The 67,591-nt window shown below is 61.3% G+C and overlaps 3 protein-coding genes across 9 annotated transcripts in view; all 3 read right to left on the bottom strand.

The window, feature by feature from the left end:
• Nucleotides 1-22,513, bottom strand: part of REXO1 (RNA exonuclease 1 homolog) — a 23,355-nt gene extending 842 nt beyond the window's left edge. Inside the window, exons 1-19 of one of the 7 annotated variants that reach the window (XM_088018430.1) lie at nucleotides 22,247-22,328; nucleotides 20,592-20,703; nucleotides 20,280-20,366; nucleotides 19,858-19,912; nucleotides 7,836-9,568; nucleotides 6,951-7,055; nucleotides 5,965-6,175; nucleotides 3,752-3,915; nucleotides 3,303-3,434; nucleotides 3,082-3,205; nucleotides 2,261-2,374; nucleotides 1,959-2,096; nucleotides 1,696-1,809; nucleotides 1,481-1,554; nucleotides 1,177-1,287; nucleotides 681-796; nucleotides 446-584; nucleotides 160-280; nucleotides 1-79 (exon numbers count right to left, since the gene is read on the bottom strand). The exon at nucleotides 1-79 is cut by the window's left edge and continues 842 nt beyond it. In XM_088018430.1, coding sequence (XP_087874556.1) covers nucleotides 1-79; nucleotides 160-280; nucleotides 446-584; nucleotides 681-796; nucleotides 1,177-1,287; nucleotides 1,481-1,554; nucleotides 1,696-1,809; nucleotides 1,959-2,096; nucleotides 2,261-2,374; nucleotides 3,082-3,205; nucleotides 3,303-3,434; nucleotides 3,752-3,915; nucleotides 5,965-6,175; nucleotides 6,951-7,055; nucleotides 7,836-9,568; nucleotides 19,858-19,912; nucleotides 20,280-20,300 — 3,551 coding nt within the window. In that variant the 5' untranslated portion in view covers nucleotides 20,301-20,366; nucleotides 20,592-20,703; nucleotides 22,247-22,328. Of the gene's footprint in view, nucleotides 80-159; nucleotides 281-445; nucleotides 585-680; nucleotides 797-1,176; nucleotides 1,288-1,480; nucleotides 1,555-1,695; nucleotides 1,810-1,958; nucleotides 2,097-2,260; nucleotides 2,375-3,081; nucleotides 3,206-3,302; nucleotides 3,435-3,751; nucleotides 3,916-5,964; nucleotides 6,176-6,950; nucleotides 7,056-7,835; nucleotides 9,569-19,857; nucleotides 20,217-20,251; nucleotides 20,704-20,738; nucleotides 20,789-22,246 lie in introns of those variants that run through there. The other 6 variants (XM_088018428.1, XM_088018432.1, XM_088018436.1 and 3 more) reach the window with 6 other exon arrangements.
• Nucleotides 22,514-30,147: 7,634 nt separating this feature from the next.
• On the bottom strand, nucleotides 30,148-40,633 carry KLF16 (KLF transcription factor 16). The gene is made up of 2 exons (XM_028126025.2): nucleotides 40,072-40,633; nucleotides 30,148-31,023 (listed from the first exon to the last, which is right to left on the bottom strand). The coding sequence occupies exons 1-2, from the start codon at nucleotides 40,529-40,531 to the stop codon at nucleotides 30,722-30,724; spliced, it is 762 nt and encodes a 253-aa protein (XP_027981826.2). The 5' UTR covers nucleotides 40,532-40,633; the 3' UTR covers nucleotides 30,148-30,721.
• A 9,252-nt stretch (nucleotides 40,634-49,885) lies between these two features.
• ABHD17A (abhydrolase domain containing 17A, depalmitoylase) lies at nucleotides 49,886-58,543 on the bottom strand. The gene is made up of 5 exons (XM_028126150.2): nucleotides 58,425-58,543; nucleotides 54,390-54,926; nucleotides 52,955-53,149; nucleotides 50,469-50,648; nucleotides 49,886-50,367 (listed from the first exon to the last, which is right to left on the bottom strand). Exons 2-5 carry the CDS (start codon nucleotides 54,719-54,721, stop codon nucleotides 50,142-50,144), a joined length of 933 nt encoding a protein of 310 aa, XP_027981951.1. The 5' UTR covers nucleotides 54,722-54,926; nucleotides 58,425-58,543; the 3' UTR covers nucleotides 49,886-50,141.
• Between the last annotated feature and the right edge of the window lie 9,048 nt (nucleotides 58,544-67,591).

Here is a 67,591-nt window from a genome sequence, read left to right as displayed (position 1 = left end):
GTCTTGGCGTCTTCTCGGATCTTCCAGATCACCAGGTGCATGCAGGCGCTGGCGTCCTCGCTGGAGCTGTGCCCATCCACTGCAGAGCGGGAGGGGGGTGCGTCAGGGTGGGCGCGCCCCCCAGGCCCGGCCCCGCCACCCCGCCGCCCGCCGGCTCACCGTTGTCCTGGATGATCTGTCTGAGGTAGTCAGCCATGAGGTTCCGCAGGGAGCGCTTGTAGGGGAGGCCCAGGCGGTGCGGGAAGAGCACGGAGGTGTCCACCACGGTGCTGTGGATGACCTGTGGGCGGGCGGCTGGGCAGAGACCGCAGGGGCCAGGGCCCCAGGGAGCCAGGGCAGGAAGGTGCCCGGGGGCGGACCACCCAACTCCTGCCCCTCCCCCCACCCTGCCGAGGGCCCCGGGGCCCAGGACCCTTGGCAAGCGGAGCCCAGGGGCGGGCAGTACCTTCAAGGCCAGCAGGTCACTCTCCAGGCTGTGTCCGATGAGGACGGTGTCGGCGCTGAACATGCTCAGCAGGACGGCCTGGACGTCCCGGAGCGAGATGCTCGTGTCGGCGAGGTCAGCCTCGGTCACCCCTGAAAACCTGCAGTGGGCAGAGTCGGGGCCTGAGGGTAGCTAGAGAGGGACCTGGGGTTCCCAAGCCCAGAGCCGGGCGGGGGGCGGGGCGTCGGGGCCGCACCTGGTGTTGTAGTCAACGATCTCGTTGTCTGGCTTGACGAAGGTGTCGTAAACCACCTGCATGTCCGTGTCCACCACCGTGACGCGCGTCAGCTCCAGGCCGTACGTGGTGTAGGACTGCGCGGCCGGGAGGGCTCATGTGACAACGCGCCCGCCCTGCCCCAAGCTCTGGGGGAGCTCCCGGGGGCTCCTCTGGGAGCCGGAGCAGGCGTGAACCCGGGGTGCCCTAAGCCCCAGCAGCGCCCCCGGTGTGCATGCCAGTCCCGAGTAAACACAGCTAGGTCGTCAGCGTGCCTGGGGCGAGCCGAGGGCCGAAGCCAGAGCTTCTGCTTGGCGGTGGGGGAAAAGCCCGCTCTCACAGCCCGAGCCAGAGAGAGACCAGCACCCGCCGCTGCCGCGGCTCTTCCCCTCACCTGCTCTATCCTGAGACCCACGCCGGCTCCAAGCTGCGGGTGCAGGTGCCCGGCCGCCACGAGCACGCGCGGCACGCAACTCACCATTTCACAGTCGAGGGCGAAGATCCCTGGGTGAGCATCTTCCGGAAGTTCTTTATCGAAAGTCTTCACAAAGCCTTCGAGGTTTTCCTTCCGGCCATCCTGCACATGTTGCTGCAGGCGAGATGTGAAGGCCGGTGAGCCCGGCGGGCTCGGGCCGTGTCCGGGGGACGTCCCCCCCCCCTCCGACGCCACCGTCAGAGGCACACAGATGAAAGCACAGGGAAGGGGGGGTCAGGGCTCTGGCCCAGCCACACCTCCTTTCCGGCCAGGCGGGAAAGCGCCGAGCAGGGCCCCAGAGACCTACCTTGGCGACCTGGCAGCCGGTGGAGCCAATGGCGGCCGAGCAGCACGTGTACTGAGTCTCCCAGCCGCCAGCCACTGGAAGGGAGGTGGCGGTCAGGGCCGGGGGGCCCCCAGGCGGCCCGCCCCACGCCGGCACCCGAAGGCCCGGGCAAAGGCTCCCCAGCAGAGCGGGGCAGGCCCCTCCAGCCTCCTGCCCCGGGGGCGCCGAGGGCTCACCTCGGTTCCGGCGGAGCCGCCCCCAATGGTAGCAGCACTCTTCCTCCCGCGCACAGCGGCCCGACGGGGCCACCAGGTACTCGGCGCCGCACCGGCAGCAGACTCTGCAGGACGCTGTGAGGCAGCAGGAGGGCTGAGGCGTCAGGCCCCGAGCCCCCTGCGTCTGCCCCTTGCGCACCTTCACGCCCTCCACCCAGACGGCCCTCCGCGAGCCGCCCCCAGGCCAGCCCGCCCCCCAAACGTGGGTGCTCAAGCCCGCTCACAGTCCTTGGGCCTCTTCTCCTCAGCCGTGAAGATGACGGCGCCCCCCGGCCGCTCGGGGTGCGGGAAGGGGTAGCCGTTCTCTTTGAGCTGGTCCTCAGTGAGCAGGTACTCCTTGAGGCGACCATACAGGGCAGCCCCTGGGGACAACCGGGAGAGGCGGTCATCCCACAGCAAGGCCGGGGAGGGCCGGACAGGCGAGCAGGGGGGCAGGCCTGGCGGGGGGTGGGCGGAAATGCTGCCACAGGGGCCACCGCTGAGCCCCCGAGTGGCCCGGCCGGACCGCTGGAGGGACCAGGCTCACCTTTCAGATCCCCCACCCGGGGGCTGCTCGGGCGGCTGAGCGAGAAGCTGGTCTTGGTGGCCAACTTGCCGCCCAGCACCATCTCATGAGACACGACCCTCCGGCCACCGGATTCTGGAAGCAGGGGGAGGGTACGGCATGCTCAGACTCCCGAGTGCACCCCTGCCCTCCGTGGTGGCCTGTCCCCTGGCCGGCTCCTCAGCACCCAGTCAGGAGAGGCCGGACCGCCTGTGACCTGGGGGCAGCCACCCTGCCCCCACCTTAACTCTTCTGGAAGCAGCTGCTGGTGGTAGTCCTAAGGGACGGGGACGATCTAAGGGCCTTCGGGGGCTCCGTGGACGCTGCCCAGAGGAGCTGTGGGGGCGGAGGCGGGAGCAGGAGAGCAGGGAGGTGTGCGCACTGACGGATTAATGTGCCTTCAGAGGCGGTAAGGAAACGTCCTCCCGGAGCTGAACGTGCGGAGCAGGCCGTGTGAGCTTCGCCTCTGACGAGGTCGCCCCATTAGCGGGGCCCCTCGGCTCAAGAGAGCCAGCTAGCTAAGGAGGGTGGTTACTAGCGAGAAGAGGCGGTGGTGAGGCCGTGGGGTCAGCATCGTCGTCCGCAGAAGCCTGCCGACCAGCCGCTGGCCCCACCACAGCGTTTCCCGCGGCCTTCTGTCTGAGAGTCCCCACGCTCCGAGCAGCAAAGAGCCAGCCGGCCAGGGCCCCACACCCCCACTCCCTCGCCTGGGGAGCCTGGGGTCCTGCGCTCCAGGCACAAACCTGACTCTTCCAGACTGAACTCCCCGGCCACCCCCTCTCCCCCCCCCCCCCCCAATTTACTGTTGAGACCGGGCGCGGAGCTGGGGACCAGGCCCCGCAGCTTCTTGAGGGTGTTCACGGCGACATTCAAGTAGATGTTCTTGCTGGGGCTGCGGTCATAGGCCACCTTCTCCTCGTTCAGCGCCTGAGGACAGACATGCCGCTCAGGCCTGCTGTCCTGGGCTTGGGGCCGGGGAGCAGCCCCTCAGCCTAGGACGCGGCCACCTGCCAGGGTCACACACCTTCTCTATGGCTTCCTGGTTTGAAGAGCAGAACTTGAGACACTCCTCAATGAACAGGTTCAGATACCGCTGGCGGATGACTGTGGGGACTTTGCCCCCAAACTCTTTGGGGATAACGGGCTTCTTTAAACTCTAGGGAAGACACAGACCCGTTGGAGGTGGCATGTCCCAGCCTGGGCCTCTACGGCCATTTCTCAAACCCACAGGGCATCACACACACGGTGGACCCTGCTGGGAACTCTGGGCTCCGGTGACCAGGAGGGTGGCCGCTGGCTCATCAGCGCCAACAGACCACCCCAGCAATGTGGACAGAGGGGAAACTGAGGGCGGCGGGGGGAGGAAGGCACCTGTGCCCCCCTGCTCAGTGCCTCTGAACCGTAGCTGCCCCGGGCGATGGCGGAGCCAAGGGAGTGGGCAGGGCAGGCTCCCGGAGGGAGCAGGACACTCACCTGTAAAGATGGGCTGTGGGCAACGCGCTTGGGGGTGACGGTGGTGGTGGTCTTGGACGCCATGCCCGACAACGTGCGCGCCTTCAGGGGCTGGCTGCCCGGCTCGGGGCCATTGGGAGGCTGGCTGCTGCTGGCGGCGAGGGCCCTCTTGGCACCTGTGGGGGCTGGCGGGGCACAGGGTCCGTGAGTGCGGGAGCAGAGCACACCCATCACCGAGCTGCAGAGCACCAGGCAGCCGCGGTCGTTCAGCGCCAGCAAGATGTGCATCTTGGAGCACAGGGGGAAGGGCCGGGCTGTGGGACACGGGCTGCGGAATGACATGAGGCTCTATCTGCTTTCGGGCAAGTCCATCGAGAAGGGGGAAACACAAATGGGGCTTTGGAGGCCGGCTCAGGCAACGTCGCCACTTGGGTGGTCCGGCGAGTGGCAGGGCACATGGGGAGCCTTTGCCACATGTTCCGGCCCCCGACTCCGAGGCATTGACGTATGAGGGAGAAAAGGCCCTGGCTCCTGGGCTGAGGAGCAGAGGGTATAGGCTGTCCCCGGCCCAGTCATTGTGACCAGCTGGCCTGCCCGCCGCGGCCTGTGTGTTCTGCCTCTCCCTTTGATGAGGTCACAAACCAAACAGTCTCCCGCCCCCCACCCCCCCAGGGAGGAGGGCACCCGCCTGTGGGGCCGTTTCCAAGGGCTCCAGGCAGGCGGCGGGGGCTAGGGGAGGCGGGCTGGGTGCACACGTGCGCGGGGCCTCAGACCAGCCCTGCTCCCAGGCTCGGCCATGACAAAAGAATGGGAGCAGATGAGGAGAGCAGAGGGCCTGGGTCCCCGGCCTCCTGGGAAGGACGCTGGCAGCACGAGCCGGCTGTGGCCCATCCGACACCAGGGTCAGCCTCTGCTGACGGGGCAGAAAACATGCACTTCTCAGGGATGGAAAAACAGCTCTTAGGTTCATTTAGACAGAGACTTCTCAGGAGCACCTGGGGCACACGTGGAAAGGAAAGCCAGCCCGGAGCATCAGACGGGACTCCTGAGACCTCAGGTGGGTCCCACTGCCGCTCAGGGAGGTGGCCACAGTGCCTACAAACGCCGGACTCCCCGCGGGCTGACGCCTCCCCCAGCGTGTCATGGCGAGGGTCGTGTGCCAGGACTGACCCGCACAACTCGGCCGCGGGCAGAAGCTGTGGGTTTGTGAGAGAGCCAAGTCCCGGGCCCCACGCGGTTCAGGGTCCTCGCCCTCTGCCGCTGCTAAAGAACCTCAGCCCACACCCCTCGCCATCGGGTTCTAACTGGGGAGTCTGGGGGTAGGGAAGGATCAGGATGCAACAGCTTATCCTGAAGAAGGTTCCCGGCACCAGGAAAAAGCAGGGGTGGCTACGGGTGCCTGCATTTGTAGGACTACTTTGTGCGGCTGCCCCTCAGGCCCCGGTTCCTCAAGGGGGTGTTTGAACAGCAGCAAGGGAGTCCCCTGGGAGCTGGTCAGATGGCGGGAGCCTCCCCCGGAGAGGCTGACTCTGCATCTGAACGAGCCCTCCTGAGGCCCCCTCCCATTTCCTCAGCTCCAGGCACCGCTGACCCAGAGATACCCACCAAGTGTCCCGCCTGTCAGACCGCGGACGTGTCACCCGGCTTCCGCAGTGTGGAGCGTGCCCCTCAGAGCAGGAGGCGGTTGCGAGACCCGCCCCGAGCCCCCCAGATCAGCCGAGAGCCTCCAGCCACACCTGGGCAGGAGCCAGGGGCCCCACCCCACATTCAACCCTGCGGCCAGCTCCCTGCTCCTGGCATCGCTGTCTAGGGCCCGGGGCCCGCACTCAGACCGGCCCCCACCAGGCCAGCCGCCTCCAACACCCCAGGAGCCCGGGGGAGGCGAGGACACGGAGACCAGGAGCCGGGACAGAGGGAGAGTCACAGGGAGGCCTCTGCGTCGGGGCCTCAGAGGGAGGCTATGGGCCTGACGGACAAGGGATGGGAGGAAGACACCCCTCCGACTCTCCACAGCCAGCCGCCCAGGACCAGCACCAACGCCAGGAAAGGCCCAGAGCCGCTGGGCACTGCACCAGGCCCGCCTGCTACCGCTGAGAGAGACCCTTATCCCCATCTCACAGACAAGCATGCTGAGGCCCCAGCTGGGCCCCGTCCAAGGCCCCCACGGCTGGCAGAAGTGGAGCCTGGCCTTGGGCCCCTCCTACCACCCCGAGCCCCTGTGCCCTGGGACTTACCGGCAGCCAGACGGGGGTTGGGAACGTGGGCGATCCTCCTCTTCTCGCCAGGGGCTGAGATATGGATGGAGGAGGGCTTCTCAGCGGGCGGCTGGGTAGCCTGGAGCCAGGGAGCAGAGTCCCTCTGGGCCTGCTGGGCCCGCCGATAGCATACCTCCTGGGCGGTGGGAGGCCGGGCAGGGGGAGCCGGGCCTCTCCTCACGGGCTCTGCCTGAGTGATGACAAATTCCAGGGTGGGGCTGTAGGTTGGGGGCACCCAGAGCAGGCCACGTGGGGCAAAAAGCTGACAGTACAGCCACAGGCAGGAAGGCCGGGGCTCCAGGGCTGGGACGCGTCCAGCTGCCCTGGGGCCTTCCGAGTTCTCGGACACCCAGGCAGGAACCAAGGGGCTCAGCATGGTGGGCCTCAAACTCATGTTGCCTCGCCGTCCCGGAGCGGAGCACCTCCGTGGCCCTGCTGTCTTGGCTGCTGCCTCCAGAAGGCCCAGGCCGTGCCTTTGGCCCTGATAACGGGCACACCCACTACGTGGGTGTGAATCCCTGGGCCCCCTGATTGGATTAGCATACCGATCCAATCCTGCTTGATTCAATCCTCTCTAGCCTCCAGCTTCACCAGGGGAGGGGTCCAGTGACTGAATCAACCAGAGCTCCCAGGTGCTTGGCCGGGAGCCCCACCCTCTGCCCCAGTGCCTCAGCCACCAACCACTGTTCCTGTCTTCACGGTGGAAACCGGCTCAGAAAGGTTGGGCTGTGCTGTGTGACCCTGATGGAGGACGGCCGCCCCAGAGCCGCCCCTCACACCGCCCTTCCTGCACTGTGCCCGACTCCCCCCAGCACAGAGCACAGGCTGCAGACCGGAGATGGGCTCCAGTCACTTCTGTGCCAGGACACAGGAACCCCTCGGCCGGGGAACACGGGGATCCAGTTTCGCAGACAGGGGCCTCGCTCCTACCAGCTTCTACCCAGGACCCAGAAGCAGACTCTTACCTCCTTGCCTTGCTTGGAGAGATGAGAAATTCTCCTCTTCTGCCCGGGGAACAGAGTGGTCAGACCCGAATGCCCCTTGTCTTCGATTTTCTCTTCCTTGGGGGGCTGAAACACACACCCGCCCCTCAGCGAGGCTCCCTCTCTCGGGCCTCACCTCCCACACCAACGCAGCAGGCTCCCAGACCCGAGACAGGGCAGTGACGCACTCAAAGGAGGGGCTCCCAGGTCTTGAGACACGAGGTGGGGCCCTCACCTGCAACCCCCGCCCACTCACAGGTGAGGAAACAGGCCCCCCAGCACATCTCCTGCAGACACACCCCAGCCCCAAGTGCGACACGGGCCTCAGCCAAAGTGGTCTCCCGCCCAGACCACTGCCTCCTGGTCCCCTCCCTCGCGTGCTCATGGGGGGCAGCTCAGAAACACAGGAACCGGGTGGAGAAATCTGACCCGCACCACCTCAAAGGTCTGTGAACAGAGCAGGGCGGTGAAGGACAGCGCAGCCCGGGAGGGACCTTGCGACCCTCCCAGAAGCAGCAGTTTTCTGAGCTTTGTGGAAAAGCAAGCTCCCTCTGGTGGCTGACATGGGGACCCTGGCCGGCCGACGCCAGAAAGGCTGGGGCTAGCCTGGGTTTGGGGGGCACGGAGGAGACAGGGAGGGCAGGGGGGGGGAGGGAGAGGTGGGCAATGCACTGCACAACTTTGCCTGGTCTCTGTGGATCTCAGGACACTGCCCCGGGAGCCTGCCGGGTGGGCCTTAAGCCTCCTCTTTGTGGCCAAGGCAGGCTGGGGGGCAGGGGTTCCGCAGGCAGCCCCCAAGGGCTCCTGGCTGAGGAAGGATGGGAGCGCCCCCACCGCAGCCACAGGGGCCCTGCGGAGGCGGCTCACCTGCCGGGCCAGCCGGCCCCTGTCCTCCGTCTTGACGCTGGTGGACTCGTTGAAGATGCGCAGACACTCTTCCATGGGGTCGGAGTCAAAGTCGACCTCCTTCTCCAGAGCAGCGTAGTCCACGCCCCCGCCCACCCCAGACGAGGAGGAGGAAGAGGAGGAGGAGGAGGAGGAGCATGAGGAGGGGGAGGCGGGGGCAGGCCGGGCGGGCAGGGGGGCCTTGAGGCGCTTGCGCGGCCCCTGAGCGGCTGAGTAGCCCAGACTGCTGTCCGAGTCCGAGTCGGAGTCCGAGGTGGAGCTGAGGTGGGGCGGGGCGGCAGGGGGCGCCGCGGGACCCGGGCCTTCGTCCTCGCTCTCGTCCCCAAAGAGGTCTGCGTGGCTCAGGGCCCGCTTCTGCAGCTTGGGGGCATCCCGGGAGGCACCCTCGTCCAGCGAGCGGGCCTTCCGCTCAGCCAGCTTCCCCGACACGGTCTTCCCGCCGGGCCTGTTTGGCAGCTGGTGGACACTCCCGCGGTCAGGCCGGCTTTTCCCTGAGCTGGCCACCGGGGTGGCCGAAGATGGCTTTTTCTTGGTCCCTTCGGGCTGCTCGGCCTTATGCCGGGGGCTGCCAGCCTGCGGGCCCCTCCGGTCTGCACAGGGCTTCCCGGCTGGCCTCCCGTGCTCTCCGTCTTTGCCCCTGTCCTTCTTCTGGATGCCGTCCTTGGGGCCGGGGGCAGGCAGTGCCCCACTTTTCTTCTTCTTGGGTCTTCCTTGCTTGGAGCTGCCGGGCTCCCGGGAGGCCCTGGCCGGGGAGCTGGGCTTGGCCACGGGTGTCCCACCGGGAGCCTTGGGGGACTGCCCGAGGTCCCCCACGTCATACTGCACCGCCATCTCCTTGGTCTCCCGCAGGCCGCCCTCCTCAGCATCCTGGCTCTCTCTGGAGGCTGGCTGCCCGGGGGCCTTGCTCTCGGGGCCCGCCTGGGATCTTGGGGGACTGGTGGTGACGGGCACGTCAGGCAGAGCTGCGGCGGCATCATCATCCGAGTCTGAGAACCTGGCGTCGCAGCCAGCAAAGGGGTCGCAGGGCTTCTTGAGGGCGGGCGTGTAGGGTTCGCTACCCCGGGAGCCCCTGGGCCTCTTGGGGGCCCTGTCGTCCTTGGAACTGGCCCTGCTGAGCAGCCGGGCGGAGAAGTTGGACAGTGGGTCGTACTCCAGGTCCGTGGACGGCTTGGAGTCGTCCAACACGTACTTGCTGCTGGGGACGGGGCGGCCGTATCGCTGGGGCTGGCTCACAGCCTTGGGGACGTACTCCAGGGTGCTGCCACCTCCTCCGCCATGGCCCTGTGCCCGATCCAGAGAGGCCAGCGAGTACTTGCTGCCTGCCTCGGCGGCGGCGGCCAGAGGAGTGGGCTGGTAGCTGGCATCAGGGTTTAAAAGGCCAGGACGGCCACCAGGGTTGTAATCGAAGGACAGTGGAAAGGCGTCTTCGTCCAGGCCAGCGGCAGGGCAAGCGGCGGGGCCTCGGGGCGCCACGGCGGGGGCCTCCGCAGAGCTGTGCTCTCGGGCCGTCTCCAGGAGCTCTTGGTACCGCCGCTGCTCGAGCTCCACCTCCGAGCGCACAGCCTCAATGGCCTGATTGACCAGCTCCAGCTCCAGGATGTCTGAGCGGGGCTCATCCCCTCTGCCCAGGGCTCCATTCTCCCTCTGCACAGGGGGCTTGGGCAGCTCGGGGTTGTACGGATCATAACCAAGCCCTGAAATGGGAAGCGGGAGAAAAGAGCAGTGAGTGGGCCCACTAAAGCACAGCCGCACGAGCCAACGCTGGCTACTGCCTCAGTTTGGGCCTCACCCCCAAGCAGGGGAAGAAGCATCAAACCAGCAGAGAATCAGAACCAACTGGGGGCTGGGCCTCCGGCAAAGCCCCAGGGACAATCTGCCAGCAGGTCAAGGTTTCCAGAGCGCACCCCACCCCCCATGCAGGCCCTATCCTGCATCGACTGACAGGCGCAGTGAGGAAGCAGAACCGGGCCCCCGAGGCACGGCCACTTGGTCCCCAGACCTCCCAGCACGGGTCGTCCAACTGGCACAACGGAGTGGATGGAAACTTTACGGACGGGACAAGTGCAGTCCGGGAGCCGGGGCGAGAATGGGAGTCCGTGGACCCAGCCCACAGCGAAGCCACAGCAGGCTACTTCCTGCAGGTCGGAGCTGGGATGGTGTGCGTGGAGGACCTGCCAGCCAGGCAGGGCACAGACGCGGCCCCGGGCGGGGCAGGAAAGTGCAGGGCTCCCCAGGGTCAGGGCCTGGGCAAGCGGGGAGCAGAGGGCCACCCCTGAGGTGTCACCTGTAGGACTCCCTACAGTGAAGTCCACGGGGCTGTGCGGATGCCAGAACACGGACGCCTACTGCTACGTAGCCCCACGATGCTTTTAACGGAAAAGGTGAGGTGGAAGGCTATATCCATGCCACGGTCCCGCAGCAGAAGAAAGGAAAAAGTATTGTATGTTCAAAATGCATTCCGAAAACACCAAGTGGGGCGGACAGCAAAGCTTATGTCCTCTGAACGTTGTTGTTAAAAGTTCATTATTGTTTTTTCAGTAACCTCTACACCGGACACGGAGCTTGGACTCACGACTCCGAGATCAGGAGTCGCACGCTCTTCCTACGGAGCCGGCCTGGTGTCCTGACCTTGTAATGTTTATGTTGATCTGAAGAGTCCCCACTTCCACCAGCGGCTGTGGGATAGATAACTCCGGTTAGGTACCGCGTTCCAGGGCCTACGCTCCGAGCCCAGCACAACCAAAGCCACCACTGTCCGTACAAAACGCCTAGGAGGCTCTCCCGTACAGACGGAAGGACAGAAACCAAATAAAATGTGAACAAAGCCCAATGTTCCAAGAAAGGAATAACATACCATATTCAAATACACCATGTTCAAATAGCCTAGAATTTAAAGAACTCATCATTAGAAATCCTGTCTGAAATTTTATTTTCTTTTAACGCTTTTATTTATTTAGCTGAGAGAAGGTGAGAGAGCACAAGTGAGGTGATGGGCAGAGGAAGAAGCAGGCTTCCCGCCAAGCAGGGAGCCCGACGCGGGGCTCGATCCCAGGACCCTGAGATCATGACCTGAGCCGAAGGCAGATGCTGACTGAGCCACCCAGGTGCCCACGTAAGAACTTTTCAAATCACTAAGTTGTATGCCTGAATCTAATGTAACATTGTATGTCAACTATATTCACATGACAGTTTTTTAAAAGTCTTATCAGAGATGATTCTAGAGAGTCCTGAAAGACAACCTGGCTAGATCTCCTGCCCTGCGGTTGGCAGAGTAACAGCCGCGTCTCCCCTGGAACCTCCAGGAGGAGCCAGCCCTGCCCACACCCAGCGTTAGCCCAGGGGGACGTATTCTGGACCTCTGTCCTCCACAACTGTCAGATGAGGAATCTGTTGTCTTAAGGCACCCAGGCTGTGGTGACACATCACTGTAGCCCCAGGACACTCCTAGCAACGTTGCGGAGCAAGAGAGCTCAGGATAAAGAAAATCGCGGCTGGCCACCAGCCTTCAGGAGAGGAGGCTTTGCAGGGCCTGGTGGTTGGGCCTCTGCCTGGGGCCGGAAGGAAGGGATCACTGTAGGCGTGTTGTCTGGCATTTAACCTGGAATCTGGGTTTTGATTGTATTTAGAAGGAAATGATGCTTCAGACCACCAAGGACGCTCCAGGACCGTGGGTCAGAACCAGGGAGGCAAAGTCCAACACCCACCACCGCTGAGCTGGGGCCCGGGGGGGACGGTCAGTTCGTGCCCCCTCGCACAGCTGAAAACTCCCGGATGTGGGGTGGGGAGCCCGGGGGCAGAACGCACACCCACCCCTGGTCAGAGGTGGAGGGCCACCCTCCCCACCCACCCTGACCCACAACCAGTCCAAAGGCGCCAATGGGAGACCCCCTCTGGCCCAACTCCGCCTGAGTAAACAGAGAGGAGCCAATGCCTCAGAAGTCCTGGCTGCCAGCAGAGAGAGGCCCAGACCGGCCACAAGCTGGGGCGGGGGGGGGGACTTCCCGGGCATGTCCACTGAGGGGCTTGACTGGCGGGTCTCAAGGGGACATCCAGCCCAGCCCACCTCATGGGAATGCCCCTTCCCCCAGGGGCTGGTTGGGGATGAACAGATGGGGGGGTCTTTCCCTACCCCTCACCAGGGTTAAAGGCTACAAACAATATGCACATCCGGGCGCCTGGGCGGCTCAGTCAGTCAAGCGTCCGCCTTCCGCTCAGGTCATGAACCCGGGGTCCCTGGGATCGAGCCCCACGTCGGGCTCCCTGCTCCGCGGGGAGTCTGCTTCTCCCTCTGCCTCTGCCCCTCCCCCCTGCTCATGCTGCTGAGCGCACTCTCTCTCTCAAATAAATAAAACAATCTCTCTCTCTCGAATAAATAAATAAATAAAGCAATATGCACGTCAGCCAAGAAGGAGCCCCTCAGCCCTGCTTCAAAGTAATGAGGTCAGAGTTTGGACCTCAGGCCACTTCACATTTTGAAAGGGAGGGTTTTCCCCAAAGTCAATCCAAAGTGCTTAGGTGGAGACCCCAAGGGAGGGAGAGAGGAGGGCCTGCAAAGGCCCGAAGGCTGCCTTGTTAACTCGGGGGAAGTGGGCGGGATCTGAGGCAGAGGCGCAAAGAGGGAGGTTGTCTTGTTTCCTACCTCAGAGCCTGTAGCGGCATCCTAAGGACAACCCCACCTGCTCCACCCCCACTAGCCTCAACTAGCCTGGCCTCTCAGATGGGAAGGGGTCCTAGCAGCTCAGACTCTGAAGGGGGTGCAGCTCCTGGCTGAGCCCAGTCCAAGCACCCGGCTCCCTGATATGAACATCCCCCGAAGCACTGCCCACGTGGAGCATTTTCAGCCCCAGCTGGAGGCTGCCTCCCCAACCACAAAGCGGAAGAAACTGCCCTCAGTGGGCCTCTAAGAAGGCCAAGGCCAAGCCCCTGCCCCTCTGGGGCCTCAGGTTCCTCACTGGTCCTATGAGGCTTTGTCAGCAGCCTGAGGGGCTCCAGACAGGTCTAGAAGCTTCCAGCACAGCTGCCAGGAGCTCTGTTACAACCGTGTGGCTTCAAAGTGAGCACACGGGGCCCAGAGTTTGGTCCCTGCAGACAGAGACCCGCTGAGCCCCAGCCAAGGTTACCTGAGGCTTCTGGGAGGGGGGACCTTCCTGGCACCTAGCCCCTGCCCTACCCTGCTTTGGAGGGCCAGGACCTCAGTGGGCCTATCGGAACTGAGAAGCTCCCCAAGAAAATGTTTTACAAGCTGCAGGGTGCCCCAGGGACGCTGCGCACTGACCCGTGGGAGCACATCAGAAGGCTCTGGGTAGGTGGCACCTAGAGAGGTCGGGAAGGACCATGGGGCGCCCTGGAAGGCACCTTCTAATTATCAGGGAATTCATTTGGATGGAAGCCAAGGGGCGGTTCCCTCAGGGGTTTGCACCTGGTAAGCAGGCATCCGGTAAACAAGATTAATTAGGCTGTTTTTTGGAAAAGGAAAAAGTCACCAAATACCCCTTCCCATACCCACACCCTAGCGCCAGCCCACCTAGGCCCAGCCTTCCCCTCAGGCGTGTGAGCCTTGGTTCTGTGCCTGCCAAGGCCGCACACCCACCAGGACCTGCCCTGCTGAAGGAGAGAGCTGCCCTCCCCTGGCTCTGGCGTCATGCCACTCTCGCCAACGGCCCCCTTCTGGGACAGGCGTCCAGCACGGGGAATACCAGGTCTGCTTCCCCGACCCCACAAGGAAAGGCCAAACGCGCACCGTGCAGGGCCGTGGGGCCCTGAGTGCAAAAACCCATCCGGAGCCGGGCAAGGGTCACTGTGGAGACCACAGGGGCTGAGTGGACCACAGACAGGGCAGCGCTGCTTCCTGAGGCCCGGGCAGCCGCCTCCGACCCTTCCCAACCCTCCCTCTGCCAGGAAGCACCCTATCCTGGGCCCCACCTGTGCCTCTGTGCCCCTGCTCCCACCGTACCCCGGCTCCAGAAAGCGCCACGCACCCTCCCGCAAAGGCACGTGGAATTAACAAGACAGCCAAGCACGGAGGCCCCCCTGGGGCAGGTCCTCCAGCCCCACCGTGAACCCCAGGAGGCACGGAGGCCTTCCCTCACAACCGTCCTGCCCCGAGTCTGCCCATTTCACAGATAAGGAGGCCGAGCCTTGGCTGGCCAGGCCGCTCGACCGCAGAGCCTGGGTCCCTCCCCGACCCGGAGAGGAGTCCTGGCGCCGCTGACCGACCTTCTCTGCCTTCCAAAGGGCTGGCTGTCGCCCCAGCCCTCCCCCTGCGCTGCCCAAGGTCCGAAGACGGTAAGCACAGCTGCACAGTGGTCCCACCCTGGCTCCGTGCTCTGATAAGACCTCAGCAGAATTCTCCTCCAACCCCATGGACAGCCAGGGCCTGCTGACCCTGCGTGGGGGCGGCGGGACACAGGGAGGAGACAGCCCTACAGCACTCGAGATAAGCAGGACACCAGGGCTAGTCAGCGGAGAGAGCAAGCCCACCAGGGCTCCAGGAGCTGCGTCTGGGGCAGAGGCCCTGCAAGGAGAAGGGAGGATGCCCCCATGTAAGACCACGGTGGTAGAAAGCACACCAGCTACCCGCCAGCCCTGGCCTGGCTGGAATGCAGGGCAGCGCCAACTGGGGCTCAGAAGATCTGAGCACCCACCCCTCCCTTTGGGCTTTTCTGGCCACCCAACAGGGGGCAGAACAGCACCCCAGGTCCTCAGAAGGGCTGGCCATCACTACTCCCCTGCAGGCCCAGAGTCTCTATTCCTGAGGGCCTTCCTACCCACCCCCAGGGTAGGATGCCCTTATGCCCCACTCAGGGACATCCAAATGCCCACTGGACAGGGCAGGAGCCTGAAGCCCAGGGTGAAAGTACCTGGCCATTCACTTGTTCTGGAGCAGAGGGGAGAGTCCTGGGGCTGCCCGGGGCACCCCAGACACCTAGGAAGAGAAGAGCAACAGCCGACAGGAGCAGGTGCTCAAGAGTGCATGTGGGGGGGGGGGACACCTGCTATGTGCCTGATGAGGAGGCTGGGCTGTGCCGGGGGGAGCAGGGCCCGGGGGTCCAGGTCCACCTCCACCTCCAGGGCAGCCTGATGATGCTGGACAGCTCCACACACTGGCTCAAAGCTCGAAGCCCTGGACAGCCCCTCGCTGCCCTCTCCCCTCGGCTCTAAAGCCTCCACCCCAGAAGCAAGCGCAAGGGCTCCAGGGGAGAGGAAAGAAAGAGGGCCCTAGCCAGCCCTGACACCACCACCTAACTGGGCTCTCTCTGGGCATCACTGGCCACACTGCTCCTGAGCTGCCCCACCCCTGAGGCCCAGTCCCAGGAGGACCGGGACGAGAGTCAGCCCAACGCCCTCGTAACCATGAGGGGAGCTCAGCTATGCTGCAAAACTACCTCCTGGAGGGAAGCCTCCAAGACAGGATAAAAACACGAAGAGCACTCAGAAATACAGAGAAGAGCGGCGGAGGGGTGAGGCTGGGGCCAGGCTGCAGTGCGCCTCCCCTGGGGCGGCCGGGGGGGCCTGCTTTCTGCTGCCCTCATCACCAGCCCGTCAGGGGCACCACATCGCTTTCATAGTCCCAATTCAAGAGCTCTCTCACTCTGGCCCTGATACCCTTCCAACTCCCCAAACACGGTGGCCAGTGGGTACCCCGGGGGTCACCTTCCTCCACAACGGAGGCTCCTGGGAGGTCCTCTGGGCAGCCGGAGGCCTAGGAACACCGAAGCATCCGCGGGGTAAAGCGGGGGGTGGGGAGAAGGAAAGCCACACCTCTCACGGCCATTCCTGGACCGTGGAGCCAAGATGGGGGAGCCAGCTGTGTCCCCCAAGAAAGAGCCCACATACCAAGGTCACACGTGAGCATCAGTGGCTTTTATTACTTGACCCCAAAGGTAGATGCTAGGGAGGAGTGACGAGGGCAGGCTTTCCAGGTGGGCCAGCCCCCACCCCTCCTTCATACTTGGGACCAGCTTCCTGCCCAGAGCCTGATGGCCTCCATCTCAGCGACTCCTCCAGGCAGCCCTCCAAGATCCTCCCTGCAGAACCGGTTGCCCTGAGCTGCTCAGACAGGCCAGTTCTCTTCCCTAGATACCCAGCACAATGCTCGAGCACCGGTGCATGGGGAGGGGGGCCCCAGGGCTTTCAGGTCTGTCTCCTGGAATAGTACCCACATTCCTGCCCTTTGAGGGCTCTCCAAGCCACTTTGCTGGAGAAAGGGACACAGATCTCTCAGGACAAACAACTGTGATGTGTGCCCATTAACTGGGAGGGGACGGATCTGGCCTCCAGACACACACACGGACAGGCATGACCAGGTTGCGCCTGGAGTGCATGTGGTCCCAGTACCACTCGGACGAGCCCTCCCTGCCACCCCCTGGGCCTTGCCCCCTCCTGCCTCCTGCTGTCCAGCAGCTCAACATGCTGACCGCCCGGCTCCCCTCTACACCCCAGCCACAAGTGAGCTGGCCGGCACAAACGTCTGCAACGGTTTGTGGGGCAGGTGAGGGAATGAAAGAAATACTGACCGAGGGCCACGGGCCCCCTGTGCCTCGAGTGCACCCACTGCCCCAGACACAGACAGCCCCCAGCAGCCACACAGGAAAGCCAACCGGCTCTGAGCACAGCCCTCCATCGCCGCCTCTGGGGTGGACTGGCCAGACTGAGCAGCCGCCAGAAGGACCATCAAGAGGCAGCGTGACAACAGAGACCCCTGCTGGATCCGCTGGGGGTGGCAGCGAAGCTGGGGAGCAACCTCCCTTCCCCCTACCCCCAGTCCCTCCAAACCACACAAGAGAACATTCCAGGCCTTCCACTGCCCTGTCTCCCAGCCCCAATCCCGGATTATCATCCCTCCACCCCTACCCCTGCTTCCAGCCACCAGGCAAACTTCTACTCATCCTTCAAAGCCCAGCTCAGGAACCACTTGCTTGGGGACACTTGCCTGATGTCTCTGCAACCCCGGGGCCAACTGCTCTCTCTCCTGGACCCCACCCCGTATCTGTGCTTGGGGACACCCATCCTCACCTTCCAAAGTGCCTCCCTCACCCTGCGCCAGCCCACAGGTACATACTGAATTCAGACACATCCAGAAGACACTGAGGCCCAGGTGTAAACACGGGTCCAGGCCAAGACCACGGCTTGTGAAACAGCCAAGCCCCATCCTCAGAGCACCCAAGTTCTGGGCCCCCTAAGCAGCTTCCCACCCTGTTTACCGTTGGCAAACGAGAGCCACGAGCACGAGGGCAGGTCCCCCAGAGGTGCTCCCCGGCTTCCACTCCTGCCTGCCCCCACGCAGCCTGCCGTGGCCAGGCCCTCCGCATGGCCATTTCCAGAAAACCTCAATACTTAGGGGAAGCCGACAGACCAAAGGCCCTCAAATGACAAGCACGCATGCCTGCTTCCTCAAAAGGCACTAGCCAACCATGGCACAAACTCTGGAAGATGCAGCTCATCATGGAGGAGAAGAGCAGGCAGCCAGGAGACCCTTCCACAACCTGCAATCCGCCCGGATGGTTCCCAGCTCCAGTGACCTGAGCGCCTCCTCCGGCTCTTTGTTTCCTTCTTAGCATCCAGTTCTTGGTTGTGAATCAGATCACACCAACCGGCCTCCCCACTGCACAGGCATGCAGAGAGCTGAAAGAATCCTGCACGCCCACCTCGGTGGCACCAAGCATGGCTCTGTAAAGGGGACCCTGAGTGCAGAGGGAGCGGGAGGGGACAATGAAGCAGGAAAGAACGTTCCCACGACACCGTCCACTGAGGGCCCAAGTCATTACCCGTTTCACAGAAGGGCTAACTGAGGCACAGGCGGTAATGCTGACCAGGTGGAGGCCAGGCCACCCCCCAGGATAGGCTCTTTGCACAACAGAAAGCGAAGCCAGAATGCCTTTATTTGGGGCTGCACTCCCCCAGCGAGGGCTGAAAGCCAGCCATGACGCTTGCACCTCTCCTCTGGAGCCCCTGGAGAACTCGGGGTGGGGGCGTGCTCAAGCACCCCGCACAGGTCTCCTGAGCTCCCCTCAGCTGGCTTGGCTGTCCCCACCAACCCTGCCCAGGGGCTGTGTGCCGATCAGGTTCCCCAATCTCACCTGGCACCACGGATGTTCGGGGCTGGATAAATCTGCCTATGTAGGGGAAGGGGCACTCTGGGTACTGTGGGGGGCTGAACAGCATCCCTGGCCCCCACCCACTCGGCACCAGGAGTTGCCAGGAGCACCTGAATTGACAACCACAAGCTTCCCCAGACACTGCTCTGCGTCCCCTGGGGGCAGGATCTCAGGGAGAGACCCATTGCTCTCCTAATGCGGAGCAAGAACACTTTAAAATACCCAACGCAGCTATTCGTGTGTGGCTCAATCCTAGATCAGGGCAAGAAGGCAGGATTTTTTAAGGGTCTCAGGTCATCCGGAGGGGCTGCCAGGTACAGGAAGCCAGGGGCACAGTCCCAGGATGGCCTCTCGCCTCAGAAAACAGAGTCCAACTTAATCAGTGCAGCAGGATCTTGGCGACGTACAAAAGCCACAAAGCCTCTTCTGTGGGAGGCCGGGAGGGAGCCTAGCATGCAGGCAAACGCAGGACTTGGGGCAACTTCCAAAACACATTTCCTCTGACTTTTCAGTATTGTCCAATGTTTTTAAAATGAATGTTACTCTGAGTCGTGAAGAAAAGTGCTTTGAACAGAGGCAACATGTGGGCTTCACCAGCTGGGACTCTGCCCAACACCACAATGGTGACGCAGCCTGGTGTAAGTGGTGAATTCGGTGCTTTGAAAACCCCAGCACCTCGCCTCTAATCCCATCCTTACAGAAAACCAAGAGCAACAAGACAATAGAACCACCACCAGCGGGGTTGAAGGCGTCTCCACTGGGAGGCCTGCAAGGCTGGATCCCTGGGGGCTGCGGCATCTTGGGAGGGGCAGGGGGGACGCTTAAAAAGAAAGTGGCCTCCGCAAGAAACAGCCTGTGACCAAGAGACACCAGGCGATGTCTAGGGACACATCTGTTGTTACAACCAGGGTAGAAGGTGTCACGACTAGGGGTGCTCCTGGCACGGAGCAGGTGGATGCGCTCAGTGCCTTACAGCGCCCAGGATGCTCCCCACCCAGGGCATGACTGGCCCCAACGGGCCCCAATGTCCAGTTTTTACCATTCCTCCAACCAGCTTCAGAGCTGCTCCCCTGCCCCGCGCTGCCCAGACTAAGCAGGAGGCCCCAGCGGGCCAGACTCCAGGCCCCACTACCCCCCAGCTAGCAAAGGTACTCCAGGCTCCTTGCATACCCTGGTCGGGCCTCCAGACACGAAAGGCAATGCTGCTGTCTGCTGACCTTTTCTCAGAACCCGTTCTTTCTCAGTATCAGGGGAGAGAAATCTCCCCAGCATTCGCTTGTAATGAGAAAGTGCTGGATGCAGGAGAGCACACTTGCATTCCATCTCGGAAGATACCATCACGGGATGGTGGGAAGTCTCCCCCAAATGGAACCCGATGGCACCCTGCCCAAAGAGGGAGCAGCTAAGGGGCAGCATGGCCAGGGGGCCTGCTCGGTACAGTCATCCCCCGGGGGCTGCCTGTTCCTGCGGCTGTGGCCCTCCAGCTCCAAGTCGGCTCACAGGGGAAATAAATCGCACCGTCCGCAGGGAAGTGCTTTTTATCTCTGCCTCCGTTCCCCGAGAAGCAGGGCTTGCTCTCCAGACCATAAAGGGCCCTCAAGGGCCTCATGTGAGGCCCAGGGGGGGGCTGCCCCCACCACACAGCCATGAATGACCACTCCTGCCTTCCAGCCTGTCCTCAGGTCTCAGCGCTCAAGTCCTGCAATTCTGTCCTTCCCAGGTCTCGCTGTTCCCGGCCAGCGCCAAGGCACAGCGCTGAGGCCTGACACACAATGGGTGCCCTGGTGTGTGGGGGGACACACAGGTGCTGGGCAGTGGGCACTGGAGGAAGGTGGGGAGTGCGGCAAGGGCCTGACTGCCCAGACTCAATCCCATCCCCCACTTACCGGCTGCGCGCACACAGGAGAGTGGCTCCCCATCTCTGGGCCTCAGTTTGCTCATCTGTAAAATGGGGACAATCATCCCTACCATTGAGAGTCCTAGAGAGCCTGCCCGAGCGTGTGCTGCCACAACTGGGCAATACCACACCCGGGTCTGGAAGTGGGCGTCCTAAAGCCCACAGGCGGTGGGCTGGGGGTGGGGCTGGATCTGCAGGGCTGGAAGCAACAGGATCCCCGGCCCAGCCTCCTCACGGGCCTCAGACTCTGCTGAAAGGCTCAGGTGCCCATTAGCCCAAGACCAGAGGTGCTGGGCCTCACAGGAACCCCACAGCCCACCTGCAGGCGGCTCCCACCCAGCACCTTAGCAACTCTTGTTGCTTAAAAGTGAGTCCAAACAAACCTGGCCCAGCCCACCCTCGCCGGAGCACCTCTGCTTGGGCCATGCACATCTGGACTGCTGCAGCCTCTTCCAGCCGAAAGGAAACAGGGCTTGTCAAAATCTGGAGCAGGGGAAGCTGAAAGGGAGGGAAAGGACAGGCACACACTCTCCCCTGGCCTCCTCAGAGGGCAGCAACCCCATAAGCATGCCACAGAAAAGGAAACAGAGGATCAGAGAGGCTCCACAGCAAGAAAGAGACTGAGCTGGGATTTGACCCTGCGCCTCTGCAGAGGAAGCAGCGTTCTACCCCAAAGCAGGCCTCCCCCCTTCCTTTCCTTTCCTGCAAAAGGAAAATGCACACCTACTGGGGAAAGGGGTAGGCAGTTGCATTTTTTCCACGGCAAGCAGGGCAGACAGAACTACGTCACCAAATAGGTTCCCAAAAATGATCCTTTAGGAAACTAACTGGCCATCTGTGAGGCAGAAAGAAACGTAAAAAGTGACTTACCGTGGGAAGAACACATGAGGCGAGAAATCAACACCCCAGAGCTCAGAAGGCTGCAAGGCAACATGTGGACTTGGGGCCAAGTCACAACGGCAGTGGCATAAGGGTGTGGTGCTGCCCTCCCTGTACTAACCATGAGGAACCCAGAAACCGGGGCTCCTTGCAAAGCACCACACACAATACCAAGAGGTAAATAAACGGAGTCAAGACGCCGTGCGCTCCGACAGGAGAGTTGGGCGCCAGCTCCCATGTGCCCCCCCCCACCTCCCTGGCCCCCACTGGAGCTGGGAGGAGCATGACCTGATGCTAAGGTACCAGTGGGCACACGTGTGTTTGCTCCTCCACAGCAGGTTCCTGGCGGCCACACCCGAAGCTCACGCAGCTCTGAACGCCCCGCGCCCAGCACAGGTGTGGAACCAGACAGTGAATGCTTGCATCTGGCTGGCTGTAGACAGCTGCAGGTGCCAGAGAGCTAAGCAAATTTACGTGAGAAATTAGAAAATTCTATTTTCTTTTCCTGACAAAATGGAAAAACAGGCCTATTATTTAACTCTAGCCAGCGCACTCCTCTTTTGAAGAAGGTTCTGAAACGATCATTTTTTATGGGGAAAGACACAAAGGAAATTTGACACTGGGACCAAATGCGGAAGTCTGGGTCTGATGGAAAGGGGGAGCCAGTCCTGAAGGACACAGGTCACCAGTGGGAGCCTGAGCTGCCCTCCGAAGGAATGACACCACTTAATCCTCCCTCCAAGCCTTTCCCTGCGACGCCCTTCTTTCCCCCGTTCTTAAAATCCCAGCTCAAATCCCACACCTCCTACAAGAAGCCTTCCTGACTCCTCCCAGCTTTCACCAAACTCCGCCACAACAAGGACAACCACCACGATGATACGACGTGCAGTCCATCAACGTTCTCTGCGCAACTGAAAGGAGGTAAGTCCCTGGAGGCCTCTTGCCCCTCCCGGCCCGGTCCCCTGGGCTTGACGTGCTGCCTGTCCAGTCGCGTCTGACACACAGTAGGTGCTCCCAAGGCCCTCCCAACTGCACCACCGGAGACAGCAGGGGCCGCTGCCGGAGACGCGGAGCGGGAAAGCAGCGCGGCCACAAAGCGGCCCCGCCACAAGCACCTGGGGTTGGGGGAGCGGCGGGAACGGTTCACCCCACCGGGCAGCTCGGGCGCGAGTGAAGGCAGAGGAGCCCGGGGCCTGCCGAGCGCTGTCAGCCGCGCGCAGCGTTCGGCCTGCGTTGGCGCCCTCCACCCTCGCGACAGCTCTAGGAGGGCATATGCCCCCTCGCTGTTTGCGCCGTGTGCTCCCGGAAACGGAGGCTCGCCGGCATCCCGCGCCGGGCGCCTGGCGCCGGGCCCGGGGGCGGGTGGTCCCGGGCCGGGCCGGGCCGACGACGCCCACCCGTGTGTGCAGGGGGCGCTGGGCCGAGACCCGGGCGCCGGGAAAGCCCCAGGGGTGGCGTCTGGGCCGGGGCCGGGGAGCCGAGCCCTGCTCGGGCATTACCTGCTACGGGGGGCGCCGCTCCGCCGCCGCCAAGAGCGCCGGGGCCCCGGGCCCCGCGGTGCCGGAAGTGGCAGTAGGGCCGCCGGCAGGGCCCCCCGGGCGCCCCAGCCCAGTAGGGGCAGTCGATGGCCCGGAAGAAACCGGTGGAGCGTAGCATGGTCCGTCCCGAGGGGGGACCCCGGCCCGGAGCCGCCCGGGCCCCCGGGCCGCTCACTGGCGCCGCGGTCGCCGCCGCCCGCGCCTCACGGACCCCGCCGCCGCCATCTTGCTCCGAGGCCCCCGCAGGCCCCCGGGACGCCGCCGCAAGGGACCTCGGGAGCGGCTGGCCGCGGCTCGCCTGACCAGAGACGCCGGCCCTCGAGGGACCGAGGGCCGTCGCGGACGCGAGGGCCGGGACAGGCGGCCGCGGGAGGAGGGATGGAGGGCGCGGGCGGCCCGGCCTGGAGCCTCCAGGAGCTTCGCCGGCGCCGCCGCCCTGCCCTCGGAAGCGGCAGCGGAACCATCTTGAGCCCGAGGCCCCGACGGCGCCTGGGCTGTCCACCGCGCGCCTGATCAGGGGGAAAAAAAAAAAAAAAAAAATCCCTCAGGACCCGGCGGTCATTCACCTGCTTTTAATTGGCGTTTTATTAGCATGTTGCCCTGGAGTGCCCCCTGCTGGACGAGGCGGGTCCTGCGGGCGCGTCTTCCCGGTGCCTCGCCTCTGCCCCGGGGTCCGCTTGGCTGGCTGTCAGCGCGTGCTTGCGGGCAGTGTGAGGCCCACACCCGCGGGAGTCCTCATTCGCTCGAGTGTTCACGCGAGGCCGCGCGCCTGCTGTCTGCCGGGACCTGCCCTGGATGGGCCCACGGACAAATGAGGGACGGTGGGGTGGGGCGAGGGGAGGCTCAACAGCCTGGGCGGGGGGCGCGGGAGGCCAACATCTTGATGGAAAATTCGGAGAATGGGGCGTCTGGCTGGCTCAGTCGTAGAACCTGCGACTCTTGATCCCGGGGTAGTGAGTTCGAGCTTTGGGCATAGAGTTTACTTAAAAAAAAAAAAAAAGATGTAAGGCTGACCCATTGCATGTTGGTGGGATTACAAAATGGTGCAGCCACTCTGGAAAAGTGTACGGCGGTTCCTCAAAAAGTTCAAAGTACACCTACCATATGACCCGGCAGCCCCACTTCTGGGTGTGTATCCAAAAGAACGGGAAGCAGGGTCCTGAAGAGATGTTTGCACACCCCTGTTCGCAGCAGCAGGATGCACAGTAGCCAAGAGGTGGGAACAGCCCATACCTAGCAACGGATGAGCAGATACACGTGGAATATCCATGTAACCGAACGTCATTATTCAGCCTGAAGAAGAAAGGAAGGGACCCCGACGCCTGCCACGACGCGGAGGGACCCCCGAGGACACCGGGCTCAGCGAGAGGAGCCGGACCCAGAAGGACACATCCCGCAGGAGGACCCCACTCCCAGGAGGTCCCCAGAGGAGTCCCGTCCCCACAGACAGACAGGAGAGGGTGGGAGCCGGGGGCTGGGGCAGGGGGTGGGGACAGAGTCTCCGTGGGGGGAGACGGAACGTTCTGGAGACGGCGGGTGGGGTGGCTGCAGGACCGTGGGAGTGGGCTTCACGCCGCTGAGCTGTGCGCTTAGAAACAGTTAAAAATGGAACATTTTATGTTATGCATTTTTACCACAAGTACAAATTAATGAACTAAGAAGTACAGCAATGGAGGGCAGGTGGGATGGGGAGGGTCAGAGGTGACTCTCCAGAGGACACAATCTCAGCTTTTGTCCCAATGCTGTCTCCTGGCGAGCCAGTGGGTCCTGAGGGCAGAGAGCCCTTGCCTCTGTGACCCTGTTGAATGCACTCAGAGTTTGAAACCCTGGGAGTCCCTGGTTTGAAACGCAGTGTCAACAAGGGTGCATACAATATTGCAGGCGGGTCTCTAGGCATGGGACTCTTTCTCTCTCTCTTTTTTTTTTTTTTAAAGATTTTGTTTATTTGATAGAGTGAGAGAGCACAAGCAGGGGGGACAGTAGAGGGAGAGGGAGAAGCAGGCTCCCCGCCAAGCAGGGAGCCCGATGCGGGGCTCGATCCCAGGACCCTGGGATCATGACCTGAGCCGAAGGCAGACGCTGAACCATCTGAGCCACCCAGGCGCCCCCCCCCCTCTCTTTTTTAAGATTTTATTTATTTATTTGAGAGAGGGAGAGCATGAGCAGGGGGAGGGGCAGAGGGGGAGGGAGAAGCAGACCCCCCTCTGAGCAAGGAGCCAGACACAGGGCTCCATCTAAGGACGCTGGGATCATGACCCGAGCCCAAGACGGATGCTTCACCAACCGAGCCACCCAGGCGCCCCTGCACGCGACTCTTGAGCAGGCTTCCAGGCAGGACACAGCTGGAGGCTGTGAATGTGTGAGGGTCCTTGTTGTCCAAACCAGGAGGGCGATGGGGAGCCATGGAGGCTTGGAGCACTGAAGGATGCAGGTGGGTTTCTCCGCTTGACAGTCACATGTCTCCCTGGGGATTTCCCACCATGGCAGCCTCAAAAACCTTCCCATTCTCCCAACAATCTAGGGATTTTATTCACACCTGCCTGCATTCCACCCTCATCAACCTGGGGATCTCAGGGTCGGAACCCAGCTGGACACAATCTACAACACATATCTGTAAAATGGATCAATATGAAGGAATGAATCTGCCCTCCATTCTGGGGGGGGGCAGAAAACTGCATTTAATGCGTGCCACCTGGGGTAAGACTTTAGGGATGAAAATAAGAAATGCAGCAGAGGCAGATGGGAGGCATCTCCAACAGGGCATCCTGGGCAGATTTTCCCCTCTGGGTCTTTGGGGTTTTTTTTTTTTTAGATTTTTTATTCATTTTTTAACAGAGAGAGGTACAGCGAGAGAGGCAACACAAGCAGGGAGAGTGGGAGAGGGAGAAGCAGCCTTCCCGCCGAGCAGGGAGCCCGATGTGGGGCTCGATCCCAGGACCCTGGGACCATGACCTAAGCCGAAGGCAGACGCTTAACTGACTGAGCCACCCAGGCGCCCAACTCCCCTCTGTTTTATTCCATGCAGTGGATTTTTCCTTTTTTATTTAGGGGAAATTTACATTAACAAAATTAATCATTTTATTTTATTTAAGATTTTATTTTTAAGTAATCTCTACACCCCAGGTGGGACTTGAACTCATTTCCCTGAGATCAAGAGTCACATGCTCTACTGACTGAGTCAGGTGCCCCCATAATTAATCATTTTAGAAGTGAAAATTCGGGCGCCTGGGTGGCTCAGTTGGTTAAGCGACGGCCTTCGGCTCAGGTCATGATCCTGGAGTCCCGGGATCGAGTCCCACATCGGGCTCCCTGCTCGGCGGGGAGTCTGCTTCTCCCTCTGGCCCTCTTCCCTCTCGTGCTCTCTATCTCTCATTCTCTCGCTCTCAAATAAATAAATAAAATCTTTAAAAAAAAAAAGAAGTGAAAATTCAGGGGCATTTTGTACCTTCACTGTTCTGTGCAACCATCACCTCTATGTAACTGCAGAATATTCCGAAGCCAGAAAGAAGCCCCGTCCCCATCAGCCATCCCCTCTCCCCGGCCCCTGGCCCCCACGAGCCCCCTTCCCGTCCGCGGATGAGCCCGTTCCGGACGTGTCACCCACGTGGACTCACACCCCATGTGGCCTTCTGTGTCTGGCTCCCTCCCTGAGCGTCGTGGGCTCAGGGTCCGCCCCCGGGGCCGCGCGTGTGCGCGCCTCGCTCCTGGTTGCAGCCCAGTGCCATGCCCGTGTGTGTCTGTTTTGTGTGTCCATCCCTCTGTCGAAGGGCATCGGGACATCGTGAACTGTGCGGCTGTGGACACGCATGTGTTTGTTTTTGGTGTGTGTGTTTGAGCACCGGGGCTTTTTTTTTTTAGTAGGAGTTTTTCAAATGATGTAAATTTGTCTGTTGCCCATGTTTAAAACGTGGCGAGATGTCACCAAAAACCTGCAAATCCCAGGCTCTGTATGAACAGTTGGCCACCCTGGGTCCACCAGCTGGTGATTGCCACGGACCCCTGTGAGCACACGCGGGGCCCCCTCCCAGCCTACTGCTCTCCTCACCTCAGCCACCTGGCCCCTCATGCAGGGGTTCCTCAACACCTGCCATCACCAAGAACAGAAAGGCGGGCCCCCTGCAAGTGGCCTGACAAAGTGTGTGAGGTAAAGCCCACCTAGTCTCTATCCAGGCTCACTGGTCTTGGGCATCCATTTAGCAAATATTCACCAAGTGCCTGTTACGTGCCAGACAATGCTAGAAACACTGGGGAACAGGGGGAAGATCCTTACCCTGGTGGGGGTGGTGCTCTAGGTGGGGGAGACAGATAATAGGAAATAAGGAAATGAGATAGCATGATCTTTTTTTTTTTTTTTAAAGATTTTATTTGAGAGAGAGAGCACAAGAGGGGGTAGGGTCAGAGGGAGGAGCAGACTCCCCGCTGAGCAGGGAGCCTGATGCGGGACTCAATCCCGGAACTCCGGGATCATGACCCGAGCCAAAGGCAGTCGCTTAACCAACTGAGCCACCCAGATGCCCCAAGATTGCGTGATCTAAGTGCTGGGGTCGGGGGGGAGAGAAGAACAGGGTATGCGGCTGAGAGAAGAGGTGATCCATGTAGTCCTCTGAGGAAGCTGGGATTTGAGCACTTCTGAAGCAAGTAGAGGGGGATGGGCATTCCAGGCAGAGGGCACAGTCTGTGCAAGGGCCCTGGGGCAGCACTGGGTGGGCATGTTGGAGGAACAGAGAGGAGGTCCGCATGGCTGGAGCAGGGTGGGCAAGGGGGAGAGAGGGAGGAGTGGAGAGCAGGGAGGGGAAGGGGGCAGGTCGTGCAGGGCCTTGGGGACATTGGTGAGGACTTGGGCTTTTCCCCCAGGGAGGTGGGAACCCCAGAGGGCTGTGAGCAGAGCGGGGGCGGGGCCTGATTCGGTGCTCACTGGCGCCCTCTGGTGGCCACCGAGGGGGGGGGACGGACTGTGGGGGCGACCGGGAGGCCATGGTGGAGGGGGCTGCTCCGCTCCAGGTGGGCGACGACGGGGTGGACTACGTGGAGACACAGGACGGGGTGGAAGTGGGCCGATTTGGGATGTGCTTTGAAGATAGAACTCCAGGGAGATTTCCGGATGGAATGGACGTGGGTAGAGGCAGAGTGAAGGTCAAGGGTGACCCCAAGGATTTTGGCCCGCCACCTGGAAAGCTGGAGGTGCCGATGCCTGAAGGGGCGGTGGGCACATCGAGGGTCCGGAGTAGGGGTCCGACCAGGGCGCGTCGTCGGCACATAGGGGACGTGAGCGTACAGGGAGGAAAGCGAGAGGGGGGCCTGAGCCCGGGGTGCGGGGGACCCGGAAGGGTCAGGGGTCCCCGAGGCCTCACGACCAGGGAGCGTCCCCAAGACAGGAGGGGACATCTCGAGCTGTTCAGAGCACGTGGGATGGTGTCCAAGAGAGACAGGCGGGAGGGGCTGCGTGCGTGGACCCCGAATTCCGGGGACTCTGCCCAAAGGGGCAGAAACGGCAGCTGGAGCCGGAGGGGGGCAGTGGGACGGGGGTCCGAGGAGTAATGTCGGCGAGCCTGCGGGGCAGAAGCCAGTAGAAGGGGGACAAAGTGAAGCAGGGGTTAGGGGGATGCAACAGGGAGGCCGTCCTCGAGTAAGGGCGAGCGCCCCCTGCCCAGCTTGCGGGCGGCCTGCGCGGCCGCGGGGTCAGGACCCCCAGGAGGGCTCGGCGGGAGCCGGCGGGGCAGTGCCAGGGGCGGCCACCAGATGGCGCGGCCTTCGCCTTCCCTGGGGCGGAATCAGGGAAGCCCCTGGGGAGGGTCTGCGCGCCCCCACTGGAGCCACACCCGCCTTCGGGGCTCTGGAGACCGCGGGAATCTGGGCGTCCATTTCCTAGGAAAGGGCTTCAAGACCCTCACCAGCTTCTCAACGCTCCCGGGGCCGCTGAGCCCTCCTCCGGCGGGGCCTCCCCCGCCCAGGCCCCTCCAATCGGGAGCTGGCAGACGGCAGGCGTGCGATACGTGAGCAGACCCGCCGGGCACGCAAGCCTGGCGCGGCGCGGAGACAGCGGGGTCCGGGGACCCCCTGGGGACGAGCGCTGTCACGCCCACCAGCAGCCCCAGGGGCACGGCCGCCCCCCTGCTCCCGGAGCCGGAAGGGGGCGGGCGCCGGACGCCCCCGGGCGCCGTGTCACCGCGCCTCCGTTGCCGGGTAACGGAGCGGGAAGGAGGGGGCGCCGCTGCGCGGGGCGTGGGTGACGCGGGGCAGCAGCCCCCTCCCCAGGCCTTAGGGCCGAGGGAGCGTTATCTCGTGTCCCAGCTAGTGGGGTCTTTTCAGGGCCCCCAGCCGGAGGCTGGTGACCTGGGGGCTACACTATTGAGGGGGACACAGGCACTCGGCGGGCCGGCTGAAGGCCAGAGGTGGGGAAAAACCACGCAGGCACCAGAGTCGGGTTTAAAAAAGGGCTTGTTTAATTAAATACAAGGAAGAGGCCAGGCAGGACAGGGGGAAGTGGGGGCGCCCCCTGAAAGCACAAGTCCCTCGGGGCCCTCCCCCCTCACCCCCTCCTTGAGATGCCACAGCTAAGTGGCTGGAACCAGGTCCCAATGACCTCGAGCTCCTTGGGGGAGGAGGGGCACCGGTCTCTCCAGGCCCCTGGACACTGCGGAGGGGCCGGGGAGGAGTCCGCAGCTTCCTGGGCCCTCAGACCCACCGTCCACCTCCTGTGCAGAGGCACCAGCCAGGGATAGGACAATCAAGAGGACGTCCATAAAGACTTAGGGGAAAATGGGACCCCAGCCTGCCCTCACAGACTAAGGCATCTCACCAACACTGCTGGAAAAGAGGGTTTAGGGTACAGATGGACCAGCCTGGAAAGGATCTGCCCGGAGACTGGGGCGAGAGGACCCTTCCCACTCCAGCTCCAGAAGGGCTTCCCTGGCCTCCTCCCCAGGACGCCCAGTACCCATCCCTGGATCCTGCCAGGCTGGGTCTGGTCCACAACGCCATCCAAAACCCGAGCCCCCGATGGGGAGACAGGAAGGTTCTGGAACACACATTGGTGTCACAAACCTCCTGCAGCCAATAGTGGGACACAGGGTCCTTTCAGGGTCTTGGGACAGGGAGCCTGGATCCTCTCCCATGCTAGGGCGGGGGTCCTCGGTCCCTGTCCAAAATGAAACCCAACCAAAGCCACAGTGGGGAATACGCCAGGAGAGGACACAGCACCTACCCCTCCCTACCCTAAGTTCAGATCACGCAGACCTTCCCCCCAACACCCACACCCCCTGAGGACAACGGACCACCCGCGGGGCCCAGGTCAAGAAAGGGATTGGTGCCTGAAAAAATATTCTACCCGGTCCAAAAAAACGAGCTATCCCGTGGGGTGCGGGCGTCAGCCCTCATGCTTCCTGCCTTTGCAAGCAGGACCCCAACCTCTGGTCCAGGGGCCACGTGACCAGGGGTACCTGCCGGGAGGAAGGGCTGGTGGCAGGATGGAGCTGGCCCCCACACCTCCACCTGCAGGGAAGGGGTGCCTTATGCTCGATGGCTGTCATGGTCCCAAACAGGAGGGATTGACTGATTGTCACACGATGCTGTGGAAGGCCAAAGTTGGGGACTTGACTCTGACAGGAGCAGTCCTCACTCACACACTCACACACCCACCCAGAGAGGGGCAGCTCACTGCCCCCCTCCTTGCCACCAGCAGAGACAGAGGAAAATAAATAAGGAGGCCTTTGCCCCAGCGGCAGCCTGCGTTACGCACCTCTCCCCCATGTGAGTCAACACGGTCTTTGGAAGAACCCGTTTCTCCCCCTCCCTATCCCAGTCTTGGGAGCAAAACCTGGACCCTACCGCCTTCCCCCCTCCCTGCCTCCCCCCCTCCCTGCCTCCCCCCTTTCCACCCTGCCCCCACTGCTGGGGAGCTGGGTGGCAGGGCAGAACCTGTGGACACCTGAGATTGAGTACCCGGATGGGGGCGGCTGGGGCCGCACCCCAGTTCCCTGAACATCTCCAATGGCTTTCAGTGGGGTGAGGGGCCCCGGGCAGGGTGGGGGGGGTGCCGGGGTAACCCCTGGTTCATCTATGGCTCTTTGCACACATCATCCCAACCTGGAGAGGGGGGCTGGGGGGGCAGAGTCTGAGCACTGGTTAGGTGCCCCTTTCCTGGGCCGCTCCCCCCAGATCCACCCTCTCCAAAGCAGGGAGGTGGCCATGGGGGGAGGGGAGCGCCTGCTGGCCGCCCACCCGGGGTTCCTGTTTAACACATGGGAAGAGAGTTATCCAACATGGCTATTTACAGACGCGGGCCCCAGCCACCCCTCCCAAGGGCCACCCCCGGTCCAGTGTCGGGGACGCTGGCTGTCGTCCGTGGCCCGCCCCTGGCTGCGGACAGCAGGCGTTTTGCTGGTGCTCCATGCCCAGGCCCAGCAGGGGTGCGGCAGGGTGGGCTGGACTAGGGCCCTACAGGCCAGAGGGGGCCGGGCTGGGCGCGGGGCTGGGCGCGGGGCTGCCCGCCAGACTGCAGGGCAGCGAGTCGCTGGGCGAGGTGCTGCGGGCGCCCGGGCGCCGGAGCAGTTCCGGACGGAAGCCGGGGTGGCGGCGCGCGTGCTTGGTCAGGTGGTCGCTCCGGGTGAAGCGCTTGGAGCAGAGCGGGCAGGGAAAGCGCTTCTCGCCGGTGTGCGTCCGGTGGTGGCGGGCCAGCTCGTCGGAGCGCGCGAACTTCTTGTCGCAGCCCGGCCAGTCACAGGCAAAGGGGCGTTCGCCTGGGCAGAGAGGGCAGAGGGCAGACAGAAGCAGTCAGCGCTTGGGGCCACCCACAGGATCCTGGTCATGTGTCTCCCCGCCCCCACCCCACCCGCCCACCTGGTTCTAGAGGCGGGATTCTGGATGTGAATTTAAAACGTGTAAAGGTGCAAAAGAAAACCCCCACTCATTTCACGAAGCCCCTAATGAACACTCCTGCCCTTTATTTCCTAGGAACTTGTAGTAATTCCAGGAGCAGTTTCTGTGGGTTAAAAGTAGAACCCGCAGAGGCTGAGCTCTACCAGGCCCGCCCCCACTCCCACGGCACCGCCTCGGAGACAGATCTCCTGGTGTATAGAACACGCACACACACACACACGCGCGCACACACACACACACACACGCGCGCGCGCCCGCTCCCAAGGCATGCTGGGCTTTGCAGGGGCTTCTTCCTATGCAAATGGATCCTGTCCCCACCTCCGCTGGGCCGGGGGGGGGGGGGGGGAGCATATCAGAGGCTCCCAGGTGCTCGCGACCCCAGTAACCCTCACCTTTTGAAAATGACCACCCGGGGCGCAAAGTCGGTGTGTATGGGGTGGCGTCTGGGCAGATTCCCATGCCCGGTCCACCCAATGACCCTTGTGGCCCCTCTAGAGGTAGAGGGACATGTGAAGGGCCCCCCAGGGCCACCTGCAGCCCCAAGCCCGGCAGAGGGTGGGGAAGGGTACGAGGCCCTGGCAGAGACGGCCCCCCTCAGGTCACAGCGCTGCCGGGAAGGGGAGGGCCTGGAGGCTGCGGCCACCGGCCTCACCCCGCCCCCGCGGAACGGACAGGGAGGGGAGGGGCGGGCCGCCACCCGGCAACTTCCTCCGCAGACCCCTCCCACCTCCCAGGCTGGCCTCGCCCATCCTGCCCCGACCAGCCGCCGCCAACCCCAAGCGCCTGTTCGCACCCACCCCTTCGGTCTGGGGTGTCGGCCCCAGAACGGTTCAGCTCGACCCCCCAGCGAACGTGGTCAGCATCTCCCGGGAGCGCCGAGGGCCCCACCTTTAGGCTGGGTCCACCCTGGACCCCCGCCACGCCCCAGGCCAAGGGGCCGTGAGGATCCCGGAGCTTGCACCCCTGCGCCCTGCGCCGGGTACCTGGGACCCTGGACTCCCCAGCCCTTGTTTCGTCCAGGAGTTCTGGAGGGTGTGTGTGTGTGGTGGGGGTGTGGATAGAATGTGGGCACGTGAGCCGTGGCGCCCACACCCCTGTGTGACACCCTTTGTGGCACTGGATAGAGCTCCGGGTACAAAGGGAGAGGGCTGGACTCGGGGGCAGCCACAGCGGGGTCAGGGTGGTCACCTCCTGGGTTACACACCGGGCCGAGGCTAGGCACTGTGGTGATTCAGGCTGACCCTGTGTCAGGGAACACACCCAGAAGAGGGGTGCATGGCCTGGGGTCTGAGAAAGGCCCCCCAAACAGGACCGATGGTGGCCCAGTACAGAGAGGTAACCAGGAGCCGGCAGGAAGGACCACGGGACAGGCGTGTGGCTGTGGGGGGAGCCAGGAACATCTCTGCTCTGAAAGCTAAGGGACTGTCCTGGGGTGAAGGGCTGGGAGGAGGTAGGAGTCAGGAGAGGCAGAGGGGGTTCCTGCCATCACCCACGGCCCAGGAGAGAGCCAGACTAAAACCTCCCCTGCCCCATCCCTCCTTGCCGGTCAGCCCAAAACCAAAGGAGGAGGTGGGGTCCAGCAAGCCCCCCCATGAAGATTTCTTGTGGGTTTCTCACACCTGCAGGTGGGCATGCCCCAGAAGGCTGTGAATCCAGGTGTGCTAGAGTCACCTACCCCGAGGGGAGGGGGGGTTACACATCTGTAACCCAAGACCTCGCAGACCGCAAATCTCTGGGGCTGCACCCTTCCCTGAAACAATCCCAAAGGCAGGGGGAGGGATCTCAGCAGAGACATCCTCTACAGAACCACAGAGCTCAAAACAGCCTGGGAAAGGACCCCCGCCCCACCCGGACGGTGGAGTGCTTGGATGTGACAAGCCCCCAGGGTTGCAGTCTGGGGGAGGGGAGTCCGGTTTGGGGGGCGGGGCTGCTGGCTCTAGGCCAGACCCGGTGCCTGGGGGAGCGATGCCCCTCCGAGGGGCATGCAGTCCTGTCGCCATCTTGCAGGGCGCAGGCGGGGAAAAGCAGAAGGGAAGGGGGGGGCCATCCCGCTGCTGGCGCGCCCCGCAGTTGGCTCACTTCCCCATTTCGGGCGGTGGCGGGACTGGTACCCGCCTCCCAGCCTCCCCTCCTCCCCGCAGTTCCACTTTGCAATAAGCAGGTTGCAAGAGCGCTACCAGCGCGCACTGGGGCAGGACGCGTGCTGCCGCCGGGAACACAGCTGCCGCACGTAGCTCGTAGCTCGGTGGCGGCAGGGACATCCACACAGCCCAGCCGGCTTCGCTCACGTGGTCCCGCTCCCGCTAGGGCGGGGGCGGCGGACGGGGAAGGGGGGGGTTGGGGTCGACTTGCCGGCTGAATGCCGGCCAGCCCCGCCCCACACCCAGTTGCCGGGGAGCTCACGTGCACACGTGGGTGGCGGGGACTCGGGTGCGCAGGCTTCCCACCCCCACAACGATGGGCGAATGCCTGCAAGATACCAGGCCCTGTCACCCTCCCACAGTCCGCTAGCCAGGGTGGGGGGCGCTTAGGAGGCCGCAGGTGCCGCCGCCGGCCGCTCCAGAGCGGACTGGAACCCGGGCTGGAGAAAGATGTGGTGGGCGGGGAGCGGGTGGACATGACCTTTTGACTTGGACCGGGCTGAGGTGACCTGGGGACAGTTGGAGTAACCACAGTGCCATGCTGGTTCAGAAAAATGGAGGCCAAGAGGTCCTGGAGACCTGATACAGGGTAATGGTGGTCCCTGAGCCAAGACAGCTTGGCCTGCCTGGACTTCATAGCACTGGGGCCAAGGACCACGGCTCGGACAACTAACCTTCACCATGACCTCCTGAGGTCATCCCTGGGGTAGGGACGGAGGTGTGTCGGGCAGCTGACCCTTGCACAAATGCCCACCTACTGGGTAGAGGCAGGGGGTAGGGGCCCAGGTGAGGGAGAATTCCTGGAGAGCTAGGGAAGGCTGGGGCTGCAGCAGATGGCAGGGAGCGCCAGGGGCTTCCCGGAGACACCCTCAGTAGTCCAGAAAGAAGCCAAATGGGGCGCCTGGGCGGCTCAGTCGTTAAGCTCTGCCTTCGCCTCAGGTCATGATCCCAGGGTCCTGGGATCGAGCCCCACATCGGGCTCCCTGCTCCGCAGGAAGCCTGCTTCTCCCTCTCCCACTCCCCCTGCTCGTGTTCCCTCTCTCGCTGTGTCTCTCTCTGTCAAATAAATAAATAAAAATCTTAAAAAAAAAACAAAACCCAAAGAACAGTTGTGGAGGTGCAACAGAAAAGGGGAGAAGTTGAAGGTGAGGTCTGGGAAGCAGGGCCTGGGGTCCGCCTCCAGCTGGCTACTCTGAAGGCTTTACAAAGTCCGCTTCCTATGGGAAGCTCCACTATTCTGTGATTTTATTTTATTTCTTAGTTTTGCAGTAATCTCCACACCCAGTGTGGGGCTCGAACTCACAACCCTGAGATCCAGAGTCACATGCTCCACCGACTGAGCCAGCCAGGCAGCCCCATGCTGTGATTTTAAATACCCCCTGGGCCCTGCCCCCCCAAACCCAAGGCTTACCACCTACCCACCCCCACATCCCCCACTCCTCCTGTAGGTTTCCCCTTTCAGCTGCTCTGTTGTTGCCACCAGAGCTTAGACAGGCATCTCCTGGCCATCTCCATCCCTCATCTTGGCCTGCCTGGTACCTGGCAGCAAATCCGATCACTAACCCCTTCAAAATATCTCCAGACCCAGCTCTTGCCTGACTAGTGCAGTAGCCCATCAGCTTGTGGCTGAGCCACCCAGTCTGTGCTCTGCCCTACAACTTCCCAGAGCTACTCCCTGACCCAAGATCAAAGCTGACAGAGTTTACCTTGACCCGCCACCCTCCCTCGACTTCTCTGCAGCCCCACTCACTAATCCTCACCCGCCATGTTCCCGCTGCCTGGAAACTCTCCCCATGTCACTCTGCCCCTTCCCTGTATACCCTCACCCCTAAGACTGGCTTCTCCTCACCCAACTGGTGCACTCCACTGTCCCCTTTCTCGGCTTCTCTATCATTGTGCTCAGCATCTCCTAGGTGTGAGATCTGCCCCCTCACCCGACTGTCAAGCAGCCGGCACAGGCCCGGCATGCAGGCCGTGTGTGCATGCCGTGCGCACTCCGTACTCTATGGGGAGACCACGGCCCGGAGAGTCAGGCTCAGGCTGCGGGCTGCAGCAGCAGCTAATGGTGTGTTCGTCCTCTGTCCACCCCCCCCGCCCGCCCAGGGAGGTGCGATACACTACCGTGTATTTAAAAGCCTGGCCCCCTGCAGCCCCGCAACCCCGCAACCCTCCTTCCTCCCTGAAGACCCACACTGCTGTGGCTCACTTCCCACCCAGACTGGCCTGTTTGGCCCGGGGGCTCTTAGTGCCTGGGGGTGAGGGGTAACAACTCTCCCAGCCCCCCCCTCCCCACAGCATGTGTCACCGGGAGACCTGCTGTTCTGGAACAGCACCAGGGCGAGGGTTAAAGTCAGGGTGGCCCCCACTCCCCGCCCTCCCTCCGAGGGAGGCCGGCTCCTTGCACTGGTATCATCTGCCAGCTCCCGGGCCATCTGGGCCACCTTTATCAGGGAGCCTGGGTGGGGGGTGGTTATCACCCCCCACAATGTTGGAGGACCTCCCCCACCGCCCGGTCACAGCACCGGCACCTGAAGCCAGTTCCAGCAGCTCTCCCTCCTGCGGGAGGAGGGAGCCAGGTGGAGCTCACTGGCCACTCCCGCCCCCCTCAGGCTGGCACTGCCCTACCCTGCCCCCCCATAAGCCACCAGTCTCCTGACACCCCCCCCCCCGCCCCGTCCTCAGAGGAGCTCACGGCTCTGCCTGGGGGAGGGCGGGAGGGTCCGCTGTCCTCTCGGCCCTGGGCGGGTGGTGGCTACCTCCCCTCTGGGCCTCAGTTTCCCCAAGTGCCTCTCCCCTGGGGGTCTCTTCAGCCAGGAATACCCCCACCCCCACCCCGCCCCCTTGGGCTGCTCAGAAAAACCAGGGCTCACCCTAGCCACCCCCTACTCTCCGTGCCCTGGGGCTTCTCACTCGCACCCGGTCTGCCGGCTGCCCTACTCTTGCTCCCACGCGGGCAGCCTGCCCTCCTCAGCCCCTCTCGCGGGACCCTAATCCCCGCTCCATAAACGGATTTCCCTCTGCAAAGCCGGGCCTGCCTTCCTGCCCACTCTCCACCCTGCCCTTGGGATTAAATGGAACCCTTCACCTGCCCTGACCCCCACCTCACACCTCCACCTCACCCTCAAAACTCACACCCAGGGCCCTCGTCCCCATCCCCTGCAGCCAGGGTGCAGTCCCCTCTCCGGGGACACACCCCCTCCTGCCCCAGAGGACCCCATGCTATCAGCCGAGAGCCCTCTTCCTCCATCACTGCTGCTGTCACCCCCCTCCCAAGGGTCCAGGGTGTCAGGGCACGGGGACTGGGATGTCCCCACAGTGCCTTGCACATGCTAGATGCTTACCTAATATTCCTCAAACTTAAGGAAATAGGGTTTTAGAGTAAAACTGGGGTTCTCACCTGGGGGTGATCCTGCAACTCCCCCAGGGGACACGTGTCACTGTCACAACGAGGGATGTTTCTGGCATTGAGTGGGTGCGACTGGGGATGCTGCTGAAACCCCCACGGTGCCCAGGACACCCGCAGAGAATGACATCCGCGGTGCCCTGGGGAAGGGCCTAGAAGCTCCACTTCTGGATCCGAGCTCCCTCTTGCCAGGAAGGAGCCCGAGACCCCAGCAGGGGCACAGCTCACCGCCTGCTCAGCACCAGGGACTCTGGGGCCGAGGAACAGTCCGGATATGGAAGCTGCGAGAGCAGGGAGTAGACAGCCAGTCTCTCCTCCCGCCCCCGCCCCATCTCTCCTCTCACTTTCTGTATCCATAGCAACGGCGTCAACTTCTCCTGAAGCTTCCGAAGTCCTTCCCCACCTCACACAGGAGAGCTCCATGCTGGGGCTGTAGGCCAGACCCAGGGGACCACGGCACAGCCCTGCCCCTGCAGCTGGGTGGCCCTCCCGGCCGCACCACCCCCTATGCCAAGCGGAGCAGGGGACAATGGGGGTACCACACTCAACTCTGGCCAGGGTCCTGCTCCGTGCCTCAGTCTGCTCCTCTGTAAAATGGAGCTAGGCTGGGATTGGGATTCTCTTTACAGGGAGAAAGACTGATCCTCGGGCAAAGCAGGGGAAGGCGGGACTCCCTCCCAAAGGCCCTCTGGGGATGGCCCAGCTGACTTCTAATTATTATTTCTCATCACATCTGTCCCCAAGCCCATCCCTGGCAAAGGGCAACACCAAGCTAGCCTTGGCTGGGACACCCGGGGCAAGCCCGGCTTCCCCACCCCCAAGCCAGGTACAACAGCAGCATCTCCCTCTACTAGAGGCCAGGAAAGCTAATGGCCTTTGCGCAGCCACTAAGCTGGGCTTTGTGGTCCGGGGGCAGGGGGGAGGGGGGCGCAGAGACACACTGAACAAGCAGTCTCAAGCACACACGTATCCGAAACCCTCGGGAGACAGAACACCGAGGGTGCCTAAGTCAGGGATTTCCAATCTCAGGAGCAGTCGGTCCATCCAGGAGCTGTGCCCTCTGGGTTCCCAGGCCATGTTATAAGGAGAGCTTTGAGACAGAACACCCAGAGTCACAGCTCCCACTGGAGCTAGGGATCCATCAGGGATGGCACCCTGCCCGCCCCCACCCACTACTCGCACCCTCCACCGGGTCACTCCCCCCGACCCTGGCTGGGCCTTGTGAACCTAAATTTCTCATTTAAAACGTGGATGGCAAGGGGCGCCTGGGTGGCTCAGTCATTGAGCGTCTGCCTTCGGCTCAGGTCATGATCCCAGGGTCCTGGGATCGAGCCCCACATCGGGCTCCCTACTCAGCGGGAAGCCTGCTTCTCCCTCTCCCACTCCCCCTGCTGTGTTCCTTCTCTCGCTGTGTCTCTCTCTCTGTCAAATAAATAAACAAAATTCTTTATAAAAAAAATAAAAATAAATAAAACGTGGATGGCAATACTGACATCCTGCTGCGGGGCCCCCCCCGCCCCCCCCCCCCCGCCGGCCTAGAGAAGCGGCCACCACTGCTTGGGGGCATATGGAGGCTCCGAAGGACTCCAGGATGCCCTGGAGACGTGTCTCTTGGGACCTGTGGTGGGAGGTGGCCTGGCTGCCCCCTTCAACTGACCCAGAAAAGAAAAAAAACCAAATCAGTACACTGGGGGAGTCCAAAAGACCCTTGCTACCTCACCATCCAACAGTGACTTAGGGCTGGTGACAGGACAGGTATAGGAGCCCAAGAGTGTGGGAGAAACGGAGTCCCTCTCTGGACAATCTCTCCACTACAGCACCCCTGCTGTTCAGACAGGCAAACTCACTTAGAATGAGCCAGGGACCTGCTCAGACCCCAGCTCCACACCCAGAGTGGAATCTCCCCTCTGGTCCCCAGAGAGGCGCCTCTCCATCTTCACGGACCCCAGATGTCACTGCCTCCATATGTGGGTAACACCTAGTGGCTGCTCAGGGAAGGATGGTGGCCCCAGGAGGAAATGCAGACCCCACCCCAAGTCAGCCCTGGCTGCGTATCCTGTCTTGTGCTCGCAAGTGGGGCAGAGCCTCTAGGTCCCCGCGGACAGGGATGGGGACTGCGCAGGAGACGGAGCGCGAAGAACAGGGAGGAGGGTGCCTGGCATCGGAGGCCCTGCAAGGGGCCTGGGGCTGCCCACACGGGATCCCCACCACACCACGAGGGCCAGCCTGCTTTCTCCCACTCTCTCCACAACAGGAGTGTGTCCGCAGTGCCACGGCTGCACGTGACCCCCACAGTGACCCTCAGAAGGCAGAACTCCACGAGCCCTTTCCACAGGTGAAACACTGAACCCCAGCATAGGTCACGGGCTAGAAAGTGGCAGAGCCAGAATCCAAGTGCATCCTCACCGCCTGTACCCAGATGCCCACCCCCCGCTCCCCTGCCCTTCCCCAAGGGAAGACCACCCTCAATATTCAAGCCTAGACCAGCCCGCAAGACCCACCTTCCCCTGACCCCCAACCCAAACTCCCAGCTTGGAGAGCACTGGGGGGGGTACCCCGAGGAGGACGAGGGAGAGGGTGACAGTGTAAGGGTGACGACTGTGCCCGGGGCCTCAGATTCCCCTAGCCGTCCCCTCACCCCCAGCTGGGCACTGAGAAGTGACAAGTGTCACTGAACCCTCCCCCCAACCCTGCCCCCTAACGCGGCGAGGAGACCTGACTCCCTCGAGGGGCCCCTCTCAAATCCGCCCCCCCCCTCCCGCATCCAGACTCAGGCCTCGACCCGCACTCTCAGCCCCGCCCTCCGCCTTATTAAAACTCATAAGAAAAAAGAAAAAAACATGTGGGGCGCCCCCTACCCCGGCCCCCGCGCCAGACGCTCTGCTGCCTTCTGGGGTGAATCGTCGCTGCCACCCCGGAGGCGGCGACGCGGCTCCTCCTCCCTCTATGCAGATAGGGAAACTGAGGCAGGAGAGGAGAAGACAAAACCATCTCAGAGCTGCGTGCTCCAACCATGGCATCCACTCCCCAGACACGAACGCGACAGGAAATAAAAGGGAAACGGAGCCGAGGGGGGAGGGGACGGGCCGGGAGCCCCGATTCCGCCCACGGACCCCGTCGCGCCGCGCGCCCCGCGAGCGCCTGCAGCCACCACCTTCTCGCCCGCCAACCGCGCACCGCCCGACCGCGTGGCCGCCACGCCCCCTGCGCGCGCCCCACCCACCGAGGCCCCGCCCTCCCGGCCGGCGCGGCGGCGGCCCGGGCGCGCCCCCCTCCCCGCCCCCCACGCGCCACGCAGTTTTGGGGTCCTGGAGGGGGAAGGGGCGCAGGAGACCGTGCGCGCGGGCCAGGAGAACGGGGCTCACCTGTGTGCGTCCGCAGGTGCGACTTGAGGTGTGAGGACTTGTAGTACGCCTTGGCGCAGCCTGGGAAGGGACAGCGGTGGCTCTTGGCGGCGGCGGGCGCGGCGCCGGGGGCGCGGCCAGAGGACGGGGACGAGGTGGCCGAGGAGGAGGAGGCGGGCGAGGCGCCCCCCGGGGCGGCGCCGGGCCCGCTGCGCAGGTCGGCCAGGATGCTGGCGGCCAGCAGGTGGGGCGCGGCGGCGGCGGCGGCGGCGGGGCCCGGGCCGGAGGCGGCGGGGGGCGGCGGTGGAGGGCCCGGGGGCCCGGGCGGGGCGGCCTCGCGGCGCGGCGCGCGCACCTCCAAGCCGGCGGCTGGGCCCGCGCCCTCGGGGCCCGGCCGCCCGCGGTGCACCACGGCGCCCGAGGAGATGGCCATGAGCACGTCGGCAGCAAAGTAATCCACGCACGCCACGGCCGCCGACATGCCGGGCAAGGGCGCGCGGCGTGGGCCGAGCGGGCTGAAGGGAGGCGGCGGGAGCGGTGCCCGTCCGGCCGGCGGCGGCTGCTCGAGTGCGGGAGGCGGAGGAGGAGGAGGAGGAGGCCGGCGCGCGCCGCCGCCGCCGCCGCCCGCGCTCGGCCCGCCCCGCCCCGCCTGACGCGCCCTGACGCACCGGAGCCCGCGGGGGCGGCCGCGGCCCGCCCCGCCCGGAGGACGCCCCCTCGGGGCGCGCGGCCACGCCCCCCGCCCGGCGCACCCTCCGCCGCCTGGCCCGCCGCGCGCGGCCGCCGGGGGCGGGGTCTGGGCCGGAGGAGCCGCCCCCGGCGCGCCCACTCCGGCCCTGGAGCGCGTCCCCGCCTGCTTCCCGAAGCGCGCCGTCCCCACTCGGGGCCCCCAGCCGGAGACCCCGCCTCCGGTCCCTGCGGCGCGCACCCCCTGGCCCTTCTCGGAGTACCCCCTCCCCACGCCGGCAAGCTCCGCCTTTCCCCGGTATGATCCTCCCTCCCGGGAGCGCCCCGCCCCATCTCGGCACGCCCCTCCCTCCCTCCCAGGACGGCCCCACCCCCTCCCGGCGCGGCCCTCCCTTCTCGGTGCGCGCCCCGCCCCCTCGCGGGCGCGCCCACCCCACGCCAGGGCGCGCGGCCGGCGGGAGCCCGCCCCTTACCCGGACGCTTCCACCCTGGCCCCGGGCGCGTCCCCGTTCTCGATGGGGGAGGGCTTCGCTCCCCACGTGGCCGGGTGAGGGTGCGGAAGCGGCCAGCCCCGCCCCCCGGCCACGTGCGCGACCCTTCCCCCTCTCCTTTACCCTGACCTGGGCCCTGCTGGACCGCGCTCCCCTTCGCTCCTTCGCCCCTTCTACAGGAGTCCCCTCGCCTTTCCCGGAGCCCCGCGTCTGGGCAGGAGGAGTGGGGCGCCCCGCCCAGCCGGGGCCGGCGAACCTGCGTTCGTTTCTCTTCCTGCGCCCCCCTCGGGAGTCACTTGTGCGCACCTCACGAGGGGTGGGGAGGGTCGGTGTCTGCTGGAGAGGAGCGGGGTCTGGGGGTCGGGAAGGGGAGCCGGATGGGGTTGCAAAGGGCTGGGCGAGGCAGAGCGTTCCGGCCCTGCCAATACACGGGGTTAGGAACATCGCTCCCCGCCGCCGGGCAGGGATCCTTGGGACTCAGATTGGGAACCGTGGGGCCTGTGGAAACCCCGAGGACGTCCGGGCCAGGTAGCTCAATGGGGAGGGCGCAGATGGCCGGGGTCAGCCAAGCCAGAAGTCCGGGGCCGGGGTCACGCGGAAGTGGGACAACAGGGTGGCCCTCTCCGCGGCGACCACGGCCCCGCCCCTTCCTAGGCTGGCTGTGGGGAACGAGCATGGCCAGAGCGGCCTCCTGGGAGCACAGCTGCTTCGGCCTGCGTGTGGACAGGGCCGGCACCCCGGCCCCGGCGGCCCCAGCGGCCCCATCCCCGACTCCCTCTTCATTCTGCCGCCTCGCTGGCCCCTAGCCGACCCGCAAGGCTCTTGCCCCTGTCTGCTCCCGTCTGGGCCCCCCACCCCGACCCTGCACGTGGCTGTACAGGGAAGGGCTAGAGATACAGTGTTGACTAAAGGTTGCCCAGACAAAGTACTGCCACTTTGACAGACCAGTCCCTTTTTCCAGGCCGTGGACCATCCAAGCGGGCACTTGGCGGGCACTGCAGTCTTCATTTCCTGCCGGCCTGGGCCCCCCTATGCCCCCTGTGCCCTTGAAGGTCTCAGAGGTGAGCCGCCTGGGCGAGTCCCCAGTCCCCCATCAGCCCTCAGGGGCCTTAGGCGCCCCACTGCCCATAGGTGCTGCCCAGCTTACACCCGGCACGGGGGCAAGCCACAGAACAAGAAAGAGGCCAGCACCCATTTGTTGCTTCCAGGGACGTTTATTGTGCCTAGAGCGATCCCCCCAACAGTGTGCCCTCAAGGGGCTCAAGATCTAGGGCAGGGCAGCTGGGAGTCAGGAAAGGGGTGGGTGGGTAGGCACAGGCCTGCCAGGTGGAAAGGGCGTGGGTGGGCATGGGCCTGCCGAGTGGAGGAAGGGGGTGGGGAGAAGTACCCCACAGGCAGCCCCACCTGGGGCCTCCAGCAGGCGTGGCAGGGGGCTGCACTCAGGGCTGCTGCAGGGACATGGGGTGATGGCTAAGGAGGTGCCTTCTTCCTATGGGCAGAGGGTGTGAGTAGACGGGTCAGGGCTGCCATCCTGGTCATCCCCAGCAGGCTGCATGGCTCCAGACAAGACATGCCTCCCAGCAAGTATCAGGATCTCGGACCTGTGGACTTCATCTGTGGGCCATGCTGGCCGCTCTGCAGGCAGGAGCCCCTGTACGGGGGCCTGTGTTCTACCCAAGGGACACGTGTGCTCACACCCTGAGCAGCCCGCGTGTGTACAAGCCCCAGCGCCCGCTGATCCCCACCCCACTGGGGCTCCACGCTCACCTCTGCCTTGTTTTGTTACTCTCTTCTATGACCCTTTGAGTTGTCACCCCCATTTCACAGATGAGGAAATCAAGTCCAGCAGAGGCTGGAGAAGTGGGCAAAGCTGAGACAGTAGAGAGTTTGGGGGAAATACTGAGGTGGCCCGAGCACTTGTGGCAGCCTGTCCCTCCCTTCTTCCTGTCTCTGCCCTGCTTTGGTGGCACTCACGGGGTCAGGAGGGCACTCACCCGGCTGCAAGACCAGAGCGGGACAGGGGGCAGTCACTGGCTATGGAGGGGAGGCAGGCCTGGGGACCACAGGTGAGCAGAGATGCCCCAGGGCCCTGTGCCCACAGGGAAGATGCCCCAGGCCCCTGTGCCCCAGACAGGACAGGCTCAGAACCAAGGCTGCAGTGTATGAGTGTGTGTGTACGTGAACATACGTGAACATACGTACATGTGTATACACATGCTGGGATGGCCCTAGCTTCTCTTAAGACAGTAAAGACTTCACATTTGGTTTTAATAGTTTTAGCAATACTTTCTATAACATTCGACTTTCTTTTTGAAACCCATGCATATTTTATTACTTTTATTCTTTTATTTTAAAATTTTTTTTTAAGTAGGTTCTACACCCAGCACGGAACCCAATGTGGGGCTTGAACTCAGGACCTTGAAATCAAGACCTGAGCGGAGATCCGGTAGGAGGCTTAACCAACTGAGCCCCCCAGGAGCCCCCCCCTTTGTTCTTTTTAAATGTCAGCAGGTACCAAGCCGTGTCATTACAGGCCATGCGTCCTTTCTTTTTTATGCTTTTCTATATGAAAAACTATTTTCTAAATAAATCCCCCCCCCCAAGTGTAGGCTGGACTCAGGGACTCACTTCCAAAGAACAGAGCAGGGAAGGGGAGGGCAATGACCTGAGTGTGGGGAGGCCTGGCAGACCCCACCTTAGCCCTTGGTCAAGATCAAGGTCAACTTCAAGGTGACGTCTGGGTAGCATCAGGGACCCTTGATGGGAGATGACAGGAAGACTCAACTCTCTACTATCTCTCAACTCTGTGTTCTTCCCCAAAACCCATAACCCTTGTCTAACCTCAGCCCAGATGAGGGAACATCTTACAAAATTCCTGAGCAGTCCCCCAAACTGTCAAGGTCGTGAAAAACAAGGAACAACTGAAGAAGTGTCCTAGATTTTGAGAGTAAGGAGACAACATGGTTCCACAGCTGCTGGAACAGAGAAGGACCTTAGTGGAGGAGGCCAGGAGACTGGACTAAGGTCTGGAGTGCAGTGAATGCAAATATACACAAGTGCATTTCCTGCTTCTGACGAGCTATCGACGGGAGGGGCACCAGGTGAAGGGTACATGGGACTCCATACTGCCAAAGTACTCCAAGAGGGAAATTTTAATATCTTTTTAAGTCCTCTCTATGCCCAACGGGGGCTCAAACTCACAACCCCGAGATCAAGAGTCACACACTCCACCAATTGAGCCAGCCAGGCGCCCTCAAGATGAAAATTTTAAAACAAACATGAAGAAGGGCGCCTAAGCGTCTGACTCAATCTCTGCTCAGGACTGGATCTCAGGGTCATGAGGTCAAGCCCAGTGTTAGGTCCCAGTGTGGAGCCTACTTAAAAATAAAATAAATAAATGTTTAAAACAGACATGGAGAGTGAACACAGGAGTCCTATTTCTAATGAGAGCTGCATTAAGATATTAGCAGCTTATTTTGGAGGCACCATGGAGTTTTACCCTCCCTTGCTTGTCAAACTGTAAATGTGGTGCCTTTGACCCACCAATTCCACTGCCAAAAAGGTACCCCAAAAATACCCCTAGGGACTCTAGCGTGTCTGTATACTCTTGCATTGTTTCTAATGGGGAAAGAAGGAACCCCACTGAGCCTTACTGGCCGTGGCCGTGGGAGGACCAGGGCACAGAGCTTCCAGCAGGCCCCGGCTCCCCTGGTCTCCACCCGACCTGCTGAGAGGACTTTCTTGCAGACCCTCTTCTCTCACACAGGGTCCAGAGGTGCTCCACTGGGCTCTGTGGTCTCCACAGGGAGTAGTACCCTGGCTCGGCCCCACTGAGCCGAGTGACGGCAGCCAGGCCCTGACCCCCCAGGTCTCACCAGCATGGGCTCCAGACACACAGGCTCTGGTCTGTGGGTGGCCTGGTGCCAGGCACTGGGGTCCGGCAGCAAAGAGTTCACTGTCCGGCAGGGGCGCACCCGTGTCCAAAGGCTATCTGAGCATCATGGGAGCCCAGGGCATAAGCCCCACGGGGGTCCCAGGACTTCTCTGGGAGCAAATTGGCCTGAGCCATTTCCCTTGTAAGTGGAGACAGTGGGGACAGCAACCTGGTGACCCAGGGTTATCATAAAGACTGACTGGGCTTGAGACAGGAGCTCTGAAATGGAAGGGGACCCTGATGCTGGGTTCGCACCCCCTCCAATGCAGTCCCACAGCTCCCAGGCCGGCCCCGCACCCCGACCGTGAACCTGCCCTGCGGGAGCGCCCACACCTTAGGTCAGCGTGCTCAGGGTCCTCAGGGGCGGCACCCACCAGAGGCCCCATCTCACATCTGGGCCCTACCGGGCAACGGCTCCTCGCATAGCCACAGCCACTGTGGTGGAGGGAACAGAACCCCCAGCCTCCTCGGGAATCGCGGGGCCCTGCAGTTCAGGCAGAGATGGACAGAGGCAGCAGAGTGGGTCCCACCAGCTCCGTCTATTGGGGACGACGCGGGGAAGCAGAGTCCGCAGAGGGAAGGAGAGGAGGGTGGACGGTCTGGCCCTCGGGTGCTGGGGACCCCACGTGAAGTCCTGTCTGGGCTCCACGGCCCCGGGGTGAGCAGCATCCACACCAGGTCCCAGGCCTGACCCCCAGAGAGGAGCTTGTGCCCGGCTGTGTCCCCAGGGCTCTCTGGGTACCAGGGCACACACACAGACCATGGGACCCGGGGGGCTTAAGCTGTGCCAGGTCAGGTGTCACGGGGAGCCGAGGGCGCCCTGCCCAGGGTGCACATGCTCGGGGGTCTGCTGAGCAGCAGGAGAAGGCTGCTGCCGGGTGTGAACACATGTGTTGTGGAAAATCCACAAAATGGAGAACCGAAAGTTGGCCCTTCTCCCAGGCAGCCTAGCCCATGGGCCATACCAAGCAGAAAGGAAGGGGGGGCGCATCCTGGAATGTACCACTGGCTTCCCCCCATCACTGCTGTGCATGGTCTGACCCCCACCCCAGAGGCTGATGGTGAGCCCTTCAGGGGCACTCCACCCAGAAAGAGGTGACCCCCCCAGGCACAGAGCCCGTGGGCCAGGTCAGCCTGAGGAGCCCACAGTGCACAACGGCCTGCCTCAGTTTATCCCTTACGTGCAATGGGCAGGCGCTACTGAACAACCAGCACTCAGTCTCAACGCTGTGACTATCCAAGGGCAGGGGAGGGGACACACAGTGAAGTTTCAGAATCCTTTCTGTCATAGCATGTCATGCAGAACTACTGTGACACACAGTATGTTCGGGTCCTCAGCTGTGGATTCTGGGGGGACAATTTTCCCCACTTTAACAAGGGGAGACGGGGTCTTGGCACATTCAGCAAAGAAGACAATGGAGTCCAGGTGAGCCTAGACGATGCAGAGTCTGAAAACAGACCCACGCACTCAAGAGCCCAGCATGTGATAAAGACACAGCCCGGTCAGTAGGGGCAAGAGTGGCTTCCGTGGGAAATGGAGTCGGGGTAACCTATTTGGAAAAGCAGTTTGGGTTCCCACCACACTCCTTCCCAAAAGCACTTTCCAAAATTAGACCAAAAATTTAAATATATATTTAAAAAAGAAACCATTACACTTCAAGAAAAACACATCAAATGTTTTATAATCTTGGAGTAAATATTTCTGAGCATGACACAAAATGCAGAAGCCATAAATGAAAAAAGCTAATAATGACTAATAATGATTTTAAATGCTTAGCAAAAATAATATGAATTTTTTTAGAAATCGAAGGAAAAAAAAAAACACAGTCCAAGTCAAAAAACAAATTATAGACTGGGGGAAAAACGATTTTAACAGGAAATGGGCTAATTTCCTTAATACGTAAAGTGCTCCTAGTAAACAATAACACCAACAACCCAATGGAAAACGGTTGAAGAATATGAAACACAAATGGCTTTTAAATACGTACATGTTTATAATAAATACAGACTTTCCCATTTTGAAATGATTGTATGAGTGGTAAAAATAACATAAAAATAAATCTGACAGGGGCGCCTGGGTGGCTCAGTCGTTAGCCGTCTGCCTTAGGCTCAGGCACTGGGGTCTGGCAGCACGGAGTTCGCTGTCTGGCCGGGGCGCACCCGTGTCCAGAGGCTATCTGAGCACCAAGGGAGCCCAGGGCATAAGCCCCACCGGGGTCCCAGGACTTCTCTGGGAGCAAATTGGCCTGAGCCATTTCCCTTGTAAGTGGAGACAACGGGGAAGCCTGCTTCTCCCTCTCCCACTCCCCCTGCTTGTGTTCTCTCTCTCGCTGTGTCTCTGTCAAATAAATAAAAAATCTTAAAATAAATACATAAATAAATAAATCTGACAAAACTATTGATATGTTTCATTTCACTTCTAGGAAACACAAGTAAGCTACAATGAAATACTATTTTACCCCTACCAGATCTGCAAAATCAGGCATCAGGGGCGGAGGACACTAGGCCCCTCCTTCCTTCCTCGGTGGGAGGCAATTTGGTATGACCTGTTAAAGAGATCAGGCACACATTTAGAGACCTATGAAAAGCACTTCGACCTATCACTCCTGCACTAAAGAATTTAGCCTACAGAAATAGTCCTACTTGGATACAAAGACATTTGTACAAGGGTAATCAATCTAGTATTGCTTGTTACAAAAAGACTAGAAAGAACCTAAATTTCTACCAAGAGGAAACAATAAATATAGTACTAAGACAATATGGTGCAGCAATTAGAACGAATGACCCAGATCTCTGCGTCAGAACGGGGAGAGCACTCTCCAGGCTATGTTGACTAAAAGGATCCCAGGTAAAGGGAGCAAAGTTTTGTGTAAACACATCAGATGTATATGCATAGATTTTCTTTGTTGACACAGGAGAAACTGCCCCAGGAGAGGGGAGCCAGGCCTTGGAGGCCAGGGGTGGGAAGGATGCCAAGTCTTCCCCCAACACCCTTCCAGACTCCAAATTTTTTACTCTGTGTATCTGAAAACATTTTTGTTCCAATTCTAAACAAGTTGTTTTCAACTTACTGCATTTGTGGAGCTCTGGCCCTGATGGGGTCAAAAGAACATGCTCTGTGACAAGGGCAGCAGGGGGAGGGTGGGGTGTGCTTTGGGGAAGAAACACTGTAGCAACAGACCCGTTGAGAAACATTAGCCATGTTGGGGTCATCTGCACAAGGCCAGGATGTAGGAAGGGCCTGTCAGCCACAACGCCCAGCCTGTGCAAAGGCCCTGTGGTGGGGAGGGCAGATGAGAGCTAGGCCCGTAGACATTCTCTACCCTACTGAGTACACATCTCGCGTGTACTCAGTTTTGCTTCTTCGCGTCCGTTAGTATCAGAAAAGACCCTAGACTCCCAGCAAGAGGGGCACGTGGGGCTCGGGAGGGACGAGGCACCTGCAGCAGGCTCCACTGCCCATCCCCAGGCCAGGGCACTTTGCTGTGTTAGACAAGGACCGGCCGGACCCCCCAAGCCCAGGGGCGGGGTTTGTCCGGACAGCAAGCCTCGCGGGAGGGGCGTCCTCGCGCGGTCCCGCGGGCGGGCCCCCACCCCCGTCACCGTGACAGCGGCGGCACGGCCACGCGGCCCGCTCCCTAGGTGCCTCGCGAGCATTCCAAGTCCCCTGCGCACCAGTCCGAAGTTCCAGCCGCGAGCAACGGAAAGCCCCGCGGGGCAAAGCCCCGCTCGCTGTCCACGCCGACACCGATGTCTGCGCTGGGCCCGGACCCTGCGGGCCGGGAGGTCGAGGTGCGCAAGGAAGAGGCGGGCGCCGGGCGGGCTGCCGGGGTCCGAGCTGCAGCCCCTTGCCGCCTCCTCCGGGGTCCGGCCGGCCGCGGGGGCGGCGCCGCCTTAGCGCGCGGAATCCGCCACTTCCGCTTCCGCCCAGACGGCGCCCCCTCCGCGTCGTCCCCGCCCCCAGAACGAAGCACCGCCCTCTCTTAAGGGGGCCGCGGAACCCAGGAAGCCTCGGGCTGGGGGGCGGAAGTAGCTCTGGGTCTTGGCCTCCCCACCGCCTGCTGCAGCAACACGGGCTCAGTCGCCACGGACGACAGGCCACTCGTCTCCGAGGCCCTTCTCGCTCTGGGGCGGCACAGAGGACACTCCAGGGGTTGGTGGTGAGGTCCTGGGAGACCCTGGCTCAGCCTTGCCTTCAATGGCACCCCGGGACGACACGCTCCGATGGCCCCAAGGCGGGAGTGCTCCCTGTACCCCAGTCCCAGCCCCCTTTCCTGGGGAGACCCCGCTGGGCCTTTGGACCGGTCAGGGCCAGGGTGGGCTCCCTTGGCTCTCTGTGCAAGGGACGGGGGTGAGGACAGGCGGGACAGCTAAGTCAGCCCAGCGACCGCACAGCACCTCCCAGACCTTGCGTCCTTATCTACCACATGGGAGCGGAAGGGGCCCCGGCCCCAGAGCAGAGGGAGCCCACCACATGGGATCAAGCCGGCAAGGGTCCTGGGTTCAAATGCTGCCTACCCCTCCATCACCACCCAACCAGTAGCCTCAAGGGGTGGGACTCCGGATGGGACCCAAACCCACCCCCCCCTTCCACAGGGACAGCGGCCTGACCCCTGCATTTGTGCCAAAATGTCCTGGGAGTTTGGGGGCGAAGCCCCGCCCCCTCGTCCAACTCACTGGGCCCTGAGAGAGCATGCATGAACCACGAAAGGGAGAAGAACCCTAAAATTTTAAATCTTTAATTTGTTTTCACGTTTTTCCTTCTTTTTGCTTCCAAAAGGAAAGGAGAACATAGCTCCGCGCCTGTACATCGTCCACGGCCCCTGGGCTGGGGCAGGTCCTGGCCCCGGCCCCCTACCCTCCAGCTGCCTCGGAGGACTGGGGTGCCCGGGGGGGTTCACATGCAGCCCCCCGCCAGGGCGGGGGCGAGGTCCAGGCGCCGCCTTATTGCTGAAGTCCCCGCACGGCTCAGGGCTAGGCTAGGCGCGCTGGCTGGGCAGCTCCTGGGAGATGAAGCGGCGGAGGCGCTCCAAGTACTGGCTGTAGAGCTCGATGTCGTTGTGCCCGGCGCCCTCCACCCACAGCGGCTCCACGGCCTTGGGGCAGCGCTCATAGAGCGCCAGCCCGTGGGAGAAGTCGATTACTTCGTCCTCCGTGCCGTGGATGATGAGCACCGGTGACGTGATCTTGGACACCTTCTCGATGCTGTAGGGCAGGGCACGTCAAGGCTGGGAGCAGCGTCCCGCCCCGCAGAAGCCCCACCCCTGGCCTCCCGCCACGGCCACCCCCATCCATCCCTCTCTCACTTGGGGAACGCATCGAAGCAGTAGGTCTTCTTGGTGTCAGGGAAGGCAACGCGCATGCCTGAGGTGAGCGGAGAGTGCAGCACCACGGCAGCGCACTCATAGCGAGAGGCCAGGTCCACGGTGGGCACCGTGCCGATGCTCTGCCCGTACAGGATGATGCTGTCCGGGCTGATGCCGTACCTGGCAGTGGGGCAGGGTCAGCCACAGCTGGCAGCAGCCATGGCAGTACTCACACCCCTGCTACCCCGCCCCCCTGGGACAGTCCCCCACTCTCCCTGCGCAGCCTCCAGGCAATGGAGAGTGCCCCTACTCACCATCCCTGTCCCCCAACAATGAGCAAGTCTGCTCAGTAAGGAGGCAGGGCCTGGGCATATGTGCAGAGGCCTGGCCCAGCTGCAGCCCCACCTGGCCCTGACCCCGTTTCAGCAACAGTATCAAACTGGATCACAGGTATGGGGTGCCCCTGGTGAGGGCCCCAAGGCCATGCTTCGGCTTCTGGGGGGCAGGGCAGTCCTGGGGCCGCTCCTGCTCCGCCCCTCACCAAACCCCTATCCCCCCACACACACTTCACCAGGGACACACCCAGTCCTGGGAGCACAGGCAGGGAACCTGTCTTCCTCCCGGCATCACCCAACCGCTCGGCCACGAGAAATCCTGGTAGCTGTGTCCCCTGATTTTATCAGCCAGTTTACAGCCCCTCGGTGGCTAGCATGCCCAGTTCGGCGCTTAGTACTACACAGTTGAGCGGGAATGGTGGCTCCTGTGTGGAGGTGGGCACCACCTCCCATGTCCAGGTCCCAGCCCTGCCCCCCACCCTGCCACCTGCCCCCCAACTCCTCTAGCACCCCACCCTACCCCTAGCACAACTGACCCAGCCCCAAGCCAGTTCCAGAGCCTCCAAGTGCCCATTCCCATCTGCACGGGGACGCACTAGCCACCCTCCCCGGGCGAAAGGCCCCCGTGACTCTCCTCCCGCAAACCTGGGTCCTGGTACACCAAGGGGGTACTGCTCTGCATCTCAGCTGTGCACCCTACCCAGGTGGCAAGACTCCACTTCCCTGTCTACCCAGGGGCCGTCCACACCTGTCTCTGTCCTGGCAGCACTCCAGCTCACAACGGCCTGGCCTCACCCCTACCACCTTGGCCGCCACCCCTCAGCCTGCTCCCCACACCATTTCGGCCACCACTGCGCCGAGCACCAATCCAGCCCTAACCCTTGGACATCTCCAGCTGGAAAAACACGCCAGGTGCCAGATGGAGCAACAATTCTTCCCCAGACCTCCCCAGCCCCTGGTCACCACTCGGGCCCAAGCCTCCTGCTCCCCCCCACTGACCCTTTCCCTGAGGGGCTGGGTCTCTGGAAGACAGTGCCGGGAGCAGGACAGATGGTGGAATGGAGAGAGCTCGGAGCCCTCACCCCAGAGCGGGGTGTGATCTGCCGGCCACCCCCAGCCGGCAGGAACAGCAGGAAGGGCTGAGAAAGCCAAGGGCAGCTCGTACCTGCACCGCGCCACCCAGGATGGGTCCCCAGTGCCAGGGTGGTGCCAGGGGACCCCACTCCTGGGGCCTGTGGCCCGGACTGCCTGGTGCATCACTTCGGCAACCAGGGTCCCCACCTCCCCAGGGCAAGCTGACTTTGGTCCCTATAGGAACGGGTGGGGCGGGGCGGCCAGGCAGGGCTGAGATGGGGCAGCCCCAAGAAGGCAGTAGGCAGGGCACCACCTCCAGGAGGGTCAGAGTCAGTCAGGGTGGTCTCCTTCCAGAGGATTCTTTGGATTCTCAGACACCAAGCAAGTGTGCTTCAGTGAGCAAGCGGTAGGGTGGGAAGGGGGCTGCCCAGGAGCTGGGTGAGCAGCACTGTGGGGGTCCAGGGAGGGAGGCGTGGCCCAGACCTCTGTGGCCCTGAGTCAAGCACACAGGTATGCGCTGGGGGCCCACACCCAGGGAGGACCTAGCCTCTGCTTGTTAGCCTCCCACTGGCCCCCAGGGCTGTGCTAGACACCAAGCTGCCGGACAGAACCCTCCAGGCCCAGAGGAGCCCTGCCCCCAAGAGGAGACCACAGTCCATGGCCACTCATGCCTCACAGGCCAGCCGTGAGAACATGACCAAAGCAGCTCCACTCTACCCTGCAAATCAAATGCTCCCTTGCTGCAGGACTCTCAGTCTTCACACAGCCTGCACACACCACCTCCTATGCTTGCATCCTCCATCCACCCAGTAGAGGCGGAGCCTCCACTCCCCCAGGGACAGCCCCAGCCCATCCACACCCCTGCCAGGCAAGGGGTTCCCAGAAGGAGAGGAGGGGCCCACACCCAGGGAGAAGAGGGCCCACCCCACCTCCCGGCACATCAAGCATGCCTGTCACACCAAGGGGACACCCAGTGTGGCCTTTGATGGCTCCCTCTCCTACAGGCCACCCACCAGGACCCAGGGAGACTGGCCTGAGTCCCTGGGCGGTCACCCCCCACCCCACCACAAAGCTCACCGGGTGCGCAGCGCCTGCCAGGCGGCATCAATGTCCGCGTACAGGTTCTTCTCGGAGGGCTTGCCGGAGCTGATGCCATAGCCCGAGTAGTCGTAGGAGAAGATGTTGCAGTTGATGCGCGTGCCCAGGCCGATGTAGAAGCTGCTCATCTGGCCCAGGTCCACCGCGTTGCCGTGGGAGAAGAGAACCGTGTACCTAGGGTGGGGAGGGAGGGAGGACAGGTCAGAGGGCCCCCCAACCACCACGGACAAGAGTAGTGAGGGAGACAGGCCACCGCTGCCACCAAGAGCCCGGCTCCTGCTGGCTGTGCGGTCTTGGGCAGGGGACAGCCAGCAGAGCCTCAGACGTCCCCTCTGTGAAGGGGGACCGCTAGGACCATCGGTTGCAGTCTCAGCACAGGGTGGACTCACAGTGCAAGCTAAGCGAGCACAGTGACCGCCGTGGGTATTCCCCCTGGGCAGCAGCTGTCTCTCCTCTGGAATCGCTCCTTTTAGAGGGACTCTTGACAGCCCAAGGATGGCACACACATATGCCTGCAGCTTGGAACCTTCCGGAGAATGAGGCAGCAGCACCCACCCTTGCCCCCACAAATGAATAAAGCCCCCTACTCACAGCACCTCTTCCCACTCTCAGAGAACATGACCCCAGCACTCATTTCTGCCCTGCAAGGCTGCTGGCAGATCAGGACCTGCCCTAGGCCACACCGACAGGCTGGATCCTGGCCAATCGACTCCTACAATCTTCTTCCTCCAGCACCCCTGGGCCCCAGCCTAGCTAAAAGGTAAACACTTGCCCTTTGAACTCAGACCTGGAGTAAGAACCCCACCTATTCTAAAGGCAGAAACACCTGGAAGGCCCCACCTCTTTCCCACTGCTGTACTCAGGGAAGAGCTGCACCTCCAGGCCCCAAGGACACCCTGGTAAGGAGGAGTCAGACTTGGCCTCAGACACCTGCCAGGACTCGGGTGCCCTGGCCCCAAAGCGAACGCCAAGGCCTCACTGAGCACCAAGCACCCAGGAGCCCTTCCCTGGGCAGGTGAGCACCGAGACCCTGAAGCAGGCAGCCCCTCATCAAGCAGGTGTGACATGGCCACTCAGAACCACCTCCCGTGCCTCGGGACACTTCTCAGCAAGACAGGACTACAGTCAGAGGGACACCCGGCATTTAGGGCTCAGGGCAGTCCCACGTGGCCTCGGGTGGAATGAGGCCTGCTCTTGGTGGGTGTGATCTGCCACCCCTTTGGCAAGGCAAATCCCCAGGGCACCTGCACTGCCAGACGGGCTCTCACCCGGGCTCTGGCCCTCCGGGGAGACCTCTGACAAGAAATGAGAGGCCTATCCTGCACCAGGAGCCTCCCAGGTCTCCCTTACTTGGTCCTTCCAGCCCCTCCAAACGGTGTCCGGGCCCCATCCCAGTTCCGTCCGAAAGGCTCACCTGGCGCTGGGCACACAACGCACGTACATGCAGGAGATGCGGTTGCCCCGGCTGCTCTTGGTCAGGAAGACCTCGACGGTGTCCAGCTCACGCTGGCCATACTGGAAATCAGCCCGCTCCATCAGCTGGAGCTTCCAGCGCCCAGGGGTGCCGGCAGAGGTCCGCAGGGTCCCCGAAGGAGCGGCCCCGGCTCCACCAGGCCCCGGCTCGGGCTCGGGCACCAGCGAGTAGGTAGGCTCTGGCGGCAGGAAGGCGAGCTTGGCAGCAATGCGGCCGGGGCAGGGCGGGCAGCAGAAGAGGCAGCAGAGCTCGCTCACTGACAGGCCGTTCATGGCGGGCGCCAGGCCCCAGGGTGGGCCTCGCTTGGCAGGGGAGGGGTGGGGGTGCTCTGAGACGCGGGCAGGGGGGAGGGCAACCCCCAGCCACCGCCCCAGACGAGAGCCCCCTTAGGAGGCCGCAGCCCAGCCCCATCGTGGTCCAAGCTGAGCCCTCGGGAGCCTCACAGACTTGCGTCTCCATGTTGTGCAGAGGGCAGCCCTGCAGGGGAAAAGAGAGAGGTGGGGTTCCCTCGGGGTTCCGCTGGGAGGCAGGTGACCCAATCTCATCCATACCAAGCTTCCTGGCCTTCCTCACAGCCCAGTCCACCCTCTTCTGCCCAAACTGCTCCACCCTCCATCCCATGGACCTGTGGGCCCAACTCGTCATCCATAGAATTCAGGTACCTCCCAAGGGACTTTGTGGGACCCAAAGCAGACCAGACCACCATGTGCTATACCCTTCCTCAGCGCGCAGTCACCAACTCTTGCCATGTAAGCCTCCACCTGTCAGCCCAGCCTTGGCCTGCAGGCTGTGCTGGGCGATCAGACCCCTGGCTCACCCCAGCTGTCCCCCCCCACAGCCCCTGCTCTGGGCTCACACATACCCTGTCACCCTCCCTACGCCTCTGTCCACACAGCTGGCCCAGACCCTCCCCCCAGCCCATCTCCGTGCTATCCAAGGAGTCATCAGCCACCCCCAGGTGACACAAAGCAGCCAAGGGAGGGACAGACTGCTGCCTGGAGAGACCTGGGAGCATGCTCCAGGGGGCCAGGCCTTGCGGGGCAGGACTGCACTGTCCAGAGGCAGGGGACATACAACAAACAAAGGCTCTGGTAACAAAAGCAGGATACATCTAGAGGCTGAGCTGGGACAATGGCTCTCCCCTGTGCTCGGGGCCAGGCTGGGGGGAGGGGACCCTGGAGCCTGAAGGAGTTCCTGCTTCAGCTCTACCAACTTAGGGCTCTGTGGCCTTGGGCAAGGCTCACTCCCTCCCTGGGCCTCTGTCTCCTCACTTACCAGTGAAGACACCTCTCACCTCCCAGGAGGAGTAAATGAGAGAACCAGGCAGTGGACAGGGCATGGGGTGGGGGGAGGGGGGAACGACTCAGAGACACACACAGAACACGTCACACGGACTGCAGCTAAATCGCTAGAGCAACTCAATACCACACGGCGCTGCCAACACAGGCACTGAAAGAAATCCGAAGGTTTGAGAAAGACCTAACCGCGCAGCAAGCCTTTCCTTACAGACCGGGCCGAGGGAGAGATGTTCACAGCTCGGGGGTAGAGCACCCCGGTACGTGCAGATTTGGGGCCAGAGCATTCGCAAACCACTGGGCCAGGGACACAGATGCAGAGCAGAGCAGGCTGAGGTCCTGGACACACCTGCCCCCTGCGGATCTGTTATCTGCCACCAAGGGCTGGAGAGAGCCACAGCCTGCCTTTGCCCAGATTTGGGGCACACAGGGGGGAGTGGGCGGGAGCTGTGAAAGCCACGGCGTCCCTGAACTTGCAGAACTCTCCGGCGGGATGCGCACTGCACGCGCAGTATTAACTATTATTCTCGTTCTCAGATGCAGGAGAGTTTGCCCCCCAGGACACTGGGCAACACGGGGGCACATTTTGGGTTGTGACGAACGGGGAAGGATGTCCCGGCACTGAATGGGTGGAGGCCAGGGATGCCAATGGACACTCTACAGAGCACAGGATGCCCTCCCCTTCGACATATTCTCAGAGATCCAGATCCACACCTCCCCACTGCTGCTGGGGAGGCAGAGAGGGGCTGGCGTTTGCACATCCGGTGAATATCGGTTTCGAGAGGAAGGCCTGGTTGAGAGCCAGGTGGGCAGGTAGGAGCCCCCCGGCAACTGAGGAAATGAAGGTGGACAAGCCCCACTGCCCAAGCCAGAAACACGGATGTCATCCTTGACTCCTCCCTCCATTGGGGTCTGATAGGTCTTCCTCCAACCAGCACCTAGGTCCTCATGCTGGCCACCTTTCACCTGGGACACTGCACTGCCTGGTTGCTTGCTGCCCACCCCACACCACTCTGCCCGGCAGCCACACTCCTCTCCCAGCACAAACCCAAGCACACCGTCTTTCTTCTGGATGCCCCTGGCCTCCCGCTATTTTCAGGCGAGAAATTGAACCCCTGCCATAGCCTCTCAAGGGCCAACCTCTGCAGCCTCACTCACCGTGTACCCCACCGTGTACCCCACTCCCCTCGATCTCCACAGACAAGCGCCAGAGTCCACGCCGTTGCCCTGCCAGGGACCCCCCTCCCCCAATCTCACTAGATTGCCCCTTATCCTGTCCACCCTTTGGATCTCCCTTCCAGCGCCCTTGGAGAGGCCTTCCAAACCAGGTCAAGACGCCCCATGCTCTCACAGTTCCGCCTGTCTCCACAGCACTCACCACAGCTTGTATTTACATGTTTAACCAACCCCCCACCCGCTCCCCACCCCCAGGACAATCAAAAGAGAAACTCCATGAGGACAGCACAGCTCTCTGCTCTTGCTCAGTAAACACTGGCAAAACGAATGAGCAAATGACAAGAGGTAAAGACAAACGGGGGAAGCTACAGAGTCTGCCAGGCTCGACAGGGAAGGAGGGCAGTCTCCTCTTGGGCCACACATACCTGGACCTCCCTCGTGCCATTTATGAGTGTCACTGAGTGAGCCCTGAGAGGGGGCCTCCGACCGGGCAGCGCACACCCACTGCCTCACTCAGTGCACACAAACCCCTGGCACCCAGTGCCCCAGCAGTTCCGTCCACAAGTGCACACTGGGCACTCTGCGGCCAGGCCCCCCCCCCCCTCCCCGCCAGGCCCAGTGAGGGCTGCTGGTGTTCTAAGGACCTGCAAGGAACCAAGGAACTGCAATATCCAGGACGACCTAAATACGAACGATGGCCACGGCACCTCACCCAGCCAGTCGGGGTGGGAAAGCTGCCTGGAAGAAGGTGCAGTCTGAAAGGTGCAAAGTGACCGGGTCACAGGGAACAGGGCAGAGCAAAACTCCAGAGGTGACGGGGAGTCCCAGGAACTGCGGGTCTCCCACTTGAGTGGACAAGGGAAGAGGTGACCAGAGGGGTCCCAGAGGGCGCCAGGGTTGGGTCAGGCCGCGCCCGTAAGCCCTGCTGCAGAGTTTGGACTCCATCCTGGAGGAGTCCTGGGCCGAGCATAGACACCACGGGTTAGGGGCTGCGGTGTGTTCCCTGGCTGCAACCTGGAGATCCAACGGGAGCGGAGACCGGGGCGCCCACCCCGGTGTCCCAGGCGGCCGGAAGACGCCTGCGAAGGGGCAGCGGCGTCCGGGAGACGTTTGGGAAGCAGGGCTCCGCCATGGGATGCTGCGGCGGGCCCGGGTGTCGGGCCGGGGGGGTGGTCGGCGGCCGGGGGCGTGGGCAGTCCCCGACTCGGACGGCGCTCGCCCCGGGGTGAGGGGAGCGCGTCACCTGGAGGGCGGGCGCCCACCCTTCGTCGGAGAACTCAAAGAACCGGGGACAGGGCTCCGCCGGGGTCGGAACGCTGGCTCGCGATGCCCGGCCTGGCCCGCGGGTCCTACAGCCCGGACCGCGGCCTCCCCAGGAGTGAAGGCTCTCGGGGGCGTCCCACCTGGCTGTCCCGGCCTCGCGGGCAGGCCCAGCTCCCCAAACCGCCGCGGGTGGCACTGAGGTCGCCCCGCGCCGCCGCGCTAGCCCCTGCTCGGCACTCACCGCCGCGGCCCGCGCCCGCCGGCCCCGGGGCCGCGCTCCATGGCTCCCGGCCGCCCGCCCGTGCGTCCGTTGGTCCCTCGGCGCCCCGGCCCGGCCTCCTGCGCCGCCGCCGCCGTCGCCGCCGCCGCCGCACCCCCACGGGCGGAAATGAGCCTCGATCCCGCCACCGCCCCGGAAGTGACGAAAGACGCGCGCGGGGGCCCAGGGGCTGCGGACAGACGCTGGCGCTGCGTGCGCCCGGGGACCGGGAGGCGGGGTTGTGCGCGGGGTGGGCGTGTCCGGGTTGTGGTTGGCGGAGCCGGGCTTAAGGGAGGAGCTGACTCGCTGGTGGGGCGGGGCAGGCCGGGGTGGGCGGGGCCGGCTACTGTGGGCGGGCGTGGCGGGGTGCGCGGGGCCGAGCTCCGGATTGCAGCCCTGGTTTTGCGCAGAGGTACAGCCATTCATTCGTTCTTTCACTCGTTCCAGGGCCAGAGCTAGCGGGAGGCGAGTGAGGCACTCTCTTTGGAAGCAAAATTTACAGAGGCGCCATAAAACTCAGTCATCGGGATAAAAATGTTAATGCACTATCAAAAAAGAAAGGAAATTTTATTGGAACGGGTGAGGAGAGGAAGGCAAGGTCATGCAGGTGCAGGGTCGGATCCTACCTTTTCCAAAATCTTGATATTTTGCTTATCATGGATTATTTTGCATTAATTTTGGCTTTTTAAATATCGCATTAAAATACTATGAATCAGGGGCGCCTGGGTGGCTCAGTCGTTAAGTGTCTGCCTTTGGCTCGGGTCGTGGTCCCAGGGTCCTGGGATCGAGCCCCACATCGGGCTCCCTGCTCAGTGGGAAGCCTGCTTCTCCCTCCCCCGCTCCCCCTGCTTGTGTTCCCTCTCTCGCTGTGTCTCTTTCTGTCAAATAAATAAATAGAATTTAAAAAAATAAAACAAAACACTACGAATCTTTGCAGCTGAACTTTTGGTCCCTTAAATTTTGTGCCTTTGGGGAGTGCCTCACACTCCTCACCCTAGTCCAGGCTCAGCTCACACTGAAAGGAGGGAGCAGAACATTACACGAGGAAGGAACAAGAGATAGGGTTGGCCACAAAAGAGAGCGTGGCAGGAGCTCACTGATGAACCTCTGTTGAGACAGTGCTCAGGACAGGCCTGCAGAAGAGGTGACAGGGACAGAGCAGACCAGGCCCCCAGCCTGCCTCGAATTTCCCCTGGCCTGCATGCCTTTTCCACCCCATGCCTGCAGCCCCAGCCCACACTCCTCCCCCAGGGAGTCTAATCTTCAGTTTTGTTTACAGAGATAAGCTTCCCCTGCCCTCCCCCAGGGCCCCAGTCCTCCTGACAGAGGCCAGGAGAGGACCTGGGTTCAGGAGTGGAGACTGCCCGGGGTGGTTTCCTGAGGTTTCCTCTGGCCACCTCCCCCAGCTGCATGCCAGGAGGCTGTCCAGGGGGGCTCTGCCCCCCTGCCCCCCTGCCCACGTGCCTCCCTCAAGGCTCCCAGTGTCAACTAAAGTGCTTCTGAGCGCCAAAGGTCACAACCATGCCAGACTCCTGCCAATTTCCTTGATTTCCTCATGACTTCTTTGAGCGGGAAGAGGCCTGTCCACAGCCTCCCTCCCTGGCCCTCCTTCCTCTCCAGACTCTGCTCCCCAGGACAACACAGGCAGATATCAGAGAAAGAGGGGTGGGCCCAGGAGGTAGATCGAGGTGAGCCTCGATCCCCATCCACGTGCAGTTGGCCCAGCCTTACTGAGCTCCCTCCACTGACCAGAGAAAACTCTGCCAAGATAAAAGCACTGCTGTAGGGCTGCCCGTGTTTCAGGACAGTCACTTGCCTTTTCCTCCCTTCCCAAAGGTCCTGGATGGTCCTGCTGCTAGCCCACTTTTCCTACTCTTCTCCCCTTGCTCTCTCTGCCCCAGCCATGCTAGCCTTCCCAAGCTTGTTCCTACCTCAGGGCCTTTGCACTAGCCATGCCTCCTGCCTGCAGTGCCCTGTCCCCAGATAGCCCCGGGGCCAGCACCTCCTCACCTTCAGGCCCCTGCTCAAATCACCTCTTCAGAGAGCCCCTGCCTCCGGACCACCCCCAGCCAGAGTCCCTGCCACAGGCACCCCTGTGCCATCACCCTCTTTATTGCCATCATAGGACTTCCATCTCCAATCACTGTATTGGGTTGTTTCCTTGTTTACCAACTGTCTTCCCCATATTCCATGAACTCCTTGGGGCAGTGGCCCAGGCTTTCGTCCACCATGTTCCCAACTGTCCCCCATGATGTCTGACAAATGGATGGATGCCTGACACATGGCATGAGGATGATTCCCCAACACATAGGACAGTCTTTGTGACGGTGGATGGCAGCTTCGTGATCTCAGGCGGTCCTGGACCTGTGTTTCTTCCTCTCTCCTGACCTGAGACACTTAGCCTACGTGGAAGATAACAGGCCACAGGAATCTAGGGTCTTAAAAATGCTCCCACCCTGGAGCTGTGAATTCTAGCCACATGCCGTCCACGGTGGAAGCAGCATGTGCCACATGGCTACTTAAATTCAAATGAATTGATTAAAAGTAAAGTTTAGAATTCAGGTCTCCAGTTGCAAGGGACCATTTCAGGTTTTCAAGAGTCACACGGGGGCTGGTAGCTCCTAGATGATACAGATGGAGAATGTGTCCATCATCCAGAAAGTTCTAGAAGCATCGGCCTAGCCAGTGAGCTCCAAGAGGAAAGGCACCTGCATCTGTTTCATTCCCTGTTGTGTTTCCAGCGTTTCTAGGTCAGGGCTTAACATTCAGTAGGGACTCAATAAATGTTGATGGAGGGAGGGAGGGGGGTGGGGAAAGAATTCTCCTTCTAGGGATCTAAGCAAACAATATGGAATGAGGCCGGCAAGTTCTGTCCGAAGCTGTCTGTCCCTGTGTTGTCTCTATTTGTGGAAAACGGAAAAACATCCTCAAAGTGCAGCGACAGGAAACTGAATAAAGAGACTGTGGTCGACTTGGCAAAAAACAAACAAACAAAACTGCAGCCCTGTGGTACAGAGACCAGTACAAAGCCCTTTGGGTTTTGGTTTTAGTTAGTTTGTTTGTTTGTTTTAAAGACTTTATTTTTTTTTTTTTAAGTAACCTCTATACCCAACGTGGGACTCAAACTCATGGCCCCAAGATCAACAGTAGCATGCTCTCCCTACTGAGCCGGCCAGGCGCCCCTGTTTGTTTGTTTTTAATGTTTTACTTTTATTTGTTTTCATAGGAAATATATTTTTGTGGTTCAAAATTCAAAGGGTCTGAAAGACAGTGCATAAAATGTCCTGCTCCTGGTCCCGTTCCCCAGGAAAAGGATGATCCCATCCCAAGGCAGCCATTATTCCCAGCTGCTCCTGTTTCTATGTTGAGAAACCCATGCATCTGTATGCACCTGAGAGCAGATGCAAGAGATTTCCCCGCCTTTTAAAAGCTTTGAATACACATAGTAGCTTTTAACAAACACTGCACAGGTGGTCACTTCTGCCCGGGTCCAGCTGTAATCGTCTCCCGCAACCCCCAGGCCAGCCCCCCGCTTGTATACTCCATGCCCTCTTGATGGACACATACGTTATTTCTGGCTGTGGCCAGAACCCAACCGGCATATGGGACATCACACACTCAAGGGCGGGGACCTGCAGGGACGATTCCTGGAAGCAGAGGATTCTAATGAGACGGTCTACTGCTGTGTCTAGGGAACGAAGCACCCATAGGTGCCCCTGTGAGAAAACCCCCCACAGTGAGAATGGGCAGGGTGCAGGGAGCTGAGTTTGCCGGTGACTGTTTTCTGCTCTTCACCTTTGGATGCGTCTTCTGAGTTTATTTGGGGCTTGCTTGGCTTCAGTGCTTCACTGTTATGATCAGGCAGAGGCTGAAATAAAACCAAATAGCTTAAAGAAGACTGACTGTTAGAAATTAATGTTTCTGCCTCTTGGTGTCTGCCTGAGAGTGAGAGGTACTCGAACAGGTGCACCTGCACCTGCTACAAAAGGAAGGACCCTGACGTCTGCCACAACGTGGACGGGCCCCGAGGACACCGGGCTCAGCGAGAGGAGCCAGACCCAGAAGGACACATCCCGCAGGAGGACACATCCCGCAGGAGGACCCCACTCCCAGGAGGTCCCCAGAGGAGTCCCGTCCACACAGACAGAGAGGAGAGGGTGGGAGCCGGGGCTGGGGCAGGGGCTGGGGCAGGGGGTGGGGACAGAGTCTCCGTGTGGGGAGACGGAACGTTCTGGAGACGGAGGGTGGGGTGGCTGCAGGACCGTGGGAGTGGGCTTCACGCCGGGGAGCTGTGCGCTTAGAGATGGCTAAACAGTAAATTTTATGTTACGTGTATTTTACCACAATAAAATAGATAAATACAAGTTTATGAAACCACAAGGTATGGGGACAGCCCCAGGGCTCGGGGCAGCACCAACTTTGGGGGACTGAGACCTGTGTAGTCACCCAGAGCCTCAAGCTCCGAAGAGCCCCTCCCATGGGTTACTGCTCTGTGGCCGTTGTCTTGAAATTCCTAATAATTTTTGAACAAGGGGCCCTGTATTTTCATTTTCAACTGGGATCTGCAAATTATATGGCCCCTCCTGGTTTGCAAAACGGACCGGGAAACCCAAGTTCAGGGTCTGGGACCCTGGGGTTGGTGGAGAAACACCCCAACTTGCAAGTCTGTCTTTACCCCACCCTAGGAGGAGAGAGTGAGACCCAGTCAGGAAGTGGGCTCCTGACAGGGTGAGGAAGGAAGTGGGGGGCATCTTAAAATAGCCCCACTGGCCCAGCAGACTGGGGGTGGGGAGGGCAGGGAGGACGGCGCTGGAGGCGGCCAGCGGCGGGAGGCCTGGGACTGTCACCCAGGAAGGCCTTCCTGGGGACCCAGCCCTCTCCTCTCTACTCAGCCGGACCCCTCACCCCTCGCCTACCTGCCCCCACCTGCTCTCCTGTCCCACCGCAGGAGGGGGCTTAGAAGCAGAAAAGAGGGTGCGAGGAGGTGCACCTGGGAGCTTGTGTTAGTCGGGCTTCCCCAGAGAAACAGAACCATGGGATATCTAAGAATATATGAGGACGGACATACAGACAGACTTCTAAGGAGGCACTGGCCCTTGCAGTTACGGAGGCTGAGAAGTCCCAGGATCTGCCATCTGCAAGCTGGAGTCTCAGTCCAAGGACCCAGCTCGAGGGCGCAGGCAGTAGGCACAAATTCTCCCTTCCTTCCTGTTCTTTAAAATTCAGGTCCACGATGGACGAGGTGAGGCCCACTCCCTTGGGGAGGTGCACCTGCTTTACTCAGGCTAGCCAATTCCAATCATAATCTCATCCAGAAACGTCCTCACAAACGCACCCAGAAATAATATTTATTTGTTTATTTTTAAAGATTTTATTTATTTATTTGACAGAGAGAGACACAGCGAGAGAGGGAACACAAGCAGGGGGAGCGGCAGAGGGAGAAGCAGGCTTCCCGCCGAGCAGAGAGCCCGATGCGGGGCTGCATCCAGGACCCCGGCATCATGACCTGAGCTGAAGGCAGACGCTTAACGACTGAGCCACCCAGGCGCCCCCAGACATAATATTTAAAAAGTGAAAATATAACCTACCGTAGTGTGCATAAATTTTAATTGCACAGCTCGATACAGCGCACAGGTGAAGGTAAGGGATGAACATCTGTGGTGGTTGCCAGGGCTGGAGGGGGGGTGAACAGGGGGAGCAGAGAGGAATTTCAGAGCAGCAAACAACTCTATGAAACTGTGATGGTGGGTACGTGTCTGTACACATTTGGCCAAAGCCATAGGACGTGCAACACCAAGACTGAGCCCTAATGTCAACTGTGGACTTCCAGTGATAAAGGCATGTCAGTGTCGCTTCGTCTTTGTGACAAGTATCCCACTCCGGTGACAGATTTGATCGTGGGGAAGGCTGTGCATGTGTGGGGCCAGGGAGTAGGTACATGGTTCTCTTCAAAAATAAAACCTTTTTAAAAACTTCCTTATATATCCACATGTCCATATGTCTGTGCGTACATAGAGGTGCCCGAGCACTGTTCCCCACTTCCTCCACTCCCTGCCCTGCCCCGAGGGTCCCTCCTGCCCTGGCCCTGCCTGCCCCCCGCCCCCCTGCAGCGGGTACCACAGGTTGACTTCCATCACCGTGAATTTGCTTCACCGGGTTTTGTACCTTCCGTCGATGGAATCGTAAAAGGTGTTCCTCGGCTCCGCACTGTGCGGTGAGACCCTGCTAGGGGCTGCATGTAGCAGGTGCACGCACCTTCTCACCTCTGCGTAGTATTCCGTGGTGCAAACATAGCACGAGTTCTTGGCCCATCCCCTTGCAGAGGAACCCTTGGGTTGTTTCCATTTTGGGGCTATTATGAGTAAAGTACAAACATCCATGCAAGTCTTTTACTGGCCATATGCACTCATTTTATTGGGCACTGTATCAGTTTGCTGGGACTGCCGTTACACGGTGACATGGGCAGGGGGCGGGGGGCCATAAACAACAGATATTTATTCTCTCCTAGAGGCGGGAGGTCTGAGATCAGGGTGTCAGCCGGTCCCTCCTGGGAGGGCTCTCCTCGGTGTGTCCACACTATCTTCCCACACAGGGTCGTCGCTCTGACTGTGTCCTGATCTCTTCTTATGAGGACACTGGTCTCACTGGATCAGGGACACCCTTGTGACCTCATTTGAACTTAAGCACCACGTTTAAATACCCTGTGTTTAGATACAGCCACATTCTGAGCTCTTGGCAGTTAGGGGTTCAGGATTCAAATTTGGGGGGTACTATTCAGTCCGTAACAGGTGCCTATCTATTCAGGAGTTGATTGGGATGGTCATAGAATATACATGGGTTTAGCTTTTTTTAATAATTTTTATTGTTATGTTAATCACCACACATTACATCATTTGTTTTTGATGTGTTCCATGATTCATTGTTTGTGCATAACACCCAGTGCTCCACGCAGAATGTGCCCTCTTTAATACCCATCACCAGGCTAACCCATCCCCCCACCCCCCTGGGTTTAGCTTTTTTTTTTAAAGATTTTATTTATTTATTTGAGAGAGAGAGAGAGAATGAGAGAGAGAGAGCACGAGAGGGAAGAGGGTCAGAGGGAGAAGCAGACTCCCCGCTGAGCAGGGAGCCCGATGCGGGACTCGATCCTGGGACTCCAGGATCATGACCTGAGCCGAAGGCAGTCGCTTAACCAACTGAGCCACCCAGGTGCCCTGGGTTTAGCTTTAATGGAAGCTGCCAGGGGCACGTGGGTGGCTCCATCTATTGAGCGACCGAATCTTGGTTTCGGCTCAGGCCATGGTCTTGGGGTCCTGGGATCGAGCCCCATGTCGGGCTCTGCACTCAGCAGGGAGTCTGCTTAGGATTCTCTCTCGCCTTCTCCCTCCGCCCTTACGCCTGCTTGCACAAGCTTTCTCTCTCTCAAATAAATCTGAAAGAAAGAAAGAAAGAAAGAAACTGCTAAATGGAAGTGCGGGATCTCATGCCTGTTTGGAACATGCGGCGCCAGAGGCTGCCTCAGGACCTCTGCACAGGCTGCCCTGTCCGCATGGAATGCTCTCCCCACAGGAAACATTTCACTGTTGGGGGCTCGGGGAAAGCATCACCTCAGGGAGATGCCTTCCCCGACCACTTCAGTCCCTGTGAAGACCGCGCTGGCTCCAACTCTCCGCAGAGCACTCACTCCCTGAGCACGATCTCGCCCTTGTTCTGTTTCCCTTGGCCGTCATCGGCCTCCTTCCAGGGCTCAGGAGCGCTGCTGGGGCCAAGATCAAGTGTGTTTTCCCAGGAAAGGGCCTGGCGCATAGTAGGTGTTCCATAATTATCATCGCTTCAACGTCCTGAGTCATGGGGGAAATGCAAGCCCAAACCACGGTGAGACGGTCCTTCTCACCTGGTCCCACAGCTGTCTTCAAACAGACTGGCAATACCCAATGTGGGTGCACGTATGGAACAGTTAGGACCCTCACACCCAGGCCGGTGGGAGCACGCCATGGGGCAGCCGCCCTGGAAAACAGGAGGGCAACTCCTCCGGAGGTTAAATGCTGAGTTACCATTTAGTGCAGCAAATGAAAGCAAATGTCCACATACAAGCCTGCACACGTATGTTCCAAGCGGTGTTACCTAAACATTGCCGAGAAGTGGAAACAAACCAAACGTTCGCGGCTTGAGGGGCGGAAAACTAATGTGGCCCATCACATTGGAATATCATTCAGCTGTAAGCAGGGGTGAAGCGCCAGCATGTGGGGGAATCTTGAAAACATCACCTTCAGTGAAGGAAAGCAGACACAAAAGGATGAATCCTGCATGACCCACTCACATGAAATGTTCAGAATAAGCAAATCCATAGATGCAGGTGAATTAGTGGGTGCCAGGGGCTTGTGGGGGGAGTTACTGCTAATGTCTATGGGGTTTCTTTTTGGGATGATTAAAATGTTCTAAAATAAGGACGCCTGGGTGGCTCAGTCCGTGAAGCATCTGCCTTCAGCTCAGGTCATCATCTCAGGGTCCTGGGATCGAGACCGGCATCGGGCTCCCTGCTTATCGAGGAGCCTACTTCTCCCTCTACCTGTTGCTCCCCCTGCTTGTGCTCTCTCTTTCTTTGTCAAATAAGTTTTTTTAAAATCTTTTTTTAAAGATTTTATTTATTTATTTGAGAGAAAGAATGAGAGAGAGAGAGAGCACATGAGAGGGGAGAGGGTCAGAGGGAGAAGCAGACTCCCTGCCGAGCAGGGAGCCCGATGCGGGACTCGATCCCGGGACTCCAGGATCATGACCTGAGCCGAAGGCAGTGGCCTAACCAACTGAGCCACCCAGGCGCCCAGTTTTTTTAAAATCTTAAAAAATTAAATAAAAACCGGGGCGCCTGGGTGGCTCAGTCGTTAAGCGTCTGCCTTCGGCTCAGGTCATGGTCCCAGGGTCCTGGGATCGAGCCCCGCATCGGGCTCCCTGCTCGGCGGGGAGTCTGCTCTCCCTCTCCCACTCCCTCTGCTTGTGTTCCCTCTCTCACTGTGTCTCTCCCTGTCAAATAAATAAAATCTTTAAAAAAATTAAATAAAAACCATTGAACTGTACACTTTAAATGGGTGATTTGTATCGTATGTGAATTGTATTTCTACATAGATGTTACAAAAATTGACAAAAATTGG

The sequence above is a fragment of the Eumetopias jubatus genome, unplaced genomic scaffold (genome assembly GCF_037043125.1).
Source record: "Eumetopias jubatus isolate StellerSeaLion01/CBP00866 unplaced genomic scaffold, mEumJub1_p1.0 scaffold_1, whole genome shotgun sequence".
Classification (NCBI taxonomy): Eukaryota; Metazoa; Chordata; class Mammalia; order Carnivora; family Otariidae; genus Eumetopias; species Eumetopias jubatus.
The sequence above is the reverse complement of the archived record's forward strand: the minus strand, read 5'-3'. Positions and strand labels throughout refer to the sequence as shown.

Coding starts and splice junctions, on each gene's coding strand:
- KLF16 (XM_028126025.2), bottom strand. CDS start 40,531: ATGTCGGCGGCCGTGGCGTGCGTGGATTACTTTGCTGCCGACGTGCTC. Junction 31,024..40,071: donor GCACCTGCGGACGCACACAG/GTGAGCCCCGTT, acceptor CTCTCTGCCCAG/GCGAACGCCCCTTTGCCTGT.
- ABHD17A (XM_028126150.2), bottom strand. CDS start 54,721: ATGAACGGCCTGTCAGTGAGCGAGCTCTGCTGCCTCTTCTGCTGCCCG. Junction 53,150..54,389: donor CGTTGTGTGCCCAGCGCCAG/GTGAGCCTTTCG, acceptor TCCCCACCCTAG/GTACACGGTTCTCTTCTCCC. Junction 50,649..52,954: donor TGGCAGGCGCTGCGCACCCG/GTGAGCTTTGTG, acceptor CCCCACTGCCAG/GTACGGCATCAGCCCGGACA.